Below are 72,089 nucleotides of genomic sequence, written 5' to 3'. Positions count from 1 at the left end.
TGTAAATTATATTGATATAAAAGCTATATTTTCCTCAAGCGTTTACTTTTAGTTTTTACTTTGGTTTTCATTTATTCATTTTTGTTTTTGTTTAATCCTATTATAATAGTCTCTGCTGTTTTATGTGTAGCACCGTTAAACTAATCTGTTTTGTTGCTATTTGTAAAAACCCTATTAGTGGCTTAGTTTATAATCCTAGACTATTTCTATTTATATGAGTGTAGCTCTGTTTTTTATTTGTGTAAAGAAATAAATTAGACCGTAAATAAATAATTTGTGTTTGTTAAAACCTACGTATTAATTATAATTAGAAATTTTGATTAGTTGTTTCGAAATATTAATATATAGTAATAGCTGGAAGATTATTTACGGGCTATTATCAGAAATAAAAATATTTGTAATCTTGGATACGTGTGTTTAATACGTGTTTCCTCGGCAAAAAAATTAAAGCAGGAATGAATGACGGCCGTCTATTCATTACTGCCCTCTCTAAAAAAATTATAAATACAAAAATTATGTAACGGATACATGATCGAATCAATTATAATACTTGAATTCATAATTAAAACAATTGACATTTCAATAATCTAATTAGCATTTATGTGACAATATTTTATTAACATTGTACTATAAAATATTGTATTGTATTTATTAAAATAATATACTAACATTTAATAATTGAATTATAACAACATCAACAACAATCAATTGACTATCTATTTATAGTATTAGTAAATAACAATATGTATTTGTATAAAATATAATCATATAGTCTAACAATGGAAATAAGAATATGACAATACTGAACCAACCATACCAGCAGGTTGTTTACCTGAATTGGTAAGGTTCCTTAAATATTCAAACTTTTATTCCTTTAAGTTTACTAAACTTTTTAATATATTTATAATAAAGTTTTACGAAAATTGTTTCAATGATATCAAAGTAATGCCCAGATAATAATATATAAATATTATAGTAGCTAGTTTATCTGTTATATTACTTTTATTTATTTTTACAATGTTGGTAGCTCTACGATATAAATTTTATTATATATATATCTATAGATGAGTCATTTAATATAAGAGTGAGATGCGGGGAGCAGACTGTTTGGTAGTGCCAGTATTACAGGTTAGCTTGTCGAAGTCGGGTTGGGAAAAACTTGCGTCTCCCGGGGGAAATCAGCGCAACAATTACATCTCGAATGCTACTTCCAATAGCGCCCTAGCAAAAGTTTTAAAACACCATTTACGACGTATATTTTAGATTATTATTATGGTAACACATCAACCATAATTTTTCGATAACGCTGTGGGTATTTAACACACAATGCGAATTGCCCATTTCGCAGATTGAGAGGTATTATGAATTTACGATGATGCTCAGTTCTGTAAGTCGGTTTGTGATAATACTATGAATATTCAGAGGCTTTCGTTGTCCCTAAGGATTGAACCCTTTCGAGCATAAGAGAGGAAACGCGGATGGTGAGTTTCAAAACAATATGATATTATCGCGGCGTTTAGACGGTCCTAATAAGATTTACCTAAATATTAATGCGCATCGCGGCGTCCATTATTTGAAGGCATTATCTAAATACAGGCACAATACCGTTTCAATTTAATTTACAAGCAGTTGGGTATCTATGGCTATGGCCAACCGACAGGCTGAGAAGTGGCGTTATGAAAACTATTGTTGTCGATGGTTTTGTGTTAAACGATCGTAATACTCGTTTTTCAACAACAAAAGAACAACCCTACTATTACAGAACAATTGTGTCCTCCAACCTTTAGCTTCATAAAAGAACAGAATGATTAATTGTTTTCTCGACCTCTTCAAAACACCGTCTTATTCTTTTAAATACTTCCGTTATTTTCCAACTCGATGACGGTGAGAGGGTGGTTTTCGACTATAAATTAATATTAAATTATGGATTAAAAATAAGGGAAATGAAAAAATATTTTTGACTGTGCCTTACCGTCTTTACAACATTTTTTAAAAAGTGTAACATGCTAAGTAAAATGTGATTTTTCTGTGACTGTATTTTGCAGTCTGATAAGAGACTGTCACTGTCAATCACACTTTATTTGAAAGTTAAACTCGTACCTTTTCCCAGTAGATAATAATTTAGTACTCAGTTTTTTATTTGTACATACTCGTAAGATTACTTAAGTTTACTTACTGATTATCTTAGTGTTTGTGATATACTCGTATCGTATTGAACATCAAGGATAGGAACGTGTGTATTCAATCTGGTCAGGCTCACGCGCTTCATCGCTTTGAACAGCGCCACTAAAAGCGAATCGCCGTAAACAAGAATTAACGCCAAACCTGCATCGACCACTGCACTCTACTTTACGGTGCATATGACAAAGGCTACATGTTTTAAGAATAATGCACAATAACTGACTATATAATTATTTATTGTAGCTTCGTATTCATTGCCTAACGTGTTTTTTTTAATGCATACTTGATTGTATTTTTTTAATATTTTAATTTTCCCTGTTTATTTAGTTATTAACATTTACTACAAAGTCTACCAACCATCAGTATCATGATCATGGTAATAAGATTTTATGTTATTATTATGGTGTATTAATGGTTTCTGTAATCTGTCCTAAACCTAAATAAAAAGAGTATTAGTTGGCGGTATTTTTATTCTATTTTTAGATTACTTATTTAGTTCTTTATGATTTTTGATGATGTTCCTTTACTTTTTAATCAGAATCTATAATATCTAATTCATAGAATCGTTAAAGATAGCGAAGTCTTGATAGAATAAGTTGGCGATGTATGGTGTTTCGTTCTTTCACTTGCGAGCGTTATTTAAAACGATTTAATTGATAGATATGTTTTTCACTTTCATCTATCTAGAGGGGTGTGAAGACACCGTAATAATGTAGATATAATGTAAAAATATGTTGTAAAAATAAAAAGAAAAGAAAAAAATGGCCTACACCTATTCTTATCGTCTGACTCATTTACTAATAAGTTTAACAATTATGAAGCCTTCTTACCATTCTCAAAAATACCTGTCTATAGTAATTCAAGTTATTGTTCTTTTTTCAAGTAGGTATTTTCTCCTTAAGATTCACACATATAATTAAAAATTTTTTAAAGTTGCATTTTATTATCTTCGTAAATATTAGAATAAATAAGTTTCATTACTATACAAATAAAAGTGACGTGCAATAAATAGCATAATATAACATGGCGGTATAAAACAAAACCATCAAAGCTCGTAAAGAAGAATTAGTGTAGCATTGTTCCGAGCACCATGGACTTTTATAGCATAGCGATAACACTATGGGTTGATAACGATTACGTTTTCATGCTCGTATGATAGAAGAATAAGAGTGGGAGAATAATAATATTTACTTTTCTATTATAGAATTATTATTAAAATTATTAACATTAATAACTATGATACTAAACTATAACAAATAAAAATTGTCAGTCAATCAATATTAAGTCGGTTAAAGAATAAATTTAAAGATTTTTTTAAATGCTACACATTAGTATAATATCTTTATTTGTAAAGAAATGCAATTGAAAATTTAAGAATTGAAAATATTACTCAATGCTATCTAAACCTGAACTACACAATATTTGTATAATATTTACTCAATAAAGAATCCATACATTTTTAGGGTTTCGTATATCAAAAGGAAAAATGCAACCTTTACAGCATTACTTTGTTGTTCGTTTGCCTGTCAGTCTTTTTGTTCCAGGTACGCGTGGAGATATTAAGCTGAAATTAATATCAAACAGTCAAGACTGCAATACTTTAAAAATGAAACTTTTAAGTTAACGCAATCAAAAGGTACGTTCGCTTATAGTATATATATTTTGACATTTGCAAGGGAACCAAAATCAATAAGGTATTTTCTGTTGACATAGAATAATGATATTTGGGAGAAGCAATGCCATTATAGCACAAGTAAAGAGAAAAGTCTGAAACTGTAAATTTGTAGTTACATTACAAAAACATATATTTTATTTTAATTTGTTTCCGAATTATAATTTATACGAAAGCCTTGACGCGCGTTACGTTTTTTATAATTGCATACATATTTATGCAATAGAAAACATTCAGAGTTCGCTGATTAATGCAAACAGATATACTGATGAATTAAATTTTGCATTATGTGAAGATATAATCTGCAACTATTAGAAGATAAGACGGTGTTTTAAATGGCTACACTACTAAGATTATCAAAGCACATCAATCGTTTGGTCCTAAGATAAAAACATTCTGTAATGTCAGAAAACAGATAAGGAACAAAGGGTATATATAATTCAGCAATAGTTAATTTAGAGAGTTTCTTAAATTAGCCTGAGAGGAAATCGATTCCGGGATTTTATTTTCTTATAACGACATGCCTATGTTAGCGGCATAAAAGTGTTTCAATCAGGGCACAACCACTAGGCTTGAAACTCTCGAAATTGTTTTAGTAATTAAACTTATATTTATATTTCATTATATTTCATTCATTGATCTATTTGTAAAAATTTACTAGTTTTGGTATTAACAAATACATAGTTAGTACTTAGTTACTATAATAAATAAATTAAAAAGCACGAAAGTATACAGTTATGGCGGAGACCCCTGCTAACGATGGTTTGTTGCGATGCCATGATTCACTCTGATGGATCGCTAGGGAGCGGTAGCCTTTTTCCTAACAAGACAGTCGCTTGGGGCCCAAACGCCCGACCGATGCCGGCTTGCGGAATGTTAAATACCCAGCCTCGTTAACAAACTTTTACTACTTTCACTTGCTTACTGATAGAAATAATGTTCACTTGAATAGATGAAAACAATTTATTACCTTTATAGTGCTGTCTAATTAAAGAAATATTTATGAGAAAAATTATTTAAATTAATGTGATTGTCTTAGAGATTATTAAGTGATAATTCAAGTTTACCACGACAATTTTGACAATTGAAGTTGTCGGTTTTTTTACGGAGTAGAGAACTGCTCGTACTGTAATAAAATTTATAAGTAAACAAGCGATTCCTCGTTCTAAATTTAAATATTTATAAGTTTGCGCCTTAGATTATATAAATAGAGCATCGTGTGTCAAAAACGTGTCAACATTAATTCATCTAAATTGATATTTGTCTGACTTAATTTGACCCTTATTTTTTTAAAACAACAAAACACGCCATTTTTTCAGTAGTTTTACAAGGAATTATTTAACACTAGCGGCCCATCCCGGCGTCGCACGGGTGGACATTTTTAACATTTCCCTTCACTGCTCTGCTCCTATTGATTGTAGCAGGATGAAAAGTATACTATAACCTGTTCAGGAGTATGAAGAGTAATTGTACCAAGTTTCATTTTTGTTTTTTATTCTTATAATGTAATTTCCCCCATATACTGAGTACTAAACGATAACCCTATTCAAGCACATATGGATAAAAAAGTTACCGCTTTTTGGCGAAGCATTTGTATGATGACACTCTATCTATATAATTTAACTGATACTTATGAAACATTTCATTGTTTGACGGTGTGTGTATAATAAACCTGTAGATAGATTACTAAGAAATGGATAATGTTTTAAATATTTAAATTATCGCTGAGTATTGAAAAAATAATTACCACAAAGTATGTGCCCATTATTTTTTGAACTAAAAGTGTTCCTTTGTGGTCCTTGGTGGCGAATGCGTGAAAACTGAAATTGAAGTGGCTGGCTTGAAATACATGCGGCAAAAGGCGTCAAAGGCTTTATTCACGTTCATCGACACGTAACGACATCACCTCTGCCGCTGTACGGCGCAGCTGTGGAATTTAAAAGGAACTAACTGTAAACATGTGTTGTCAGATGTATGTATTTATTTATTTGTATAAATTACATGGAAGTTAATAATTTAACATTCGAATAAACAGACAAAGTACTATGTTTCGGAATAAAAATAAACAAGTGCTAAGAAAAATAATACTGTCAAAATATTTTTATCACAACATTATAATTAATTTGTTAAGAATTATTATTCAATAAAAGAAAATTATTTTAGTCTTGCTCAATAGTACGATATTCACAAATATGTAAACCTACTAAAAACAATAACAATATTAGGACAGGTGAAAATTAGTCGTATGGTCCCGGCATAGAATGGGCCACCCTTTTGTTTGTTTGTCACCCGTGAGTGTCGTAAGAGGCGACTAAGGGAGGACGAAAAATGGGCAGCAGTATCCCACTTAAAACATTACCGAGGCCTAACTGCGGTTACCAACCCGCCTGTCAATCGTGGTAACTACTGGCAAAACCTCTAAAGGGGGAGGCCTATGTTCACTAGTAGGCAGTTAACAGCTGATATGATGATGGTTGGTGAAAATACTACTATATATATATATATATATATATATATATATATATATATATATATATATATATATATATATATATATATATATATATATATATATACATATATACGGTTAAAAGAAATTAGTTTTCTGATATGCACCCTTTTACAATAATGGAATTTAAATTCTTTAAGATAATATTTCCATTAAGCATATTATTATTTTAAGTAAACTATTAAAACATAATTTTAATTTGTTAATAATAGAGTCAAAGAGTTAACTTTCTTATTGTTCTATCGAAACCAATTTATTACTTAAAGTTGAAGTACCGCGAATCGCAACCATTCTGAGTGAAAGCTTAAAGTTTCAGTGAGGCAGTTACGCTCCCCTTCCGGACGATCAACGTAAATTATTCCCCCAGAAGAAATCTCTAAGGGCTGAATGACGGATAAGGGACGAACAGTTTTATTGCCTACACCGGCCCGCGTTTGTAACCGCCTTAAAAATCGACCCCCGCATGTTAATTAAGGGATAATGTTATTCAACGCTGGAACGGCTATTGATTTAATTACTTATGCAAAAAAGGAAATACTGTCAAAGACCGCCGCGATAATTGAAATTAAAGTAACATTTTAAATAAAGACTACAAACTAATAAAAATATGACAGCAATATCCTAATAATTGGTATCTTAAATCGTTTAGCTATTCTCTGTTCTAAATGGTTTATGGGAGTAATTTTCCGCGGCTGAAAGGCGTTGTAAGTGATAATTAAAACCCCGTTACTGCAGCTGTTACTGGCGTCATTTCTGAGTTTTAATATTATGCTACCTACTACAATAATGATATCATGAAAAGGCAATCAAGTGCACAAAATGTAATATAATGGACCATATTATTTAGCATGTTTGGATTTCGCAGGACAATTTTCGTTAAAATATATTTACATACATGTATAAATTAGACAGAAAAGCTTTTGTACATTGTAGACAATTGGCGCGGCGCAGCTCCGGCTGCTACTTCCTGTTGTATGCCTTACTTTGCACACTTCGCGACGCCACTTCAACTTGTAATATTTTATTTAAATTCACATCTCTATATAAAAATATGTCTACCGTGCCATAATTCAGTTATAATAATCTTTGAGAGACGAGTATAATCCGCTTACTAAAAGGGATTTTGAAACTCGTTCCCCTGACATAATCGACACGAATTTTTCACGTATATTTCTTTCACTCACAAATCCAATTTAATTAAGGCAAGGAACTCGCGGTTAAAATCCTATTTAAGCCGTTTTTATTACCGCCCGTCGGGCAAAGACGGTTCGCCACCGCGCTTCTAGAATTTGAACGCTCGCGAGGATTTCCCTGGCTTTTATCTTAGCAGTCCTGAGTGGAATGGTAAGTGATCTCGATGCAAATTGTTTATTTCGGAGGCCCATATGTGTTAAATTGGCATTAATCATTTAATGTTCTTTGTTAAATACAAATATGAATATAGTGAAATCGGGGTAAACAACAAAGAATTGATTAAGGAATTTATTTTTATTAATAATCTGATTAATTTTTTAAGTGACATCAAAAATGGAGAGAAATTCAATTCGATTTGTATTCAATTCCATTCGATCTAAAACTAGACTTCTGGTAATTTTTTGTTTTTAATGGCATTTATTTTTCGAGTGGTCATATTTAAAGAAGAGAGGCGGGAAGTGAGCAGGGTACAAGGTAGTATTATTATTTATGGTATAATTTAACACTGAATAGGTGAACTCACTACTATACGTATTATATATATATATTATTATGTTTAAATATTTGTATTCACAATCCATAAATAGTGAGTACATATATTGAGCATAGATGACTGTTAGTATTGTTACTAATTCATTACGGTCTTACTTCTAGTTTTTTTTATAATACAGTGCGTTATTTTTCTTATTTTCACTTACGACATTCCGGGGATAAAAAGAAGTAGTACTGTACCCTTACTATTGTATTTTACTCTTAATTAATCAGCATATGACGTAAGAATTTAATATGGTGTAACTACTTATGTGTTTGATTTATTGTATGATTTACTATCGACGATCGATATCGGTATTGATTTATAAATATTTATTAATTAGTTGTTTTCCCCAGTGTATCTACAAATAAAAAAGCGATCGATACAAAAATTAAGTTAACGAATAAGATCAGTAATACGATTCCGATGTAACAAACGGCGTTCACCTTAGAGGGTTACTCTTGGGAGCACGCCGCCGCTCAGATGTTTGCCCTCGATTCGAAAAGATCCAGCTAATCCGCCGCACTCCCGCTGGAGCTGGATCCTCTATATGTTACCCGACTCCTGTGCTATTAGTTTTCTTATTCTCTCAGTATTAATGAATGCAATTTTATTTATAACTTATTATTTTATATGGTTGTTTCAAAATATATATTTCGTTACGTATTTATATTGTATTATTGATGTGTTATAAATTTATACTAAATTTGATCTAATTAGGAATAAATTTAAAAAGTATGTATATATTTATACCTTTAAAAGATAAAAGTAATAAATAGTTTAGTAATAATTCCTTAAAATGTTTATTCCTTTAAATATTTGATAACTTTTTTTATTATTTTCAAATTTTATTTTATGCTAGTATCAACTTTCAACAGCCTTAATAAAGGAAAGGTTCTCAATTTAAATAAATGTAATAGCTAATTACTCGTATTTCTATTAATATATGCTTTCAGCGAAGTCTGGTGTAATTAAGAGCCCTGGACCATTGTCGTTATCTACGAAGGCCTGTGAGGTGATCTATTAAACAACGGATTTATGTACTCTCTGATGCACGAAGTAAGTGAAAATATTTTTTTAATGATTCAATCATGAATTTGAAAAATCTGTGGTCTAGACTTGAATCTTGGTACCCTGGACCACAGCCAATCGCTATTAGATCGAGCTAGATAATATCCCTATACGTATAATGCAGTTGTAATTAAATAATGTATATATATATATATATATATATATATATATATATAAGAGATATTAAAATAGCAATACATGTACAAGATAAACATGTAAAAATTACTGCATCAAATTAGATACAGTTTTCATAGCTGTATTTCTGAAAGTTGGTGTATATTTTATCTTGGTACGCTATCTATTAATTATTTATTTTATTAGGTTTCAAAATACAGGCGTATGAAGTTGCATAGAAATAATATATAACATGATGGTTATAATAGTAGAATATGTAAAGTATGCGCGTAGGTTGTGTTGCAGTGTATGTAAATAGTATATCTGTATAGAGGAATCTCTTTATTTAATAAGACTCTAACAGGCAGTTGTTATAGATTTTGCAGTTGAGAGGGCACCCTTAAGATCTTGAACGTAGGCCAACGAAGCCGTGGTAATGATCCGAGAGTGCATGCATAATTTACCCGCAAACAGCTTGTTTTGTAATGTTATTAGTTCGTAATCTCGCCGGAAAACAGCCAACAACATTATTTTGCACCGGCTAAAATATTAAAATAATTTATTTTCTACGCGAGTTAAGTAGGTACAACCTTCCCTAGATTTTAAATCCAAAGTAAAATAATTTATTCATCGTATAGCCAAGTAATTGTGTTAATTAAAATTCTGTTAGATATAGGCATTTTTTTGCCATTGATAAAAATGAAATGGTAACTTTCCTGGCGCTTACATTGGCGAGATACTAGTGAGGGACGGATAATAAGTGATGATGAAATTCATCAGAAGTAACCACGGTGGTTTACAATGGGGATGAAGTGAAAGTTGATTTAATATTGCAAGTAATGAGTCGATAGTCCCCTAAACAATCCTCTTCCCTCAATACTTTAACAATATCAATATTTTAGATAATTTATCGATCTCTGCCTACGTGTACTAGGATAAAAATTATCCATTACGTTAATCTAAGCCATGGCAAATTGATCATCAAATTTACATTTGAGAGAATACAGTAGAGAAATAATAGTTTAACACATTCCCTTACCTTCTGATAATAGTAATGTTGTTATATATCAAAATATTTATTTACTTTACAAATTGATTTTTTTAGACCAATACACCACCATTTACTCTCTCTATTTAGCGTAATGGTTGACTGGAAGAGAATGCCATCAGGCATTAAGTCCGCCCTGTAGACATTTTAATGTGTGCAAAAGTATAAACAAATAGTATTATGGAGATCGATTTTGATTATAATTTTTAAACATTTTTGATAAAATAAAATAATGATTGTAAAATAAATAGTCGGTATTATGCAGGTGATGCACCAAAAATGTATTATGTAATAAAATCTTATTACTGTATCAAATAATAACAGATAGAGAATAAAATTATAAATTATAATTCTTAACCTATTTTACTTGATTAAAAATACAGATAATGTTTTGGATTTAAAAATACTATACTAGAATGCTAGTGAATGTTGATTAGTTGGTCGATGGAGGATAAGATATTCAGTGTTTATATTTGTGTATCGTATATATGATTGTTATGTACAAAATTAAAATACAAATGCTTCTAAAATAAGTCAAACTGCAGCAGTCAATTTACAATCCTATGTCTGGACAGAGTTGTTATTTAAACTATAAAATAAAAATTGTATACATAACGATATAATTCAACTGAGGCAATGAACTAGCTGTAATATGTATGAGTGCAGCCGGTATGACTTTGAAATGATAATTTAATCACGATGTAAGTGAGTCGGGTTCTCTTATTATTGTCTCGGAGGTAGCTATAAAGTAACCGGCCGATTACACTACGAAACGTTCTAGGCAGTTTTGTTTTATTGCTCGTTTAATTCTACATAATTGAATGGAAAATTTATTACGAACGCCTCACTGTTCTAAGGTTTAAACAAATTGTTAGTTAATTAAATTACTTATGTTTAATTCTAATCACCTGGTATACAATAGATAATAATTAATTTCATTTATTTTAGTTAACATTTAATATTGTAATAGGGATAATAGAGTAAAAGTATGGTTATTTTATAATTAGAGTTTGGGCGTAAGTCGAGTCAGCTACATTCGAAAGATATAATTTTGTTCAAATTCTATTTGTAATCATTTTTGTTTATTTTTTTCCTTTAAAAATCTTATTTGGATACCAATATTTAAAAAATATTTAATTGTAATATCATTATATCATATTAAAAATATCATAGATAATATAATACTATTATTTTGACAATACTAATAAATAATATATAAACATTTTGAAACTTTTTCGCGGTTTGTCTTTAATTAGGTAATATAAATACTTTGAAAATAAATAAATAATCGTAACACGAACCCGTTACTGATATATATTAAGTGTAAACGGCGTTAATTTTTTATTTATATATTATATACGTATGTTTCTGTTATTAAACTATTACATTATTTTTCATGTGCTTGATAATGCATTGTCTGATAAAACCTCAGTTTATTTCGTTTACGCTTCATTAGTGTTAAGCCATACGCATTGTATTTTACAAGGTGTGTTAAAATCTGAATAAAAACTATTTAATTCATATACAAAAGGCTTATTCACTTGGAATATTTCAATTTATTTGTAAGCAACATGTAGTCATAGAGGGAATGATTAACCTAGGTCTAGTAGTCGGTGGGTATGTCAACAGTGTCAGTAGCGGCGGTGCGCGCATGGCCAGCTTGTATTCTGTGCTACGTATGACAACTGTCGCTCGTTTACACTGGTTGAGCATACAAGCTCGACAGGTAATACCTTCTCATTTACAAGTACTGTTCATTCATGACTTTATTCGTTCATTTCAGGAAGTACCAATTGGGACAATAAGTACTAGGATATAAATCATTTAAGCGACTTCAAAAGGGAAGATCTTGATTTGTGCATATTTTTTATGTAGGTACACATTACGTAATATTTTCACTTATTTTAAATAGATTTATAATACTCATTGAAATTAATAGAAGAAGAATTCCTTGTAGAAGGGTATTCGAGTATTTCATCAAACCTGATAGCGTATATTTTTTAATGTTTTTGGAAGTTTACTTTTAATGAAGATAATAAACGTTCAATTCAATTATTTAACGTTTTTACCAAACAATACGATTTAAGAATAAAATTAATGAAATTATCAAACACAAACAAAAATTTATAATAAATATACGATTAATAATCGAATGCCACAAGTATGTTGTGTAATTAATATCAATATGTTTGTTTATTTGTTAACCAATTTCCTTTACGCATTTCCAATGTTCCCTTCCTTTTTTCCTCAATCCTTTCCTCCATACCGTAGGTGGCAGAAACCACCAACAAATGCATTCCCAAAGAGGGTTGACGTCAGGCAGGTGGCCGGTCGTAAAACTAAAAACCAAATCTTTTTGTAATATGGAAAAAATCATACTACGCCGACCCTAAATGATTGGGATAAGGGTAGGAAGATGATGATGATGTTTGTTTATTTGTCAGGTATATGCTTAAACATTTAATAATTAAGATTTTTCAAAATGATATGACATGCTCCTATTGTTATCAAGAAAATGCACTACACACACAGTCAGATTTTTATTATCGTGGTACGGAATATTTATATCATTAATTTTTTATATTATTATTTATTATATTTATTAATATTATACATAACATATATTTTTGTTACATTTCTTTATAACGCCAACGCAGACAATTTATATTTCAAAGGAATCGTCTTACTCTGAAGTTTTGATCACAGGGCTATAGAATTAAACAATCATATCCAGCGAGTTGGCATTGTACCAATTAACCGCTATTGGCACAATTGATTTGGGGGAACAATTCACGCTTTTCAGCTGGAAATGGGTTTATTGGTGGTCTTTACAGTTTATTCATATCAATTGACATCCTTAAATCCACACTGTCCGCTCGAGTGCGTTCAATGGGCCACATACAATTCAATAGGTCACAAGTTAACCATATCCGAACTGTGATTCCATTAAATTGCCTTTCCCTCTAGCCAAATGTTAATGCTATTAGGAATGCCACTTGGAAGCTATATTCATAAGTTATTTAATTCATATATGTGGGTTGTAGATTAGTATGAAAATTACTAAAACTTTGTTGCATTTATAGCTAATTTAATTGTAGTCGAATCTAATTCATTTTATTTTGCTTATAATTTATTGTAATTATATTAATAAATGCTTAACTATTGATTTTCACAATAATGTTGCTTTATTGTTTTAACACTCTTGTATCTAAATACTTGCTTTTACCCGCGAGTTTGTCCATGTTATCGAGCTATGTTCATTGGCCGGGATAAAGTGTAGTATAAGTCCTTCTAAACCCCATTTGGTCTGTGTATACTAAATTGTACTACACAGTAATTGTTTAAGCCGTCAATACCTTAATGTTAGTAAGGATAACATTTGTGGTGTAAATAAATCATATTTCTCTCTCTCACTCTCTCTAAGTTATCTTTATTAAGTTTACAAATGCGACAGGATAAAGTTAATAGTCTCATTCCTATTATATATATACTGACTGAATGCAAAATATACGCGGACAGCGTTGCTGGGAAAACCAGCATTCTGAGTTACGATATTATTATAGTAAAGTAGGTACATTCACACGTTTGTTTTCATTGCAGACGTATGCCGCGACAGCTTTTAAGGAAGCCCGACTCCGGCCCGGCTCCTGGGGACTTCCACGTCGTGTGCAGGTGATAAATCGCATAGCGCCATCAGTTTTTACTAACGAGACAAGGTGTCGCATGTCGTGTGCCTTGTAAACATATTCTAGTCGCGATTGTTAACGCTATGTTAGAGGAACTTTTTATTATATGTTCTAATGTCAATTGTCTGCTCACAGATACATGGTTTAGTGCTTATATGAGTTTCATGTGAACACAGAGTAAGAACACATTATTGCTTTTCATGCTTTTCGTCCCCAAGAGCCGACTAGGGAAAGTCGGAAAAATACATTCATTCGCTTTATAGTAGTAGGCTATACATCTTTATCTTATGCAGAGATTCATGCCCAATATGAGTACATTAACGGGTTGTTATGTCATGGACACGTGAACATTATTTGAATTTTATATGACAGGAGCTTGAATTTATATTTTAGAGATAAGCGTAATATCTAATATGTGTATAGATCATACTGAGATACCTTAGTATGTATAAAAAGTTGGAAGAAGAAGATTTGTTATATTTATTTATTTAAATAACTTTATTAACTAAAATAAAATAAGGTACAAAAGGCGGACTTAATACTAGTAGCATTCTCTACCAGTTAACCTTTAGGATAAACAGAAAATCACGAATGCGGTTATACTCATAATTTTTATATAATATCATTATTAACACTATACAATACGTACAAAATTTTTAATTGTGTCTGGTCATTCCTCCAGTTAGAATATCTTAAAATTCTGAATCACATTTAGTTTTTATTTGACTATGTACTGGCATATTTGTTAAAATTGAAGATATTTAAGTTTAAATCGTATAATATTTATATTAGTCGATAGAGAGCTGATGTAACGTTAACAGTCTTCATCACATCTTATGACTACGTCATATGACTCTCACATATCTTCCTCTATATATTTTATGTAGAGTAGTTAACTAATATTTCTTGTAGTGCGCAGTCTATTTGAAATGTTCGACAGCGCGTTGTCGAAACAACATTTTTGTTAAAGTTGATGGCTCAGAGGATTATTGGAATGTTTTCGTCCGATTTCGGGGATAGAGATTTTTCAGCGCGGTTCAGTAGGCGCCGCCGTGTCGTACAACTGCACCGATGACAATAAATATCGGAGGCAGCGAGCCGTGAAATCGAATAGGCTCCGTCTGTGAGCGCTTTACAATCAGCAGCCGTCTGTCGTGCGCCTACCGCCCGCCCGCGGTACGCTTGTGCTACTTCCGCGCTACGGCAGTGCTACGCATTGATATGCTGCCTTATTAAAATATTATTTTACTTTCGTAACAAAACGAGTTCCGTTTATAATAAGTGACAATGAAATGATGGATGATGTGTGAGGATGAATTACTTGGCCCATCGTGGCGAATGCAATAGAAATTACTTACAGTGATTTTCAGTGAATACCATAAAAAACCAGGAAGTCAACTCTATTGGGTGCATTGCTTGTATTGAATGCATTTTATATATTTTATTAATAATTTTTAGTTTATCACGCACGATTTTGTGCATTATTTTATATCCATAAAAAGAGTTTTTAAATATGTTTTATAATATTTTATATTCTCAATAGAATAGATAGATAGATAGATACTCTTTATTGTTTCTTCCAAAAGATTACAATAGTAAACTTATTATAAATATAAACAATTACAAGAAATAATCACAATGAGAAAACAATGGGCGACTTTATCGCTAAAAGCGATCTCTTCCAGGCAACCTTTGATGGAGAAGAGTAATTATAAACATAAATACACACATATACATACATACATACATACATGCATAGAAACATCTACACAGATACATAAAAATATATAAATATTGTTTACATGTATACATAAAATATTAAGTTATAAAATTTTTAGATATCTGAAAAAATGAGTATGCTAACCACACAAATGAACAAATTAAGAAGATGACAACTTGCTCAAATAAAAATCCTTGAGTTTCATTTTAAAACTTGGCAGACATTTAATAATAATATAAGAATATTAATATATAGAAATCGAAATAGATATTAAACACATAACAATGATGTTATGATCAAAGCACAATGCTTAGGTGAATATAATTTCTGTTAACAAAACGTGTAATTAGAAATTCGAATCGATTAATATAGGGAGATGAATAATAAAAGTAACGAGCTACCTATTACAGCTACTGTTACAGTTAGAATGTGTCTCAATAATACATTTTAAACATTCGCACGCAGAGTGCTGGAGTAATTTGCGGTTGTGACGCCCCCTCACTCCCCCTCCCCGTGTCCCCTGACGCGTGTTCGATTAGAGTACAAGTAATTCCGGAAAGGAAATTGAAATCTTAAAGCAATGCCCCACGGACTTTATGTTCCAACAAATGTTGGACGAAGAATAAAATGAAAAACAAACACAGTCATACACCTCGTGGTGTGGTCGAATATCTACAGAGACTACAATATTAATTTCATTTTTATATGTTTTCAAATTTAAAATATACTAAATATATAGTGTTCTATTATTGTAGTTATGCCCATTCATTTTATCAAAGATAAAATAATATTGAATTAAAAACTACATGTTATATTTAATAAAACAATATACCAGTTTCTATATGAGATACACTATGTCTATGTCCGTTTTTATAAATTTACAAGTATGGCCTAAATTAATAGGAGCTATTATTTATTATTAGCATATAAATATTTATTGTTTTATCTTTATTTTCCTTCTTGACTCCAAACTTAACTGAGTATTAATACTTTAAAGATAATCGTAAATATATTATTAATACGAAATATACAAATAAACTAAACAGAAACCACTAGTTAAACACTAATTATCGCCATTTCTAATCCCAACGTTTGTATAGCGCACCCGATTCTGCAACTCGCTCTTTTAGCAGTGATATTTTAACGCTGCATTCACAAACAGCGGTGGAGTAATCGGGTGTGGAGTAATGAACACAAGCCTGGGGCCCAGAGGTTTAATTTTCCTCTTCCGCGCGGCTGTCCGGGCCGGCCCGCTCATTAATGGAGCGACAATACCTCGCGCGCCTCGTCATTTGCACGGAGGCGATGCGGCGATGCGGCGATGGTGCTCGTATTCTAGCGCTGCATTGACATTCTGATGCGTATTGCGTGCCGCTTCGTACTGGGATTTGTTTTCTAGATTTTGTTAATTATACTTCCTACTAATAATTATAAATTATTTTACGAAAATTTTAAAGATTTATAAGACGTTTTTTTACTCTATCACGCATTAATGAATTGATTTGATTGAAATTTGGCAAACAGATGGATGATGTCTCATACTTTTATTCCAAATCAGGCGGGAAAAACTGCAAATTACAACTGGTAATATTTTAAGTCTACAAGTATCTAAAGATATTTGGATGTTATTTAATCACGTTGCAGTGACTGAACGTATTGGTCGTATTTGTTTATTTTAATTTATGTAGAAAAAACTACATATAGAAATTAGTAGGTAATGTTTAAAAATCATGTCTTAGTTTTTTATCAGATAAAAGTTTACATAAATTTGTGTTAGCTGTATTTATTAACAGTTTGGAGTTCCTTTATAAGTTTAAATATACGAGAGATGATTTCAGCATAATAAATTATAGGTATTTTATTTAATACATTTATAATAACAGTAGTCATGTGCAATAATATTTATAGAATATTATTTTTAAAACTTACATTCATTTTCACAATTCTCGGAAACGACAAATACAGTAAGTTCATAAAATTTCCGTTTTACTAGTACGTGTATATATGTATAGACAAAAGTAATGTGGTTTGTAATACATGGTTAATCATATAAATACACTTAACTGTACAGTTGTATGGTTAAATGGTTATATACTATAATAATAACAGTAAATTTTGTATTCAAAAATAAATTGTAGTTGAGAGTGTATTTTAAACAAGTTCGTTTTCAGTACAAAATATAGCCAGTCCGTAGAAAAATCAGTGAACCGCGTAGTGTCACAGCGTTGCGGTACAGAGTAATGCGACCCAATATCGGAGCACAATAATGTCTAGTTACTGAATTGGACTGTAACGTTAGTCTCATGAATGAATCATCGCAATCGCGTCCCCAGACGCGGGCGGTCGTATTCGATTAGCACGAATAATTCCGAAAGGGAAATTGAAAAGCTAAATCGATGCCCTGAGGACTTGCTCTTTCTGTTATTTGTGGGCAGCTGCGGTAGTCGGCGCCATCAGAATACTCAACTAGCTACACTATGTCCTTACTGTGTTCGCTTTTGACATTATTGTTATAAAATATTGTTATTTGAAATGAGTTTCTTATATTACTATTTTAATTTAATCTAAACTCTTTTGTATTACTGGAAACAGAAAATAGGTTGATAGTTTAGTTGACGGATTGATAAACTGATTCATCTGGATTCTGAATTCTTTCTGATTCGTCTTATTCTGAATTAAAAGTAGTAATCGTTATTTATATACAAACAACGTTAGTCAATGGAAATTAATTAAAAAAATATGATTTATTTTTCAGTATTTTCATCGAGAAATTGTTAAATTTCATATGCGGTCTTAGTATAGGGTTAATTAAAGGCGTTAGTTGGTCACATTATTTGTTTTGTCTTTGGATCTAGTTGTAAAACAGTAAGCAGCCACGGTGGGGTTTGTCGGTAATCCAACGTTAATTAGCAGTTTGTTGAGCGTCCTGCGAGCGTGCAATACGGTTGTGTAAACTTACCAGCTTGCAGTATTAAATAAAGAATTTTGTAATGTAAGTATTTAATGCAGTGTTTTTCACCTTTATCGAATGTGATTAGTAAAGGGGTTGTATCCCTTTATCAGTGCAAACATTCTGAGTACCTATTATGTTTTATTCTATATAGCTATTCAGGATCGTATTAAAATATAAAATATTTATTGCGTATATAATAAAAATGTCTATTAGATGAAAATACGGGTACTATCTATTGACAGGGTAGGACTAAAATCGAGGATAAAACTATTTTTCATTAGTATTTGGTTAAATAAAAGAAATTTAAGAAATATTGTTTTAGGTATCAGTAAATAGGTATATAAGAAATGCAAAATATTTTATTTAAATGTTTATTTATGGCGAATTGTTTATGTAGATTTTGTTCGTCGAACAAAGCTCGCCCGCACCTTTAGCGGCCGACTGTAATGTAACGGAGTAACGTGCGCGGCATACGAGCGGGCGTCTAACACGTTGTTTTGTTACCGTCTGGACTACACTGGGCACTGGGGCCATACCATACAGTGAATTCATAATTACCAACAAATTATGTGGATAGGGTTTTGTTATGGTTGTGAAATTGCTCCCCCAAATAAGTGCACGCTAACTTGTTTAACTTTTGTTAATTTGTTTACGTTTATTACAAAGTTATTTCATTGAATAATAAGTAGTATAAATAAATAACATATTGAAAATTCGTACCTTGATTCTTTGCTTGTATTTATATTATTTCCTTGTCAAAAGAATTAATAAGAAAGTGATGAACAAAAAATAAAATAATTAATGATTTGTAATTTACAATATATTTTATTTATATCAATAAATAAATTTATAAACATGATTGAGTAACAATTTGGATGATATACAATGATTGAATGAACTTTTACAAATATTAAAATCACATATAACTTTAATTAGTGAATAAGAAATATAAAATAATGAATAAGCTATTTAAATTATATACAATGTCTATATAAATTATTTTGTATATAAATCTATAGATTTTTTTAAACTCATCAAAATATAGGAAATCTCTTAAGTAATTGAAAAACAAAATTAAATAACATATGGGTCAAGATAGACTAAAATGAACTTTGCAATAATTAACAAGCAATCTCGCGAGGCTGTACCTTACTACTGCTAATCTCACACTAATTACTGGTCAGAAGACTATTGGACTTGAAACGGTACGGCCAATGCAATTAGTAGAACAGTGGATAGAAATAGGATTTACTGGACATTTCAGTAATAAGCTTAAATGTATTTTATTTACATTCACTATGAATTGAGTTTAATATATTTATCATTATTACTTCATATTATTAATATAAAAAAAAACCATGAATAGCGCTATTATTAAGTTCCTTTTTAGAACTATGAAATAACCATCGTATTGGAAATGAAATTTGGTATGATCGCAACGCAATATAATCCAAAGTAAACTCATCCCGAAGATGAAAGGAACACAACGAAATTCTTAAAGGGAAATATTACTTTGCAATTGTGAAATTCTTCACAGAAACAACTCGCGACGAGGTAACGTTCATTTCGACAAAAGACGAGCAATATTCCCTGCACAAAGGAAAGCACCCGATATATTCAATGCAGTGACACAAGAAATGCCAGCGCAAAGCGGTAACAAAGCTTATATTGAGGGTTACGTCGTCGTAGCCAAACGCCATCGCTCTCGCGGTCGGTCCGTGATAACGCTACGCCACGCGCCCCACCTTGGCCTCAACTACGACAAGTAGGTTTTGTTCTCCACAAAAAAAAAAAGAATCATTTCAATCATAACAATTATTTTTAATACTAACTTCTAATTATACTATTTAAAAGGATTAAAAGGTTTTTCGTAGATATATGTATTAAATATAAAGTACTAGAATTTAGAATACGGAATCTAAACAAAATAATGATTTGGTTTAGTAACAAGCAGTAAAAACAATTATTGTTAAGTACATATAATATACTATTTACACTTGTGTTAAACTTTTTCCCTAAACACTAGACATTTTAACACAACTGCATAATTTATGGTAGTTATTAGTTAACAAATGTATGGACATGTATCAAACACGATGTATTTTTTACTTCACCTAGGTGTAGATGTTTAACAATATTTTTTTTTGATTCGCAGTCTCTAATCCCCTAATTAAGGTATTTCGATATTATCACTCCGGAAGCTCTATGGTAATCTGCTATAGAACTGACAACCCTATAGTTGTCAATTTTATGTCAGATATGACTAGTACATTGCCAATTCAATATACAAATTCTTTGAGCGTTATCAGTAATTTTAATTCTTTGACGAATTAGTTTTGAAGTTAATCCCTCACGTAAAGTCAATGCAATGGGAAGGGCTATTATTTCCATTAATCGTTGACCGATAGCAACTTTTAATTTACCATCATCATAACAGCCATGTTATGTCCACTATTGAACATAAGCTTCCCCCGTAAATTGGGGAGTTTTGCCAATAGTTACTACTCTTGGCAGGCGGGTTGTCAACCGCAGTTAGGTTTTGGTGATGTTAAATTTATTAAATATCATTAGGTTATTTGCTGGGAATAATAGCAATTATCTATGCTATTTGTGACAGTTGTTTATATAAAGAATGTCATGTTTCCATAGAACTTAATGAAAAGTAACAAAGTTTTGTGGAAACTATCATAGAAAAATTCTTTAAATGAAATTATTCAATTGGAAATATTTAATCAATTAATATTTTTTTTATTGTACTGTTATTAATCAATAGCAAACTGTTTTATGATCGGGTCTATTAATCGTTGTAATAACAGTTTCAGCACCTAAATTTTAGCTTGTAATTACTTTTAAGTCATACACTAACTTTACAGACGATTTAGGATTTCGAATTTCAAAATTTTAACGAATAAATGAATTCTCTATCACAGATAGCTTATGTTACAAATAATATATCAATTCTGATAAATTTCTAACTCACCGTCGGACAAGTTCAAGAGTTCGTGAAATTATTCTAGAGATGTACGCATGCGTCCGGTTTACGCGCCACCCCTAAAATCTTACGACCGCCTCCCTTATGATATCTTTACCTGTAAAATGAACCCTCTGTTCTTAAACATAGAGGTTTCTGGTTTAGAAATTCATCATTGTACGAAAATTTGAAGTTCTCGTCATCTTCGGTTCTAAAGCCGTCATTATGTGCGTGTAGGAAGAATTACATTTTCGTGACGTATTCTCTGAATTCTCTCTCTACGGCTGGTGTAGATTTTTTGAGTAATATTTAACTAAATACAACTTAAATCGTTCTGTTATAAGGTTTGAAATTGGTTGAACATTTTCAAGTGTGTGGAATAACTTTATACACCAAAAGTGGATTGAGTGTTCAGTTGGCGGTGAGCCTTGGCGCTGGGTGAACGAGCCTCCTCGTCTGCGTCCGCGCTAAACCGTAACTTATTTCGTAACAATTTTCGCAGATTGAAACCAATTTAAATATAAGTTATTTTGTTAAATTTGGAAAAAAAAAATATTTTATGTTAACTATTATTATAATAAAATAACTGTTATTAGTATATTATGTTTAGTAAAAATGTAATAAAAAATATGTGTAAGAACTTAGTTTTTAATCAAACAACAGTTAATAAAGAAGAAATTATGTGAGTACTTATTAATATTTTATGGATTGATTCAAATTAGTTGTTTTTATAGGGTGCCAATAGTCTGTAATTGGATTTTGAAAGCATCGAAAGCATCAATTAGATATCTTCTTTATTTCTCATAAATATAAGTTTTTACTTCATTCAGTCTACAAATATGTAAAAAATAGAATTAATTTATTATAATTACTTTAACAGAAATATGTAGGTATAACATAATTTTAAAATGGATAGGAGTGTATATAAATCATAGTGTAATCGTAGCGCTACGCAGAGTTGTAGCGTCGGCAGAGTTGGCAAGCAGAACGACTCCCGGCCGGCGCGGCAAGGCGCGGCGGTGCGCCCGCCGTTCGAGCGATCCTAGCATATTTGCCGTTTCGCCGACATTCCCCAGTTAATTAAAGCCCATTTGTACACTGTCTTACGAAATATAATTTATGAAATGAGAAAATGTTTCAACGTTTGCAAAATATTTGACTGAAATAATTTAGCCAGTGATTTGTGTACACATTTGCTTTTTGTTTAATTGGAGTGATTGGCAGAGTGATTGTAATTAATGTTTTTTGTTAGTAAGAAGAGGGGTAAAAGATTAAATATATTTATAAGACTATATGTATTTTATAAGCTTATCGCTATTAATAAACAACTGACACAACTCCACCTCCATGTCGATTTCAAATAAGCCCGCCTCAATCTTAAGCTCCGCCTACCATTCGAGGTAAATATATTCTTATGTAAACATAGTCTTATATACTTTATGGTATACAAACCTTTTTCCTTGTATAAATATATTGTATAATATGGCCCAGATTACAGTTATGTTGTTTGACAGATATGTACGGTAAATAATTTCCATTTATATTATATTACTTATAAACTTTAGGTATATTAAAAAGAAATTATATAAATGTTTACATGTTGGCATTTTCGTATTAATATATTAAACAGTAGTATTATTAGTCAAAACCGATAATCTCTTTCAGATCTAAGATTAAAAATCAAGACTGAATGTATACTTAAAGGGCAGCGATACAATCGAAATGAATATCGTTAACCGTTCTGAAACTAATGAACACTAACGGGGTTTATATCTCTGAGAACAGTGCTTATCTAATAGGACAATGTTAACAAACAAAATCAACAGAGCGAGGGAAACTTTCGTGAAGCTAAGAAGTCGAAACTGTGTATACAATGTCCGGAAAACAGTGAGCACTAACAAGCCGGCCATCCGAACTTGTTAAACGTAGCGAGCAGATAACCGACGAATAATTCTGGCGGTTGGTCAGCTCCCAAACAGACAGTTGCGAAGTGTGGCTTCGTTGTGGATGGGAGAAGCTGAGAACGACTAACACTCTCGTGGTTATGCATGGAAACTTCTAACTCTACTGTAAAAGTGTCTCAATAGCTACGATGGAATCGCAGTCCTTAGGCCGCACCCGACAAACTCCTACGGCGAGAAATCATATCGTCTACACTGACCACAAAGGACGAAAGTGAGTATTATATTAACTTAAAGAAATTGTCACTAATTCTATCAATATTTGTTTTTAAATTTTATTTACAACTGTCTTCAAGTAGTTAGGAGATTTCGTTTACAGTTTTTTTAGTTTGCAACAGATTTAAGTGTGCTTATTTATGTGTGTAGATTAAGCGGAATTTATATATAAAATTTAATAAGGAAATATTCTAATTGATATGTATATCTAGTTGAACTGAAGACTTTCTTTTGTAGAATATATCAAATTATATTAAACTATGCTTATTACTTTTGTATTAACAATAATTTAATTAGGAACTCGAATTAACTAATTAAATATAAAGGTATAATGTTATAAAAACACGTTGTTGATTTTTTATAACAGTTTGAATGTGGAGAAATATATTGGACAGCAAAATTCAGAACCTTTAAACCAAACAAATGAGTCCTATTATTACTCTCAATTTAGTCTAACAAGCAACTTAGAGTCAAAGATTCGACGAAGCGAGGAACTCAATGGCCGTGAATTTTGTAATCTTCATTAATTTCCTACTGAACTTTGGCTGTTTCTACTGACTTTTGTTTTTATTAATTTAACTCTACTTCTTCAAAAACCATGCAATTTGTTTATATTTTCTGCAATGATGCAAATGTCTATTTAAATTTTATATTAATTTAATACCACTTTGTTGCTTATAATATAAAATTATTTTAATAACAATGTTACTTTTCTTAAATGTAGATAAATGAATAATAGTATAATAAGTATAATTTTTATCACAGCTCATAATTTAATTATTAATAAAAAGGAAGGCCTTGCTTGTCAGTGAGATACAACACAGGCTTTGAAAATATGTAACTTTAAAAATGAAAATGATCGATGATTTAATTAAATTGTTAATATAATAAAATTGTACCATAGACATCATCTATGGTACAATTTAACTGTACATGGGAGGTATTGAAGAAAATTTATATGAGGAGTCCTAATAAGAGTAATAGAAGTAAACAATTTATGTTAGAAATTTTGATTGACTGTCTGTGTGTTTGTTCAATCATTCCGCAAAAAATACTGCACCAAATTATAATCTGTTTTCATAGTTATATTCCTGAAGGTCTAACTTAAAAACTAATGTAGGTTTCATTTTAAGATGCCATTTAGAAGTGTTCCATACCATACCATTTAGGTGGAATTATTGTTTTTTTTTTTTACTTCAGAAATCCACGCGTCCAAAGTAGCGAGCAAAAAGCTAGTTAATATATAAATTTGCGTAGTTTCTTATCACACATTTAGACATATAAGACTTAAGGCGTGTTATGATAATTTAACATTTTATTTCCCAATAAACAACACTTATGTCCTTATTGTCATAGGAGCAAAGCCTTTTTGTTGCAAAAAGATTATTCGGTTCAAATTTGGTGAAGATATTGCATACTTAAAAATAATACAGGCAAATAAAAAATATCCTCTTTTGAAATAATTTAAAAACGTAAATTTATGTGATGAATTTCAAATAATATTACACTCGCGTGAGGGTGACGTTATATTTATTTAGTATCGTTGTTTAAAAATATTTACATGTAACATGCACTTTTATAGGTACTTTAAGCTGGAAAGACAGGCATATGTTCCAAATTATATTTTGAATATTGTACATTTTGAATATGATAGCTGTTTCAATATTTTAACAAATTTAATATACATATTTCATCTTTATATTATTACGAAATTTATTATAGTTGTTGTGCACGAAAGTATTTATGTAATTTAGAGTAGTATATTAATTAAAAAAAAATTAAATAAGTCGATTATTAATGATCTTTAAAATTTGAAAACATTCGTCTTTGAGTTGTTGCAAAAGAAATTTTCATATAAATTAAGTGTAAGAAAGTTTGTAACCACTGAACGAATGGCGACAGAGTAAACTTTGTAGAAGAATTTAAATTCCACCAGTGCTATGACGTTTTATTGTTACTTCATTTGGTTTGTTCTTTACGTTATCTCATTGTGTTTTAAAACATAGCTTTCCATAAATTAAATGTTTTTTACATTTATATGGACAATATTGTATCAATTATATTTGCTAATCTTTATATAAATATAAATATAATATTGTATCAATTATATTTGCTAATATTTACTAACTTATTAGTAAAGCCTACTGTACAAACTTATACTTGTTCAAAAAAAGAATCCTTACTACACGATATATTGTTAATTTAAATTGTATAATTAAAGTGAAAGTAGTAACTCTTATATTGAAAATTCTAAAGTTCCAGTGTTCCAGTGTGAAAATGTATAGGATTTTTTAATTATTCAATAGTTATTAATTTGTAAATGGTAAAGAAATTTTAAGATGTAGAACAATTCCTTCATATTTTTGAGTTCTATAACTCAAATAGTAACAACAAATTCCTACTTAATTCCTATAGATTACTATATTATCCGTCTATTTGTAGGCCAAAATTATTTTCTTTACAAAGATTAAAGGTTAAATATATTAAGTACCCATGACAGTTACAATTTCTGATGGGGTTAATCATAGGCATTTGTTGTTTTTGTTGTGGGAAATATAAGAGAAAAACTATAATCAGCAACAAACACGGGACCAGGACTCTCAAAGATGCAAATTATCTGAAATAAATTACTTTAAGGCCCTTGAATTTTCCCTGTTTTTCCTTTTTTACTGAGAGCTATCTCTCTTATAATATTTAGTTTTTTCTAAAATACTACCATTCTTATTAATTTTTATTTAATTGTCACATTATATTACAAAGTTTAGTTAAAGTTCAGTTTCATCCTTTCCTTTAAAATAAACATTATTCAAACTAAAGAACAAAATTGTGAGAGTATTCAACTCGAATAAAAAGTATGAAAGCAAGTGGATGGTTGTAATAAAGAAATTTGAATAGAAATGGTCCAATGGTCCACGTAGGCACTGTCTAGCGGCCGCGGGGTTGGGGTGCACACAGAGAGCTACTGAATGTGTGTCGCGGAAGGACAGTGGAGTTACTTGTACAGTTTCCGTTAGTCACATTTTCACAACAAGGTATTCACATTTCGAGGACTGGAAAGTTGGCGTTATCGCGTTTAAAATAGAACGACAAACACATCTAACTTTGTGATGCAAAATGGACACGTAGCAACGGAAAAACCATTTCGGCTTCTTATTTTATTTTGGCCGTGGACAGGAGTCTAATTCATTTAAGTATTTCCAAAGGGTTCGCATTGTTATAATTGTTGTTTGAGGTTTACAGATGGGAAAATGAATTTTTGTTGCATGTAAGTCATAAATTGTGTTTGCTATATTTAACGTTCATTCTGCTGTCGGCTACTGAGTAATATGATTAACTTGATTGATTCATTTTCCAGACGCGACTATTATATGCAATTGTTCATGTATTTCGCGTATGACCAAATTTAACATTCAATATTGTAATGATTCATTACTAACTTAAACATGAGTTAATAGATAAGTATTTTTTTTTTAAATACAATATATAAATTAAAATTAGTTATGTCTTTATTCCAGTATAAAAAAATACGAAGAGCTAAGAAGTAGATAACGTATTTATTATTTATTTAAATTATGTAAAAAACAAACGTTCAAAATCTGTAAAACTTTCAGACATTTAGATTCACGATATCGTTATCCTGTATCGTCCATTATTAACATAGACTAAGGATACTAAGTAATGAACAATATCGAAAGTAGTATATTAAGATTGTTCGAGTATATATTTGCCGTGTGGTCCCGGCATAGAATAGGCCTCCCTTCCTTTTCCGTAGGTGTTGTAAGAGGCGACTAAGGGAGGGCAAGGGTTAGGCAGCAGCATCCCTTTTAAAACATATCCAAAGCCTAATTGCGGTTGCCAGTCCGCCTGTCAAGCGTGGCAACTTCTGGTAAACCCCCCTAAGGGGAGGCTTATGTTCAGCAGTGCACAGTTAAAGCTAATATGATGATGACGTTGAGTATATTTGTAGCAAACTTAAGAATTAGTTCGAGGATCAAGGTGTTAGTTATAGTTTTTATATGACTGCGTTGGTTAACTTTCGCTTAATGACAAAGAATAATAATTCAAGTATATCTACTAAATTGAAGAAATAAATAATATCACAATAATATTATATGCCATCTATACAAACCATTTTAAAAAGACATAAATTAGTTTAATACAGGAAATAAACCTAATAAGATTAACTTATTGCATTAAAGACAAATGTATAAAAGCAAATTGAAAATAGTAGATTAAGAAGCTTATAAAAATATTATATATCTGCCTCCACTACTAATTAAGAACAGCCATATGGGTGATTTAATTTAATAGTATCTTTTATATTTTTTGATCTGATTATTAATATTAATTTTACGTAGATGTTCGTATTGCATGACGTAGCTGATTACTTATAAATATCTTTTTTGATTATAAAAACTCTAAGTACGGTTTTTTTTTAATTATAGTAACTAGGCATGTACTAATTAAAAGTTTTGTAAAGTGAATAACCAAGTTAAGTAACAAAGACACGAAAGACGATTTCCTTGGTCGTTGATTATACGATAACACATTTTGTGACGAAGTGCCTACATGTTCATCACATTCCATATTCATAGAGAGTTCGCCTCGACACGTGCCGAACAATACTTGGTACGAACATTATAAGTACGGGTAAGTGTACAAATTGATTTATTAAAGTTGAGCGAGTTACCGAGTTGCGCTTGAGTATTCACAGACCTTTGCGTTACACAGATAAAGTGGAAATAAAAAAGAAACTTCACAAACAGAAATCCCCTTGTCGCAAGATTTACGAGCCGACGCACCTCCAGCGCAAATAAGTTATATGTAAATTTTATGTTCCGTTGAGAAACACAGCTCTAATGTAAGTGTAAACTTATAGCTAAAGGAACATCATTAAATGTATTGTTTTGTATATTTTTTTTGTAAACACATTAAGTCTAATGCAATCAATTGACAGTAAAATAGGTTAATGATCAAAAATACCGAACTACATTAGCGATCAATTTTGAACTAATACAATTGGATGAAAGTTTTACTAAAACTAACAATTTGCTTTATGAAATCTGAATGAATAACATTCAAGTAAAAGTGAGTTTCCCGCGATAATTACGATGAGTCACGCGAATAGAGTTTTAGGAATTATAGATCTGACTCACATTGTACCTGTCTACTGTCCAAAAATATAAATTTTTGGACGAAATTATCTTTACTATAGTAAATGTAAAATAGTCTAGATTACTGTTTTATGCCTCCAGTCAAACTGTTTATAATTACATTTCACCATCCAAAGGTTGCCTGGAAAAGATCGTTCTTTGCGATAAGGCCATCCATTGTTTTCTCAGTATAATATTTTCTTATAATTGTTTGTATTTATGATAAGTTCACTATTGTAATTTTTTGACAGAAACAATAAAGATTATCTATCTATTTATTACTTATTTTATTTACTTATCTATCTTCACACCGAGACTTTTATGGTGCAGGTACAAAGAAAGAACAGAGTATCGACGAAAAGACATTATTAATTTTTTTTTTATTTTTCAATTAATATCTTTATTAATTATTTATCAAGCTGGTTACTTTTAGTACTGCTTATATTATTATATTATGTGGAAATATATATGATTTAATATAGCCCGAGAGCCAGAATAATACTAATGGCAATAAATAATAAGGATTTAAATATATTCAAAACTTTTGCATATTATTGACTACATCATACAAATACAGTGTAAAACAAGTTGAAATACCGTGAAAAGTCAGGCATGTTGATCGCTTTAGTGATAGGTACACATTATTGATAGAACGAGTTAGTCTCAAAGAAAATGTTGATGTAAACATGAAAAAGAGTATCCTATGTTGGTTTAGGGATGTAGAAAGTTGGATGACAAAACGGATAATACAAAGACGGATGAAAATAATAGAGGAGACTTACTCTGACAAAAGAGACCGTGTGTTGTCTAAAGTTGGAATTAAAAGTTTACAGAATGAAGTGTATTGAAGAATTTTTCAATAAACTGCATTCTGACGAATAAAGCAAGGTTCTTGGTTTTTAAATGAACATAGAAATTCATATGTTTTTAGTTATTATTCATAATGTTTCAGTTTAGATTGGTTGTTTGGGTGATAATTTACAATATTAAGAAGTTTAAGTTTTGGATCATGAAATAAAATAGCATGTAAGTGGCATACCGTAATATGAAGTAAAGTACTTTTATATATAATAAGTGAATTTTGACATTGTGATGCGATATTTATTCATTGAATTAACGTTCCGCAAATGCAAGCACAATTTAAACGTTATTTTCCGGAACAAATTTCTGTTTGTCAATTAAAATATTTTGAATCGTCGAAATCATTTCAGTGGCAGTTAATTTGATTATTCGAAAAGTCTATAAAAGACAGCGAATTATGCTCTATACCAAGAATAACAAGCATGAAAATAAGTATAAAATCGTTGCAGATATTATTAGGCGACTCTGAGATTTTATATTAGTTTGTTTACTTTTGCTTTTTAAATCATAAATATTTTATTATTTACATTTTAACGTATTGAAAGAAAAGTTAGTTCTAACAAAATCAATGCAGGTACTTTATTATTAAATAAAAAATATAAAATAAAATTGTAATTGAAATATAAAAATATAAATAAATCCAAACCCCAAAGCTATCTTGAAATTGCGATGGTAGGATACAATTGAATAATTAATTAATAATTTTAATAAATAGGTTTATCGATTATCGAATTAACCAGTAGCAGATTCATTGGCAATTAATTATTGAGTGAAAATGTGTATAATATGTACTATTTATATCCCACAATTTCGCTTGTAGTCACATCGCAATATTAGCTTTTCTTGACAATGAATTCTTTTTGTTATCAAATGCAAAAATAATTTTTAAAATGTAACTGGTAGTTGCAATAGTTAGCGTACTGGTACAATCAACACACACAAGCTCTCCCGCTTTATTATATTAAGTATAGATAAGTAAAGATTGTTACGATATGAATATAACAGTAAGGTAAAACTTTAGATATAATGTATTGGATTTAATAGGGCAATCATATTTTTTTTTACTTCTATAGAATAGGCCTAATCAAAAAGAGATATTATTGTAGAATATTTATAATAGAATTAGAATACTTATATAGAATAAGTTTTTTGTTTTTTACTTCGTATGTGTGGATTTCAGACTTAGAAAAACTAATAAAATAGATATCTAGATGTAGTATTGAGATGAAACGTTAAAACGTTTTAAGTTCGGCCTTCAGGAGTACTATTGTGAAAATCGCATCCAATTTAGTACAGTAGACATACAAACTTCCTAAAAATATTTTTTTAAACATTTATTGTTCTTATTAAAACACCTCATATTAATTTTTTTTTAGATATTTTGTATGTACAGATATCGTCTAGTTACAATTTTATTATATTAGTAAAATTAGATAAATTATAAAAAATAAAATAATACACGTATGACAGACAACTGTTAACTGCTCATATTAACTATTAAATTTTGCATAAGCATGCAACTTTAACAAAAGAACAGAGATGTGATATAAACATGTAGCGCGGGCGGCGCGGCAGTTTGCATTGCGTGTCACGTAGTTCCGGCTTCGACTTGTTTGTGCAGCCACAATACTAACATTCTAAACTACTGATTATTTTCACACTGCTTATATTCTCTATTATAATAGTTTCTTGTAGTGACAATGTCTCAATCAGGATTATTATTTGATTTATCCTCGTGTCTGATGATTCATAAACACTTTAATTCTAGAAAGTTTTGATTGCTTTTTCTGAGACGGCCTACGACAAAGCGTAATAACATGCTAAAGTATTGGGCACTAGGCAAAGATAGCTTTATCTCGTTAGGTATACCTGTCCTGTGTTAATTTATAATGCCATTTCAAAGGCATCGAGGTCATCATGCTAGAGTCATCATATAAATCTATTCTTATCATCGCATTGACAGGGAAATCATTCTTACATGCTAGAACTCAAACGATTGCGTACAGTGCGGTTTCGGAGGACTTCCTTCCGTGAATGTTGTGGCTATGGAATGAGCTTTCTGTTGAAGTTTTACCTAGAGACTGCAATATAGCGGGTTTTCAAAAAGGTTGTTTTAAGGTTTTTCCAGAGCTAGCAATGCGCATGTGATACCTCTAGTGTTGCAGGCGTCCTTAGGCTACAGTGACAGTAGTTATTACACGGAAAAATAAAAAAAATAATCATTTGTTTTCATATTAGTAGAAATGATAAACACAAGATTTACATAGTTTGAAATTTTTGAAAATTGATTGAAAACCTATGAACATAACGCGCAACACTAGAATGACTATAATATTTTCTCAGTCCAATATGTTATTTATATGAGGATAAAATAAATATATAATAAAAAATATGTACGTAAAAAATCAGTCTTAAAAGTTTTTTTGAAGTGTTTTTAGTGCTTCATTGTAGGTATATTATTAATTTAAGAATACCTATACATTTTGAATTGCCCCTATTAAGGTCGGTGTTATACCGCTGGTGTCAGACACTGCAACTAGAAACAAAGCTCAAGAAATAACACAAGCATAGACATGGCAAGAGAAATAGATTTATCATGTGCAATCACAGATCAGATGTTAGTATTCCATATACACCCCCAGAGAGCAAGCTTGGTATCGACTGAATTATTTACGCGCGTTACTCTTGCGACGGCGTTTTCCCAATGTTGGTACATAGAATGCGTGTCAGGAAACGTAATTTTTATTTCTTTCAACATCATTCGCTCTTTGAAGGTTCGTCGAAATATTACATTTTTAGTAGAAGTTATTTGAATGAATGAAATATTTATTTGCAAAAATTATGTAGGTATGAAAATAGATTATAAACTTTGCCATAAGTTTACTTTCTGTATCATCATCAGATTCGTATATTATCATCCTCATTATATCGGCGGTTAACTGCTGCTCTGCTGAACACAGGCCTCTTCTATAAAAGAGGGTTCTGTCAGTAGTTTGGCGGGCGGGTTGGCAACCGCAGTTTTTTTTATGGGTGAAAATGGAATGAAATGGAATTGTAACCCCGCCTGCGCTATCGGGATACGCTGGCGGAGCACCAGTGAAGGGTGATCAATGAGAATGAAAACAGGCCAGTTAGCCCATCATAACGAATTCACAAGTAATTAACCATGATAGTTTCCAGGGGGAACCGCGAGGAGGTCGAGCTGGCCGGGTATATTGCTAACAATAGGATACTTAGTCTCCATTACTAACCATCCCTTTCCCCCCTGGCAACCGCAGTTAGCCAATGGCGATATTTAAAAAGAGATGCTGCTGTTTAACCCTCCGCTATTAAGTTCCCTTACTCACGTACGAAAAAGGAACGGGTGACTCATTCTATGTCGGAATCGCACGGCAGTATTCGTACATAAAAAGTATTTATTCTAGGCTAATGAAAGGAAGACTACAATAAAATAAAAGTGTTCTTAAAGTACTCCTGTGAATAACTGTAGATCAGCTGTAAGTTAACACAAGTTACTAAGTTGTCATAAGGAAGTGTGTATGAGTTGTACTAGGAATGCAGAACAACTTCGTCTGAAACTAACTTAAAGTGGTGCAGCAGAGTGTCTGTGGCAAACTCGCCTTTGCGAATTACTTCCAAGCGATTTCACAATCTCCGAATGATCAAATGAAATTCACATATTGCAGCTGCTAACACTCATAACAATGTTTAACCATTATATTAAAAGTCTATCATGTCCAAATTTATATATTAAAATCCCGCTGCTGATTTCTGCAAAATAACAGAATATGTATAGATGATACTATTTATTGTTCCCTCTAAAAAAATAAAGTAGTAAAGTAAATACAAACAAGAAAAGAATATACCAAATAATATAAATATAATACAATACAACCGGATTACTTGCTCTCAGTTAGTCCCAATTTAGGTGAATTGATTATGATTACGATAATTTTGGTAAATTTCTCCTCATCATGCTTTTTGACAATATTTATACCAAACGAAACTTATTCTTTTAATATACTGTAACATAAGATTGTATATAAAAAACCTTATACTTAAATAATAACTCATTCACAATCAGATACTGTAATCAAATGTGAAAGTGAGTTTATTGCTTTGTTATATCTTGCCGCATAACAGCTTAATCAATCGTCAAGAAATTTGCCGTATTCGTAGTATGTAGGACATAAATAACTTTTTTCTGGGTACGCGGTCAAAGTCACGCGTAAAAACAAATATTTAATTATATTTAATATATTAAATCCTTTGTTATAAATAAAACGTTATTGACATACGTTACGACTTGTAATAGTCGAAATTGAAAGACCGCGGGCACGAGCGTCGCGTCGCCTCTCCCCTCTGAGACGTAAGCGTTGTTTTATGGTCGTCGTGCCGCCAACAAACTTCGGCAACTGCTTTATGATCCTAATTTATAAGTGAGCAGCGTCGGGAGTATTTACGACTCTTTCCGCGAGCCCTCCCGCGAGTGCGTTCAGCGCTTACAAGTATTCTAAAGTAGGGATGTCGTGTGGTTCGGTACGGCTCATACGGATTTGTTCGATTAGTAAATGTCACTATTTACTATATTATAAATATAGTAGTAAAAATAGTAGAATCTAGGTTTGACATCTAATAAGAAGTCTTAGTCACCAATATATTGTAACTTAAACAATTATAGAGCTACAAAATACTTTATAGTAGAATATACATAATTAGGGTTTAATTGCGTTAGCTTAAAAATTGAGACTTCCTTAGTTGGGAACAAACCTTCGTCTAATAGAAGACGATAAAAATGCTTTATGGTTGTAGTTGTGATTGGAGAAATCTGTTTCTGATTTCAGTATGATTGCCACAAGATCCATACAAATAAATTGAAAAGTATGTGACATCCATAGTGTTACAGGAAGTTGATATTATGCTTATTTGGTATAAATTTTATTGTCCTTGTTGAGTCTCTACACTGTCTCTACGACGATACTTAATGCAAGAATTTATGTTTAGTATATAGGTTTAGTATTTGTTTTAGATCTTATTTATATTAATATTTTCACATATATAATATTAGCAAGAAAATAAAGTACGACGATACTTAATGCAAGAATTTATGAAGATATAGGTTTAGTATTTATTTTAGATCTTATTTATATTAATATTTTCACATATATAATATTAGCAAGAAAATAAAGTAGGATTCTTAAATAGAGTAATAAATATATTTTTAAACAAGTTTTAATTAAATCAACTGAAAAGTAGATATTTATTTTTCAAAGTTACCTGTATTTAACGATGAATATATTTTTTGGGTAAACATATTAAAAATATATTTAAAATATATAACGGGAATGCAAGAAAAATAATAGCAATATTTGTCCACCAGAAAATATAAATACCAAATATTTATAATGGTTATTAACCATTAAAATTGCGCGTGTGCAACATGTTACTATGAAATCTTGAATGATTTTTTTTTGTAATTACAATTAAATTATTAAATTAAATTCTGTATGTATTAGATATAAAGTCATAATTTGTTCGTGGCTTTCAAGATTCTCACGTAAGCGATTTGCAATCTCTGAGATATTATGTGTGTATGAAGTTTAGGGGCATAAATTAATTTTCAATTTCCCTTTGACGTTTCGCTGAGCCGGCGGACACGTCTCTCAGGCAAGGTATTAACCAGAACATGACACTCTGTGCCTATTTCCTCTGCTCATATCGCTTCACTATACCTTGCATGTCTCACTTCAAAACATGTCTGTAGAGTGACGTAGGAAATTATTATTTTGGTATGCAACTCTAGCTATATCCAAAATTTGGATATAGTTTTGTTCTTATATGACGTTTTATTAATTTTTACGTAGGTACTTACTACGTAGGTGGTATGCACATAATAAATGTATGGTAATTATATAAGTATAATTGCAAAGATTATGTAAAATTGGAGGAAAAAATCATTTAATATAAGTACATTTTGTTTCACAAAAAGTACCGATTTTTTATGATAAAATTATTACACGGTAAATCTTAAATTGATTGTCAAAATTAGTTCAGAATTGACGAAGGTAGAGGAAAATTGAGAACTGTCTATTTTTGCAAGTCAATAAATAAATTATGCATAATTATCATAATTAATTATATTTGACAAGAATGTAGAATTATTGTTAAATAATTTTATTTCAGTAAGTAAATTCATAGATTTGTTTACATAAAAAAATAGTAAACAAAATCTAGAACTAGTTTTGTATAGTATGTAGTAATAGCAGTAGTAGTATTAACATGATGACACTGAATATTAATTATTATTTATAACTGAATTGGTGCGGTTTACAACAGTGTTGTAAAATTTACTTACTGACTGGCACACTTTTTAAAATAGTTTATTCTTTAAAAGCATATTATACAAACACATTTCACATACTCTTGTATTCTCAGATATTACGATGTCACACAGACAGAAATATATGTAGACAACTTCGAATGTAGTCTAAGTGCAGAATGTAACATGCAAAAGCCATTGAGTAACATTGAGTGAATGGATGTTACCTCCGAATGCCGCCGGTCGTCGGGCGGCCATTGTGCGAACATGAATATGACATTGCTTCAATCAATCTACAGCTATGCACTGCACCCTTGCATTTGATTTACATTTCCATAGTCATTTCTTAGATAGTTATGTAAAAATGTTCAAATATTATTATTATAATCACCACTCTCATGCCTTTTCTTCTACTTTTGTAGGCGCAGAGATATCAGAACTCTACTTGTTTCTATCTTGACGTAATTCGATTACCTTATCATAAAGACTTATTGGCTTCGTATAATATAACAAATTTAGTAGATTTCCTCGTAATTAATATCGTTTCGAACTATAAGAATTGTAAAATCCTTTTAATTTGAAAGAAAAGTTTGTAATGTTGGATGGATGGATATTTGCTTTTCTTTGACGCAGGAAGTACTGAATGGATTTAAATAAAATTTGCTATACGGATACGTTACATTTTAAATTAGTACATAGGATACCTTCTCTATTGGTTTACGTGGAGTAATCTGCGGGATAGTTTATAACTGAAATAAGAAAATATACGTACATGTTGTTATTTATTAAATTAATGAGTAATAATTGATTCAGGATATAGAAGAAAATAAGAGTCTGATTAAAATTACATTGTTACGATCCGTAAAAACTTACAGTTAATCTAGATATTATAAATATTTTAATTTGTTTCTATGAAACTATAGTACGCAATAGGAATGTAAATCATTCCTCATACTTTTACTTCTTTTAATTCAGTTGTATTTACCTGTAGATGTACCTATGTAGTTGTATCGAGATAGGGCTCGGTGGTGCATTGGTTCAAATATCCGTCGCTCCGTGCGATGGCTCACCGACACGAAAGAGGAAGGAGATTTCAATGCACTTGATTTATGGGCCACATAATGGAGCATTGCGTTGCATTTGCTGCATGCAACTCCAAACTATCGAACTTCTGAAGCAAGAATGTTTATTTATACATTCGCGTATGAAATAATAATTTGAATAAATTTTGAACATAAGCATAAGTCATACGCTGTTTAAGTTAAATTTATTTGGTTACTAGTAACGTGATATTTTTATATTTCAGTATACTCTTTTATAATATATAGATCTTAGATTATATAGATAGAGTATCGCCAGGGAAATGCTCCGAGAAAAACGCGCCAACTTTTTCAAACAATTTTGTGTGATAAATAGTTATAAGTGATTCCTTTATAACTTCTATATCTGTTTTATCTTATAAATTCTGCATCCTTTTAATGCGTAAACAGTCATTTTATTTATTAACTAATACATTAAGATACATTTTATGCGTAAATATACAAAACACTGATAAAAAACAAGTATGCTAATTTGACAATTAGCTGATAAAAAGTTTTTCAGGCTGGATGCTTTATATATATAATTTAAGATATAGGTATAATAATACCTGGTATGACCAAATGTTTTTTTTTTTTAATATTGTTGTATCTATATACACAAATATACACGCCTTCATGTTATTTGGATGTTTGTGTATTAATAATTTTGAGTTCAGTTAAAGATATAATGCAAGAACAGTCAGTATACAAAACAATCTTGTTCTTGTCCTTAGCTAATTATCACTTTATGTGGAATCGGTTTTCTCAATTTTGCAGTTCCAGGATTTTCTATCCTGCATTATTGAATCGGGCTCTTTTTTGGTAAAAGATATGTTAATAGACACTTTATTATAGTGAAACAAATAACGAAAAGTTAACAAAACTTAAAATAAGTTAATTTTAATGCTTAATGTGCCTCTCTTATAAAGAGAAATACATATATAGTCTCAGAAGTGGGCAGTTAATAAATTGCAGTGATCGTAGATATGTTCGCATCTTCCTTCAAAATTTCAATTTACAAAAATTGTATTTTATTAATTTATCATAGAGATTCATGATTCTAAAGATTTTAGGAATAGTTAACTGGTGCAATGGTGCTAAATTTTAAAATAAGCAAGTCGGTTTTGGTGCCTCGTGTTACTCGTTTTAGGTTGCCTTAGCGATACGTCATTGGCAAATTGGAAATTTAATTTATGGCACTCCCATTGTGTAGGCTTATACAGCTTACCTTGAAGTGACGTCTGAAATACTGTAAGGTTTTCTTATATCACACCCCGTATTCGGCTTGAAGAATTAGAGAACGTATTTAAAATTCTAAGTAGTTTGTTTAGATGATATTTATTTTTTTGTAAAGTATGTTACTAATTTAAAAAACAAATAGTCAAAAAGATAGTTTATTATATATGCGATAAAATATTTCTATTGAATAAAGAATATAAGCGGCTTCATTACTGTTATCTTGTCGTTATTTATATAAATAAATATCTACACTGTATATGTTTATGTCGTAAAAGACGACTAAGAGCGTCAGAGACGAGCGTCCCTCTTTAAACATATTCAAAACCTAACTGCGATTGCCAATCCGCCTGCCACATGGCAATGACTAGCAAAGGGAGGGGGGGGGAAGCTTGTTTTTAGCAGTGGACAGTTGAAGTTGCTGATATGATGATATGTATACGGCCGTAGTATATATATATGCGGTTAATTCTTATTATTTTTTACTTCGTTGAATTAAACATAATATGCAGTTAATATCATTAAGAAATATTACAAATACACGTATAATTGAATCAGTCTTTGTTTTTATAAAGAATTAATGCGATTGTGTAAAATCTAGGAATCATACAGCAGAGTGCGTAGGTACGGCATTCGAAACGCAAAGTGCTACGTTATTCAAGTTAATAGCCATTAGTTTGGTTCGTTAGTGGAATATTGCTAACGAATGTGCGACGGCCGCGCATTCCGCACTCGCTGCCTGATGAAACGCTCAATTAACGTATACTCAACAAATGATATCAAGTACGTTTAATGAATATACATAGTAATCATTTACATCGGCTTTACTCATTAAATTCAGAATGCCAGACTAGTTTCTAATATGCTAGTAGCTTCTAATACGTGATCCAATTCAAATCAAACTATATATTTTTTTTAAAATACTGTATGCTGTGATCCGGCTTTATTATTGATTACTGATGAACAGTTTTGAGTGCAATTTTGTATATAGGCATACAAAATTGCGCTTAAAAACTGATCAGTCGTAGCCTGATTATCAAACTTCTATGTAACTTTATATAATTATATTTCCAGATCGAGTTCTCTACCAGAGGGAGACTTTGTACAAAAGTCAATTGCTTGGGTACCTCTGACCTATTCGTGTTTCAACCGTGAAGCAGTTGTGTTTGCATGGCTGTCTTTCGGTTTGAAGGATGGGATATGACGGAAATTTACAGGGTACAGAGGATTAACACCTGAGTCCTCAGGAATAGCAACGCATGGGGGATATTATGGGCGAAACAGTGTACTCTTTTATGTCCATAATACTGCTCATGTCTATAGGCGACGGTTACCACTTTCCATCAGGTGGGCCTCAGCTTGTTTGCCATTCTAAGTTGTATATAAAAAAAGAGTATTAAATTCGAATATGGGTTAATTTGTCGGTCAACAAGTCAATTTTTTATTTAATATATTATAGGTAAGAATATTTTATTAATTTTGCAAAAAGATATATATATGATAATTTTTTTGAGAGTTTAGATAAGTACAAAAAAGAAGTTTTAGCCAAATTTTATTTTGTGTATTTGTACATGAGATTTAGTTACAACAAAATTAGATAATTATTTTATTATGTAGAAAAATGTAGTACGGCATAGGAATATCTATTTACTTATTCTTTTACCGATTCCTGAAATTATTGTTTGTCATATATATTTGATAAATGTAATATAAAATTTTTAATTAAAACAATATCATGAATATAAATTTGATAGTCTAATTTAAATTGCTAACAAACTATAAATTTGTGAATGAAACTTTCATGTAATTGCATTTCTTATCAATTGTAAATAAAAATTACACAGTCAGCGGCATAGGCTAGATAGATAATAATCACCAATTATAATCCTCGACACGACACGAGTGGGTTTGTTCCATTACGCGTTATCTAATTAGATAGTAATGTTACGAGTTGCGAATTCAGCCATGACTGCATGTTCTATATAGTATATTACATTATCAACTATATACGATAAATGATATATCAACTTATCAATTTATGAAGCTACTGGTTGTGGATGTAAGGAGAAGCAGGGATTGCTTTAAATGTTGATTTTATTTTAAAATTATTTTAAAGTTTTTCACCACCGTTGAATTTCACCACCGAATAACCTGCCACAAAATAAAGATCCATCCCAACCTCCTGGATGAGTGGCGGTCCTCCATCGTGCGTTTTTCAACGCACTTTCTTCCACGTACGTCTTGGAATTAACTTCCAGAAGTAGTATTTTCGAACCGATACGACATCATAACCTTCAAGAAATGAGCATTTTCTTTTTTAAAAGGCCGGCACCTGCAATATCTCTAGTGTTACGGATGTTTATGCGCAGCGGTAGTCACTTAGCATTAGACGAGCCGCATGCTCGTTTGCTCTCTATGTTATTAAAAAAAAGTTTTACTATATCATGTACCTTAGGAACTTTATGAGAACAATTTTCGTTTACTTTTTTAGTATTAATGTATATCTATATTTTATTTTACATTTATATACGATTATACTCATATACATATGAATATAAAATATCAATCATTAATATATTATAATCACTTGTTATATTTTATTTATTTATGTTAGTTCTAAAAAAAGAACCGCTAGTTTTCATCAAATATATTTAAATTAATAGATGAATAGAAAAAATCGCGTTTTGAAAGTTTCTCTTTCTTTTAGGAAAAAAAGTTATACAAATATTCATTATTTTTATTATATCACGACATGTGATCACACGCCATCTTGAGCGGCCACAGTGACGACATGGTTCACGGATCCTAACAATATTATAAAATAGTTATTTTCCGCAACTTTTCCCGCAAATATATACAATATGTTTAGTTAGGATATAACTTATTCGTGTACTAAATTTCATAGAAATTATGTATGTAGAAATTAGTAAAGATATTTATATGTTTATTTAAACATCTATATTTGTTACTCAATTATCTTTAAACGATTAAACATATTTGAACAAAATTTAATATACAAGTAGGTTATATTCTAACTTAATATATTGCTTATTTTATATACTAATTGAATAATTTAATTTCAAACTTCTGTATATATCTATTTATGTTATAAATGTGCTTGTCATTAAAGGAGAGGAAAAATGATTTCTATAAGAGGAATCTGGTAACAGAGGAAGCTCAGAGGTCGAGGTGCCATGATGGGGATGATTAATAAGGCTCATTTGCGGTACGCGAGCTCTTTGCTACGCCACTACACCGCTACGGGCTACGGACCCCGCCTACGGGCTACAACTGCTACGTGCCCGTCTACGTTCATCGTTTACGTTTCCGCGCCGAGAATTTATTAGATTTCACCCTATTTATACCTTTTATCAGTGTAACGTATTTAATATAGCCATATTGTACTCCCGAAATATTTATAATGTTAACTAGTCACTTACAACATAAGGTTTTTTAATAGGTGATAATGAAGTGGTAACTCCGCCTGCGCTATCAGTATACATTGGCGGGGCATCAGTGGGAGATGATAAGTGAGGATGACCAGTCAGCCTATCGTGAAGAATTTCACGAGAATTAACCACGATGGTTTCCAGGGAACCGTATAGAGGTTGACCTGATAGGGTAAATTGCAAGCAGAGAAGCTGTTAGACTCCATTTCTGATAATCACTTTCCCCCCACAACATAGGGTTAGTAAATATATACTCGTATCGTAAATTGAGAAAATAAATTATAATTCTAAACTTTAATGGGATAGTTAGACTCCAACGTGGCAGGCGTAAGTCACTCTAATTAATTTGGTTTGTTATCGGTGTTTTACATCATCGGAGATTTAGTTGGAAATTTTAAATAATTATCCGTTGTATGATAATAAATTTGTCAAGAACATTTTGTCTAAGCAATACAACTCAACTTATTGATTGATATCGATTAGATTCGAAAAAAGTAGGCAACTCGAACGTGGGAGTATTATTGGTGTAATTGGTTTCTAATGCCTCGTAAACCCCCCAAACGTGTTGGGAGACTGGACCGAGAGATAAAGTGTAGAAACGCTTCCACATAGATTTCGTTTAAATTTTACGTTTTCTTTTTTCCTTACGTTCGTGTATATTACGTATTACTAACTGTTTTGATTAAGCTAGCCACCTTAGAGTGGGCACATACATATAATAGGAGTGTATATTATATAAATAATATTAAATTAATTAAAAATATCTTTTTACAAAAAAAAAAAAAAAAAAACAATTTCAACCATGTTTAATTATAAGATTAACAAATATGATGATAAAACTTTCTATTATAAAATGACAATCAAAATTGCAACAATTCATTGCAACAAAAAAATATACACGGATCATTGAAAAATTGAAATAATAATATAATAGTAATTTCATAGTAACATTTTTGTTATATATGCTATTACCAAATTACTAAAAGGTTAACAGAATTTTTTCTACAAAGTAATAGGTTTACAAATATATGTTTATCGTGTAACATGCATCACTGCAAGTAACTTGTTTGTCCCATAAACACGAGTTAGTACAGAGAGAGGGTACGTAGCATTTTCCCCCTTATTGTATCAAGATTAGGGTAAATCCCGCTTGCGACATCCGCCTCGACGATTCGTTATGTTTGCATTAAAACAACGTACTGGATGTTCGAAAAAATAAATCTAACAAATACTGGCGTCAGTCAGTAGTACATTTCTTATAAAGGATCAATAATCTAGTACTTTGCATTTAGTTTTATAAAAATTTTGATTGCATGAAATCATTTTTAGTAATTTGTATTTATATAACAATAATTTAAGAATGTGTTTGACAGAAAAATTAATTTCAATCGTGGCAACACTAGTTATTTTTATTTAAAAACTGAACTTTTTAAACGATTTTCATAATAAAAGAATTTTCCAAAACGGTTCATAAATGACGAAGTTACGACGCAACAAATATAGAAACAGAACCTAAATGAAAACCTCCTTCTTTTTAGAAGCCGGGTGAAAATAGTACTTTTTATTATTAATAGTTTATTAATAATTTAATAAGAGGAGATGGCAATTTATTTTTATAGATTATTATTAGGTACTTCATATGATATTATTATAATTTATTTTTGTAATTTTGAAAATTCTAACATAAATATTACTAGCTATCGATATTGAAAAAAAAAATGGTAAACACGCTAACGGTTTTCCTGATGAAATTTAGTAATCGATGCCTATAGATATGAACAGCATCATGAAAATTACAGACTACAGTGCTATGAGCTTGCTCAAAATGATAAAAAGCTTAAAGGTGTGACTTCATCTGTTTGTCCGTCCCACTGTTTCATTTTAAAAACGAGCTACTAATAGTGCTTTTAATTTGGAAATTTCCCAATAAATTCATTAATTTATTATATTTTACTTATTAAGCTTTAATACAGTTATATACATTTTTCTTTCTTAATTAAAAAGTCAATTAATATGTACCGAGAGTTTGTTTGCCATTATAAGTATAAAAAAAATGGATTTAGTTACTTTCATAGTAACATATTTTACTGCAAGAGGTTCATACAATCTTAGTTTAATAGAGTTATGTGAAAATGCAAGCATGGTATACATATCTCTGACATCATATACTGAACGGTGACCAGCGACCAGTACCGCATCCTTACGAGAATTTTCAGAGTGCCCTGTCGTGCTCGAATCCTTGCAAATTTATGGCTCTCGTCCACTGACGCTGGTCAGTTTTACAAATACCAGATCTACGTACATATGAGTATATATGTATCTAAGTAAAAATGCCTATCTCTACTGGTTAATATCAATATTTAATAAATCTAAATATACTTAAGTATTAATGAATATTGATTTATAATTAATGACATATTTTATTCTTGTAATTCTTAAACACTAGTCTTACTCATATAAACATTATTATACTTTAAATAATGTTGTAAATGATAAATGAAAAACAACAATAAAAACAAAAATGTCAACTACTAAAAATATCTAATACAAAAAAAAAGATGCAAATACAAAAAGATTTTAAATAACTTTGTTCAATATGATTTATCATTATTAATTTAATTTATATTTTGAATACCTAAAAATATACGCGTATTCTTTACAACTCCACCGAATGCATTTCATGTATAGTAGAAATAAAAGCGTGATATTTTAATGTGAACAATGCTCTGGGGAGGGCGCGGTGTCTAGTGGCCAAGCTTGGAGCCGACAACAGAAAATTGGAAATGTCAACAGTAGTCAACACAAATGTATTAAGCCTACTCTTATGAACATATAAGAGATCTTATATACATATTAGATAGAAGATTTTGGTCTATATATATATTTATGGTATTACAATCTATAACTTATAAAAAATACACTTTTATATTGTAAAAAGAACTTTTCGATAGTCAGAGGTTTCATCATCATTATCACATCAGCCCTTAGCTGTCCACTGCTGAACATAAGTCTTCCCCTAGAGGGATTTTCTAGTAGTTGTCACGCTTGGTAGGCGAGCTGGCAACTGCAGTGAGGCTTTGGAGACGTTTAACGAGGAATGCTGCTGCTCATCCCTCGTCCTTCCTTAGTCGCCTTTTATTACATCCAAGAGAAAAAAAGGGGTGGTCTATTCTATGTCGCGAGCACACGGCATAGAATAGGTCACCTGGTTGGACTCCGAAGTTAAATTGTATATAAAAAAATATTTAATACGTAGTACAAATTGTTATTTTTTTAAAGAATTAAATGCTGCTTCCTAATTATTTAATTATTAGCTGAAACCTTGACTTTGTTCATGTGATCGATGAATATTGATTTACCATGACAAAAATTTATCTTTGTTTTTTATAACACAAGCAGGTACTATGTATATGCGAAATTTTATGATGATCGAATTATCTTTAATGTTTCATACTTACATACTTGCATATTTATAATATTAATATTAAATGACTTCTCTTTAACAGTGAAGTTTTACGACACAAAACTTTTTCACTATGATGCTGTGGTATCAAAATAAACAGACGTTCAAATCATATTAGACGAATATAATATACAACTAGAAATCTTTACACGGAACTATCCAAATATTCGTATTTTATTTTGGCAGTTTTGATTCATTGATACTAATAAACGATGTCGTTGTAAATGAAGTTAGGACATATACTCAAAATAACTACAAAATAAAATAAATGTAAATCAAAAACCTTTTGCAAATTTCAGTGAATATTAAATATATAATGTGTTAAAAAAGTATACTTGTATAATATACTTAAATAGTGGAAATTCTTTCGTATCATAAATAAAGTACAGTAATTGTACCGACATTTGCAGATTTTACAGACGGTTATTGAAATCGGAAAGGAAGATAAAAGTTTTGTAAACAATCTATTGGCGTTGTTTCAAAGAAATATTTGTTGCAGGATACCTTATGCGGACAAGATCACCCCGGAGCCAATCCTGAACAACAATGCGGGGCGGGACACAAAGGCCGACTCGATCAGGAACAGTTATAATAGCCAATTCAAAGTTGGCATCTACGGATGGCGGAAGAAATGCCTTTACATTCTTGTCATGGCACTCATGTTTATGATGATTATTAATCTTGCACTCACGTTATGGGTTCTTAAAGTTTTGGATTTTAATTCGGTGAGAATTTTATTAAATTTAATGAAGATTGCACTAATTTTCTTACGTTAGGTTTTTGAAAATATACTTACTTGACTAATCCTACACAATTTTTTTTTTTACACGGGATGAAATGACAGTGTTGGTTATTACAAGAAGGTATTTGTACTCAAGTATAATGTTTTGCCATTTTGTTATTTTATATATTTGATGAATGCTATAAAAAAATCGCTAAAGATTTGATCTTTTAAATTGAAAATGCAATGGTGTTAACACTAATACACGTCTAGACAATGGCGGGCCGGCATAAAACGTAGCGGAAAAGCAGTGTACTTTAGTACAGCGCAACGGTCACCATACTACCCTGCAAATTTTTTTATATTCATCGCGCGGTTGAGACCTATACTTCATGTAACATAAATTTTACTGCTACGAAACTGTTTTGTTGTTGTTCTGTAAATTTTATTATAATATACCTATTTAAATAAAACTAAGAACGTTAAATATATTTAATACTATAACTGCACCAACCGGAGTATTTGTTAATATTATATCAAACATATCGGGTTAACTTTATGATGTTATGCTGAATAATATGTATGTTTGTTTACACAAATCTACCAATTTATGTATATAGTTCTCATGAACTGTAAAGTTTATTTTTTTTTTAATAAGAAGGTTTATTATTAATTAGACTTTGTTTTCAAAAACTTAATTTTGGTTTTATTTTCATACAGTGTTCATGAAAGTAATTATATTATTAAATTTATTTCACTTATGTAATTGTCTTTTTTGTCTCATCTGTAATGTTTTATGATTAATATATTTATTATTTTATGTACGTAGGAGGGCATGGGCCAGCTACGCATAGTACCTGGGGGCTTGCAACTTTTGGGGCAGGCTCTAGTACTTGATTCATTGTTCACTTCAAGCATCAAGTCGCGTCGAGGACAGCCCATCTCCATAGAGTCATCTCGTAACTTTACCGTCTCCACACGAGATCCTCATGGATTATTGCAGAGTAGATTATATTTAAGTAAGTTGTTATTTGATTTAAAATTTATTTGTAGCACGACCTTCATTGCTAATTATAAGTTTTATCTATATATTATATAATATGTATGGATTACATTATTATTTTACGCAACATTAATATCTTTGTATATCATTATTAAATCAAGTAAAAATTGTGGTAATAGTAGACTAATATTTTTATTTAACATGGCAGTGTTCATGTCTATAGGTTGCCACTTTCCATTAGGCGGACCGTCAGCTTGTTTGCCATTCTTACGGTTTAAAAGTTTTCTTAACGACTAAAGCTCTGAGTCCAGTAATGAGTACATTTATGGGTTATTAATGGTTATATTTTTCTATATAATGTGATATATTCAGGTCATGATCGCTTGGAAGTAAACGTAGCGAGGCTGGAGGTGCGTGACTCCCGGGGCGCGTTACTATTAGGTGCGGGACAGGACTCGGTCACTGTCGGGGCTGACTCCCTGACCGTCGCCAGTCCTGCGGGTGTGACGCTACACACAGCTGCGCAAACGCCACTAGTGCGGGCGCCACCATCAAAGCAATTAATGTAAGTTAATTATGCACTGATAATACAATTTTTAACTCATCTATTTCATACAGAACAGTGGTAGTATTTCACATAGTACAGGTTTTGGTATGTTTCGTTAAATCCGTCATATTCGTGAACGAGTGTTGTTTGTTCTTACTGCTTACTCTAGTTATCACGGCTAATTTTGTTACTTAGCTTTCTTAAAAAAGTTCTTTAGATGTCTGATAAATATAAAAAAAAGTACTATTATTTAAACTACCAAAGTCTAAATTAATACTAATTTATAAACTTGTAAAATTTTACTTTAACTATATAAATAACTGTGACTTCATCTCTTACGATATTATAAAACTTTTTTCAATTTTTCTATGAATTAAATAGCGAAATATCACTCACTACCTCATCACTAAAATGTTGCAAACTTAAAAATATCAAGTGGATAACTTACAGTGTTTGGGTAGATATTCGCTAAGAAAGGACTTTTGGAATTTCTCACGGGAATCAGAGAAAATGGATTCTATGCAGGTGAAGCCGCATTATTCTTTCTCGTAGTTTATACAAACAAATAACACTATTATAATGTATTGTTCACGTTATTTTTTATTTTTTGTAATATTTGTTATTTTTATTAAACATATTTTATTAAATACATTTCACTATATATTATTTTAGCCTAGAATCTCCAACACGATCATTGGAGATGCACGCGGCACAGAACATAGCGTTAGAATCTCGTGCTGGGGACATTAGTGCCAGCTGCCTCACCACATTTCATCTAAAATCTGTCGCTGGATCAGTAAGTATGCTTACTTGTAATGACGATCACTTCTAACGATTATACATTGTATAAGTTTTCGTTAATATAGATTTTAATATCGAAGAAATCGATTAGAAATCGCACTTCTAATTATTCAATTACCAGTATTTATTATTTTATGTTTTCACAAAATACTGAACAGCGCTTTAATACTTATTCATTTATATTAAATATATCGGTGGTCAAGTACAAACAATAAAATACATATTTTATTCAGAAATATTAGATTTTCTTTATTAATACGTAACAAAGATAAAAGTAAAAACACAAACAGGTATAATTTTATTCAATCAGCTAAAATTTCAGATACATCTGGATGCTCCGAGCATATACATGCCGAAATTGAAGTCAGCACTGCCATTGCCAGCCTCGGCCCCACATGCCCATGATTCGCATCATCAAAACATTTACCAGTTGTGCGCGTGTGCTAATGGCAAACTGTTCTTAGCGCCACCGCACGGCGCTTGCGGCGCTAGAGAGGAAAGCCTTATTTGTCGATGATGTTTCGTACTGTGATCTATGGGCTTAATAATTTTAGTCAATTTTCATGTTATTTTTTTAAATATATCTGGTTAGAATGTATGAAATGTGTTCTAAATTGTCTGCGTATTTATATTACTTAATATAGGCATTTTTATTTTATTTGGAATGTTCATGTTTTCTTTATTTTGAATACTTTCTAACAGGTATTAATTCTATGTCAAATTACAAAAGTATAAATGTAAATACTTATATATCGCCTCTAATATTCTATTATATCTACATTAAATAGCTGTGCCATAACTATATCATACTTTACATAGTACCTATATAAATTAAAGTATATAATTTATATTTTAACTTTGTAAAACAGACTGCTGAAAAAACGCACTAGATTGACTTTAAATCATGGATTTATATAATTTATATATATATTTGCTTACAACGATTATTATTATTATATTTGTGTAAATCGAGTAATTACGTTATAATCAACAAGTATTTAGTAATTTAATCCAGAATATTCAAATACAACGATTTTCGGAAACGTATTAAATTAAATGTTTGTAATAAATTCTAGTGCCTTTTGAATCAGCATTTTAGAATTATAACATTATTTACAGCTTTAAGTTGTTAGATACTTAAATATTAGACACATGAATTAATAACTGATTCTGAGAATAATTCTTTTCTTTTTAAGAGCTATAAATCCGAAAGGAGAGTAATTTACTTAAAGGAACGAAACTTGAATATGAATAAGCTTATTGTTCAACTATTTAATTTAGCTCGTGATAATTTTTTTTGTCTACATTGGTATTTTATGGAGCATAAATATAATGAATTAAATAAGTAAACAGAATTAATACTATGTTATCTGAAAGGTACTTTGAATTATTTCCAGTTAATTGATAACAATATTTCTATTTGTAATTATTCCTTTTTAAAAGGCCGGCAGCACACCTGCAATGCTGCTGGTGTTGTGGGTGATCATGGGTGGCGGTAGTCACTTACCATCAGGTGAGCCGCATGCTCGTTTGCCCCCTGCGTTGTAAAAAAAAAAAATAATTTTCAGATATAATGTATTGTTCTATGCGAAGGTAAAGGTACTTGTTAACTATATATTATATGTAGTGAAAGTAAACAGATTGTAAGAAAAGGCTACTATTGCCATCTGTTATTGTTATGTGTTTTTTTTTTACTTTATTGGCACAAAGAAAAATGTTTTTTGTTTTTAAGTATATTCACAATCTCTTTAATTTACAAACAATTCAAAATCAAGAAAAAAAAAATAACTTAGTATTTTTTTAATTATATCCTATTGCTGAAAAAAATGTTATTAGATTCATCTTAAGTGTAAAAATGTTTTGGACTATATGCAATGTTACACTAGAAAAGTATTACCTTTTGTTTGTCAGGAGTATGATAAAATTGTGAAAAAATGGAGCCATAGGTGACCTGAATGATCTCAGTATCATATTAGGTGGCACACTGCCATCAAAAACATAACGTAAGGCTTTTAATGAATTCAGATTTATTGTTAAAAAACCAAATACAGTTGAAAGCATAGTTCCATTTTTTACGTTAATATTGTGTGTCATTTTTTTCTGTTACTAAAAAACTTAATTATTTTTCTATCAGCTTCTGTGTGTACATTTACATATTATTTATAAATATTTTAATTATGTTATGTAATTTACACAACCTTCTGTAAATATTACAAGGTTATGTACGAAAAATATAAAAAAGTTGAAGATATGTTTCGTTTTTGTACTAATTACTTTTTAATATTTATTATTATACCTAATTGTTAAACTAAGAAGTTTTCTAAGATTTACATAATTATTTAATTATATGTAAATTGAAATATGTCAACATTTATCATGAAATTTATTTAAAAATATGTTATTTTATATACTTATATATAATAAGTTCTATCTACTGTGTTACATGCGTATAATCCTAGAGTTGTTATTTTGTGCTATTAAAATATGCATTTAGGTATCTATGCAACAAAAAATATGACCACTCCATAAAATAATACGCGTATCTTTTATATTGTAAATAATGGGTGAAATAGTGTTATTGTATATTTTGTTGCCGACGGGTTAATATCAGTGACGTACTTGGACGTCAGCATTTATTGTATGGGTACAATAAAAATAAAATAACTAAAATATATTAAGCATTAAGATGTTAAAATAATTTCCTTATTAAAATAAAAAAATCTTAATTTCAATTATATATTATTAATATTATAAACGTAAAAGTTAGTGGAGATATAAATTAATCGGATTTCAATTAAATAAATTCGATACATAATATTCTAATTTACTACATTTTACCACATTATCTATTTCTTATGTACATGAGAAAAGACATGAATTATAACTAGTATTTATAAATTCTTTTACTTTGTATATATATATATATATATATATGTTTTTATATCATCAATATCAATTCTCGTGATAATTATGCTTTCACTATAATTTTAAAATGACCTCGCATAGATTGTACTTGTATATTAAGTTCTCGATTCGAATCTTGGTTGAGTCTTTCTAAAACTGACTCGGGTGTGAGTTAATTGTCGTCGTTGTCCCCTAAATGTTTTATAGTGTAGTTATTCGTTTCAGAAACTGAATTCGAGGTGGATTAGTCTTGCATTTGTTATTAATAAATGTATTATGACTTACGGGCTATTAAGGGTATAAAGAATAAGTTTTATTTAATACTAAGTGTTGTTAGGGATCAGTACTTTTTACATAGAAATATTCGCAATACTTGCTTTTAAGAGCTGTCTATGTATAGATATATACCATGTACTATTAGATGTTTATAATGTTGTATAGTAAATTGTTATATAACAGATAAATGTATATCGGTTTCCATATTTATTGTCTAATTTGTACATAATGTATAAACAGATTAAAAGTATTGTAAAATAACAAGCATATTAGAAATGATCTTGTTTTTTTTTTCATTTTACTTAATCATCATCATTATATCAGCCGTTAACTGTCCTCTGCTGAACATAGGCCATAGGTTTTGATAATAGTTGATACAGTTGCAGGCGGGTTGCCAACTGTAGTTAGTTTTTGGTGATGTCTTAAGAGGGATGCTGCTGCTCATCTCTCGACCATTAAGTTTCCTTTTTTACCTCTTATGACACACATGGTAAAGAAAGAGATGGTCTATTCTATGCCAGAACCACACGGCATTTTTATTTAATACTTAATTAAAAAAACAATTATTTATTCCAGTTCGTAACAGTTGAATTACTCCATGCGACAGTGTATCGAATATTATTTTTTATATTAGATGCCTAAAATAAAAAATTTTGACAAATTTATTTACTTAAAAATAAGATGTTTTAGAAGTTGCAATCGGCTGTTAAATAAAGGACAAAGAATTAACAACCGGTTGAAAAAAAAATCTCGAGTATATGACCCTATACAAGTAAACGTAGTGTAGAATTATTTCTTAGTAGGATGAAGGTGCACTATAAAATGTGTTTCAATAGATGTAGGTGACTCAGGAGCGTTCCTTATGGTAATGCATGACAATTATCGGTTAAAATGATTTTAATGATTAATTAATGAGATACTTTTTCCAATAAATAAGTAGATATATATAAACACAAAATATTTTCATTACAATTCGGACGAGATCGTTGACGAAATAATACAGATACTAAGAACAGTCATCTTCTTAACTGGATTCTACGAATTGTATAAATTTGACATAACTACATAACTTTATTATACGCGCACTCAGAATAACTTGAAGTTTTATGAATTTCTTTGTATTTATAGACAAATGAGCTAATTTTACTAGGTATTTTACACAAAATAAAGTTAGCCAAAGTTAAAAGTCAAAATAAAAAATTTTTAGCAGTAGAGTAAAAAATATGTACATAATTGCAATATTATTAATATATGAGAAATTTTGAAGTGGGTGGATTTTTTTTAGTAAATCTATTTTGATGAAATTGACACATTTGCATATCATCATATCTGCTGTTTAAAACTGTTATATATTATATTTATGGTATAATAATGGGTTAATTAATTTAATAATTGGTTAGTCCATTATTAAATATATAATAGAAAGTTCGAAAATTACCTTTAAAAGAGTTAATATTAATTATAAATTTATTTACTACTTAATTACACATAATCACTTTATATTTTGAAACAATATTGTAAAATTTGTTTAACTCGAAATATGTTTATATTATATTTCACGATAGTTCATATACCTATTTGTATTTTCCATTTAATTAATCGATTATCAATTGATCGATAAAGGGTTATTATGGGCTGGATAGGTACTTGTGGTCTTTTATTACATGCTGCTTTACTGAGTAAGTATAATAAATTTGTCATATTATGTTCCTATTTCTTTATCAAGATCTCTATATAACACACATATATAGTTATATATACAAGAATGAAGTCACGAAAACCGATAGTCTACTACTTTAATACTTTCTGTTTAAAATATTAATAATATATAAGCAATATTCATATTTATTTAAGAGTTGAGGAATTAGTTCCAAACAATCGATACAGAGGACTTATTGCGAGACACAATGAGTCTCCTGCGAACAGTCACTGTTGAAGTTTAATTAAAGATTCATGATAAATTGTCGCAGGAAGCTGCATTCTGCGCCGCGTCTCGCACGTGAATAACGCCCGTTCCGCGTACACTTAAATAACTTAAGCCAGTAACCTAACAATAAATTCATGACCCTCCCTCCTTTTGTTTGGGTCCACGATGTTTTCATGAAGCTAATTGGCAGGAAAGTCGGCTAAAACGACTCAAATGAGCAAGCTGTATTGTAATAGTCACGTTTATGTATTATTACTTCCCGGTTTATTAGATGACTAGCGAATTTTATATACGAATGAGACATTTTACAAAAGTGAAAAGATTCTATATGTCGAATCAGGTACTAAGTTATTGTCGCATTAAATTTTATCAAATTTCTTTTAGTGTTTACGTAAGGCGTGTACAGACACGATGTAATTACAGTTTTATACTATATATAGATATACATGTACTTTACTATTGTATAATTATTGGTTTTATAGATAAGTAAATACTTGTTTAGAACCTTACAGAAGATTTAAGTAATTGACTTTTTAGTCATTTATTAAAACTGTCAAACAAAAAATTTTTATAGAAAAATGATTGATAATGATTCGGTAGCTTAGGAAGACTTCCCTATCTGCAAAATTATACCTTCAAAAAAAAAAGCTAATATAACATTATTTAACGCTAACTAAAAATTTTTTTTTTTAAATTAATTAAAAGTACTGTTCTGTCTCATTAAACTAGGTATCTAAATGTAATGGTTCTATTTCTAATATAATATCAATATACAACTATAAAATGCTAATTTATAATTGAGTTCTTTACATTAGCCAAATACTTTAAAGAACACTGTCAACAAACATAGATCAAATAATTAACGCAAAGCTTTTCTAGAAAGTTTATAAGTTCATGATACGATACATTATAATATTACTATATCGAATATTCTTATGTAGGTATATACAACGACTTCTAACAATATATTTATCGTGATTAATGTTGCAAGTTGTAGAACATATTTTGGAACAAGTATTAGAAGTAAGAGATTACATAGCACAATGCATAAGTGCATAGCACAATGAACATCTTAATATTGAGATTCATATAATCTAATTGAGTTCTGAGGATCTTTGTTGCGGTATGGTTCCTCAGCTTTCGACTTAATATGAGCTAGACGAAATAAGGACAAGATACGAAGTGAAATAAATATAATACCTACTTATATTGTCAAACGTTTTAACAAGACTGACGTTCATTTTATGAAGGACGATTGTCGGTGGTGAGAGATTAAATTTTTTTGAAGCAAGTACATAATCTATGAAAAATATTGTTAACTTTACGGGCAAACTTATTGAATTTCGCGATAAAGACTCAAATTCATTGTTCAGTTTGTTCACGTGGCGTCTTCGGAAAGTTTTCAAAAGAAACTTTGTCATACCTACTAACGACCAATTTATTTGATTACGTTGCTTTATTGGTGGCTAATGAAAGGTTGCGCTTTACAAACAAATAAAAAAGTATTTTTTAAGTTCAGTCGCACGTATTAATTGACGAGGTTGAGTAATGTCAAGCGTATTTTCTCTTTGGATGGATGGAAGTACATCAATAAAATGATTTAAAAAATTAAGTTTCAAATAATATATATAATTTACAGAACTGTTGAATACTATGAAATTGTCGTATTATAATTACTTGATCAGTACAATTACTAGTAATTAATTTTGTTGACAACATTATAACGTGTGTTCAATATTCAATTGTTTAATGCTTTACTTAGATCTCTCTGATAGATGCAAAATATTTTGAGGTTGCATCATCGTTATACGCGTACACTATATCGAATCAATATTTCAAAAATGAAATTTAATTTGGGATAATGTATTCGTCATTCCAAAAATAAACACCGCGTTAAAAGTAGCCTATGTCATTATATAGGCTACTTTTAGTCCCGATCAATCAATATATCCCAACCATACGGACGAAGTAGCGAATAAGCTAATAGTAGTATATTTTGATACTAAATTATTTCGTAAGCATGTTATTCATTTGGATTCCCGGTGTCCTCGTGATGGCACCAGTTAGATGTAGTTATCTGTTCAAGTGACACCCAGGTCGTGTTCTCCGCTCAGGATTGACGGAGGTCGAGCGTGGTCTCTCTCGATTACAACTGCCACCCAAAAGGATTTGATTATACATATACTGATGCTACTGAGATTATAGAACGTTGACATGAATAAATACTAGATAAAGCAAAAATAAATATGTAAAAATAAATAAAATAGATTTAAAAAAAAAAAAAACTTTTATAAAAGTATATTGGGTCATCTAATGGTAAACCCTTTATCTAGCTTTTGTAATATTGTAAATATAAAAATTATTTTGTTTGTTTAACTTTTAGTGCCTTTACGGTCAACAAATCGTCATGAAATTTTGTATCATCATCATCATCATCATCTAATCAGCTTTTAACTGTCCACTGTTGAACATAAGCCTTACCCTTGGAGGGTTTTGCTAATAGTTGCTACGATTGGCAGGCGGATTGGCAACCGCAGTCAGGCTTTAGAGATTATTTTTAGGAGGGACGTTGCTGTCCATCCCTCGCCCTCCTTTAGTCGCTTCTTACGTCACTCATAGGAAAGGAAGGGGTGGTTTATTCTATGCTGGAACCACACGGCCAAAATTTGTACACGTACTGTACGTGTAATAGTATTGAGATGAAATAAATGTAAAAGTAATGAGATGAAGCAGACATAGACTACTATTTAACCCTAACAAAGTCATGGGTAAAAATTAGTAATTAATAAGTATGACCCTTAACTAATATTGTAAATGTGAAAGTGAGTTTATTTATTACGCTTTCACGTTTAATCTGTTGAATCGATTATAATGAATATATGATATAGCGATAGATGGAACTCTGGAGACGGTTATAGGCTACTATTTCTCCCGATCAGTGAACATATCTCAGTCACGCGGATGAAGTCGTGACTAAACGCTAGTAGTACATTCCTAAAAAAAACCGTCTGCTATATTAACAAGGCGCGTCCAGCTAATTTAGTATGAGCCTTAATTTTCTCGTTGAAAAAAATATTGAAAATTGAAAAATGTCTTAAAAAATTTTTCATTTTCACTCATTGAAGCACTTCTATAAAAGAACGTTAATATTTTCGATTTCAACCTGTATATGTATACATATTTGTATATTATACCTTGTGAACATGATGCTCTTTGATATGTTATTATACATTATTGTACTTGTCAGCTGTGTGAGCATCACGTCCCAAAAAGACAAAGCGGAGGTGTACATCTGTATAACGGGGGCGAGAAGAGGCCCAGGTCACGTGTCCCTTTATGATTCAATTGCGGCCCGCGGGCGCCGAGCTGGACCGTCTTCAAGCTGACCTATGTCATGCTGACAGCATGCCATCGGCGTCAAGTGAAACGTCAACAGAGCCTTAATAAAATTAACACGTACACAAGGCAAATCAACTAACAAACTACCTATTAAATACTTGTTGAATAATTATGCAAATATATAAATAAATAGGTAAGGTTCGTTTAAACTACTGCACTTCTAAGAATTTTTTTCTTATTGTTCCTATCTGATTTTATGATTGTGCAGTTTATGAAACATTTAGTATAATGATAGAGTATCATTATGTAGGGACTTGCATTTGACTAAATGTCTGAAATATTTACCGCCTATTTTTATAAATATTTAAATATTAATTACAAACTTATACGATCCAGACTTTGGGTATGGCTCATGCTCAAGAAAATCCATTAAAATAATTATTATCAATATTATTTAGGTAATTATTTCATATAAAAATACAATAAATGTTTAAATAATTTATCTCATATCACTCAATTAATATCTTATATAAATTATTCAATAAAATATCATAAAAAGCAGAAAATCTATTTTAAGTTTAAGTACAAAACATTTGGTATGTGAAATCTACTCGATATTGATCTTTTTTAATTTACTACAAAAATTTTAGAATACCTGACTATATGGCAATACTTCAAGTTTCTCAGTTATGTAAATGGTTAAGTAAGTTACTTTTACAGTTCATTTTTGTAACTATAAAAGCAACTTACTTAATAATCATATGTATAACTAAGCAGTCTAACATTCAAGCAAATGGATTCAGAAGCTGGAATGCGAACAGTGACTAATGTAATGCAACTAAACTACGGATACTGTCCAATGGACTAGAACCAGATTCCAAGCAAGCATTTGGGATCCAATCTACAGACACTTGATGGCTGCATAACATATCTAGAGTTCGATACAATAGAATGCTCAAAATAACATAAATAAACTATTAAAAATTTACCTTATTTTATACAGATATAATATTATGTAGTTGTTAATAAATAACATTAATTTATTAAACCCGAATGAAATAGATTAATCAATGCTTAGAAAAGTATTTATGAAATCAAGTGAAGCACACACATGTGTAATTACTCTCTAAGTATTCTTGTCATATATATATATATATTCATTATTTATTATTTATTATTAAATTTACATTATTTAAAATTAGGTGGTGATGTACATAAATACGAATGGCAACGCATGGGCGGCGGTAGTCACTTACCATCAGGTGAGCCGCATGCTCGTTTGCCCCCTGTGTTGTAAAAAAAAAAATCACGGGCGTAACAGTATGTTATGTGGTGTGTGAACACAAGGTGTTCAGGTTGTCGAAGTCAAGTGCAACTTAGTAGCAATATGAATAGCTGTAATTGTATACCTACTAAAAATTCAAATCAACGTCAAGATAAGGAGATCCATGTGTTGTGATGCAAGTGCAAGTCCATAAAGTGTGCCGCTAATCCGTCCCGAGCGGGCGATAGTGTTAACGCGAGGCATTAAACTCTCAGAACCGACTCCTGCTACAATGACACGTTTTATGACGCCCTTCATTAAAATGGCTACGGCAATATTAACTACGTGCCAGCTGAAAAGAATTCATTATTAAAATACCTCTGAGACTACGACTGTCTCAGTTAATGTGAGGTAAAATTTAAGACGCAATACGTGCTTATTCGTAGAAATGGCAAATACAAACTTAATTTAATTCCATTTTACATTAAGCTACGTAGACGCGGTACGATATTTTGCCAAAGTAGACATTCAGAACCGTAGCTCTATTACATTATAATGTTTCAGAAAGAGAGATAGACGTCTTTACTACATGTTTACCAGGTCCGAAATGTTTAATATTACATATTACTGTAATATCAAATGTTGTTTATCGTTACTTATGGATTTATGATCTAACATCCTCTACTGTCAAGAGTTTCTAGACCACCTTTGTTCTACATGAAGACTTCTGACGTTTTTAGATATACATAACAAATGGCAAAAATTTTGACAATCACACAAATCGATTAGATATTATAAAAAGTTAGTATAAATTAATATTTTTCCGCCAAATAATTTCATAAGATCCAATACCATTTCTCTGCTTTCAATCAAGCACTTCATTTTATAAAAAATATGAGATTAAATTTGTATTAATTATTCTCATTAATATTACTTAATAACGTAATCAAAAACCTGAATATTACAATTAAAATGTTCAAAGTACTTAATACAAATTAAATAAAAAAAAAACAAACACTCCATAAAGCTGGAATCATACTTAAAACAAAAATCGCGTACTGAATGCGATAGCTTTCAATAGGCGCTTTGTATCTCAAGCAACGCTATAGTTTATGAAATGACATTTATAAGTAAATTAGTTTATTTCCTCCAGGCGACAATTTAGCTCACGCTCTCGTCACAAATTGTCGGCGAGGGTAAATGCAGACTATTAAGGAAATACAGCAATTCTAGCAGCCCTTACCCGACATTACAGCGCAATCTTACACTGGCAAAATTATAAGCAACACCTTCTTATGCCGTGTTTGGGGGCAATAACACGTAGCTTTCTATGTAGGCCGTAAGTGAACGGACATAGCTTTCAAAAATTCCATATTACTAATCTTACTCAACTTACACTTGTAGTTATAACAAATAATAGGCACGTTTGACATTGTAATTTTCTGCGTATATCAATCGATAAATTAGAATTTATTATTTGGATTTTATGGTCTATTGAATTTCTAAATACATTTTGATAAGTGACAAGAAGTATTTTGCTCTTTAAAAAACGGAACTATAACCGTCACTAAAATAAATATAAGCATAATATGGGGGCAAATCATATTGATTAAAAAGTGCATTATTGGAAATTAAAATTGTGGATGTAGTCTATAAGATACCATCCATCTGAATCCGAAAATAGGTTGTATTAAAAGAAACTCGAAACATCTCTAAAATGCATAAGATTTCATAAGTGCTTACAACGTTACCCACGTGGTCTTCCAGTTATTTTATGAAAAACTGTAAAATTCAGACAGCGGTCAGTAACCTCAGGGCTAAGATACCGACAAATAAATTTACAATTCCGTATGTGAGTTCAGCTGCATCGGACAAATGCTAAAACTCCTTCCCGTGACTTGCTGCACTGAATTCAAATGTCGTAAACAAACATGTAAAAGTGTACATCTAAATTTACATGAGTTATGTAAAGGTATATTTAAATTTATTACAACATTGAATAGCTCTAGTATCTCTAGTAGATGCTTATTCCTTTTAAAATAAAGTTTAATAATTTTAAATATGAATTCATTATGATAAAACATGTCTAGATTGGAATCAATAGAAAATATATTTGTTGTTAAATAAGTCTTTAATTTATTATTTTTTTATTTTCGTGAAATAAATGCAACTCGAATACAAGTTTCTTTATATCTAAAGGCATTATTAGATATTTATATTAAAGTTTTTACTCGAATTTTCTACCACCTACTAGATCGTTTAAGGTTTCGATCCAAAAAAGGAAATCAATTACTTATTGAACAAATTTAAATATAGTATATATAGAAGTGATCATGTTTAGTTTAAATAAGAATATAATTGACGTATATTCTTTTGCATGACAAGCAGTAGTGTAGCGATGGTAAGTTCGTTATCTACAAATAGCAGTGTTTCGTGAAACTATTCCTACCGACTTGATTTTGGTAAGTAAGAAATATTATACTAGACGTCTAGTGGCTGACGTATCGCACCAGTGGTTACAGCTCCCTGTAGTAATGTGTGGAGTTTCACATATTATGTATTTCACCTGTGCAAATATCATATTAAAATATTACCGTAGTTATAATAAATGTCCAGCACTCCCTTCAACTCGAATATCAGGTCGCAGACGGTTGTTGTAGCGAGTCGAGAAAGTTTCCCTCTTCACACGAAATCGACGCGATGAATTATGCATGGGAATTAAGTTTGACGTCAGATAAGCGGCCGAAAGATTTATTTGCCGATATGATGTGTAGAAAACAATCCAAGTTGTTCCCAGTTTCTGAATTATGTTTGTTGTTTTATTGTGAGCACGTCAAACGTTCTGTAACTTTCGGACAACTAGAGTTTTTTTTTATGAAGAAAGGAAAATTTGTGATATAAGTAATTTTAATTTCATATAATTTTATAAGTTGTTATAAGATTAAACTTAGTCGCTGTAAATATTTTTATATTTTGTCGTTAACAGCCATCTTTATTGACTGTATGATTAAAATATTAATTAAATGCATCTTACATTCTTGCTTGCCCCATGTTCACTGATAAAGAATAGCTTTAGGTGTTATTTCCACTATGTGTATATTCGTTACATATGAGTATTAAATAAATAATAAGAGTAATAACCATTCCGCTATTAATTTATAGCACTTCATATTTCTAAACAATAGTTCAATATAACCGCTGTACCTATTTATGACCTCCGTAATGTCTCACAAATACAAAATCGGTATTGTAGCTGGGTAGCCTTTTATCAGAGTTACGCACGCTCTTACAGGACCTTCCCGGAAATTTAACTTCGTTAAGAATGAAATATGTCCCGTCGTTATTCCACGGCTTGTTGCGCGAATACTTACATTTCGAGTTCTCCACCTCTAGTTTTCTCATCAGACCCAACGGAAATAATTTCAACCGAGACTGAGTTATGACAAAACTCCGACGGACATTGCCGCATCCGTAATGAGAATGGAGTCGAGATATGTCTGTAATTTATTATCACATGCTCGTATTCGGAGTAGACTGAATTGACTGTTTTTGCCATAAATGCTACAAGAGTGGACATTTTGTTACTATAAAGTGGATGATAACTTATGGTATACGGGTTATTTCTGTTGGTATTAAAAATGGATGTACTTTAGTAAATGGGAGAGATAAGGCAAGCAGGTAGTACATGAGGTGAAATAGTAGGTGGGTGGTGCAAGGAAGTATTTAATTAAATCTAGCGGTGGGAGCGCCTCGCCGCTTTACATCACCGGCGCTAATCACAGGTAGGCCGTCGACACGATCGCCTATTTGAATACCAAACTGTTATTTGGAAAGTGCCAGACGACTCATTAATATTTATTTAATTGTTTACATAATTATATTGCAATTTTATAAAATTTTACACATAAAACACTTTTTTTTTATTTTCGAATAAACACTTTGTTTTTGGTAATGAAATATTCAATCAACACAACGTTATAATAAATAAGATAATTGTATTGTGTCAACAGGCGGATTGAAGTTAGGCTTTAGAGATAGTTTAGGAGAAACGCTGCTGCTCATCCCTCGACCTTTAATGTTTTTTTTTTGTGTAATATGTAAGAAATATTTTATTTTATCCACATTTAAATATATAATTAAATCACAGCAAGGATGAATAAATATTTTTTGTAATGATTATATGATATTACCTACGACAGGTCGCAGTTTCGCACGAGTGTAATGAAGAAACTAATGTGGTGCCAGTTTGGTAGTAGTGTTCAACTTACGGGATGGTTTTTTATACACATTTTTTTTTCATGAAACAATACAAACATGTTTTCTTTAAAGGAGAGGTCACTCTCGAAAGTGACCGGCGTGGACTGCTAAGTTTTGTTGCACGATATGTAGTTTTAATTTGACGCTACTTCAGAAGATATTTATTTAAAGTTTGTGGTGTAAAAGAAAAATATTATTTACATGAAATGCTTAAGATAACTAAAGTATTAAATTTTATAAAGACAATATCTGTATTCAGCTAATTAGTATTAAATATTTTAAACATACAAATGGTAATAATATAGACATATGCCCCCGCTGATTTTTTATAGTCCTAATAAGGATGAATAATTCCATCATACACTGTTTTATTATATTTCGAAAGAATAAGATAGTATTTTTAAAGAAAGCTCTCAATACACTCGATTTAATCTGACTTTTTGAATATGTATCTTTAAGACAAAACAACATTAAGTACATATAAACCTTATGCTTGAATCACTTTATCTATTAATGAAAATCATATTAAAACCCACTGCATAGTTTAGTATATCTAAGTGTACAGATAATGGAAAACGACGTTGTAGTGATTATATATACTCTGTAGTATATTACTTTTGATTGTACTATTTATTATATTATGTATATACAATTGACAACTTTGTTTTTATACCTATATGTAAAGTAGACCATTAAATACAAAATGATTTCCATTTGCACATGTGGTTATGAAATTTAATAACTAAAAGATGTTTTATTTATTATAGAAAGAGTTTATTTTTACCAATATACATACTTTTTTTATTTTTTAAGAATACATACTAGTATATATCAAACTTTTCTGTATAAAACTATTAACGTTCAAAATCATAATCCATGACATTTACATACATAACACAATATTTTTTTTTATGTAATTATATAATGAATATGGAAAAAGATATTATTTGCACTTTAAATCATGGTGAAAGAGTAACAAGTACCTATGCGGAAATTTATTTAAACGACAGCTATTGCGATTCACAAAAGCACATACCTGAGTCAAAGGTAGAAACAAGCAATGATCATAGAAAAAAAGGTAAAGAAAAAAATGAATGGCAATCACCGAGCGACTTGTTAATAGGAATATTAGAGCTGCAACCTCCATTTACTTCTAAAATTACTAGAGGGAAAACTCACCAAGGAATTTTAAGTATTGGTGATGGTGTACTGGAAACAGAACATGCCAGATTTCTTAAAGAACTTCATAGCTTATTACGGAATAATGATGCAGCATGGACTAATATTTTGGATATTGAAAAAAAATCTGTTGAGAAAAAGGTAAAGCATATCTACGATGAAATATTTAATTCAAAAAGCAAAATTATGTTAAAAGAAATAGCAAAATTTTACGAAAGTACTCTTCTGGAATTGGAAGACCATATGAGATCCGAAATTCAAAATGTTTTAAGTAGCGTGCACGCCAATATTATTAGTGATGCTAATGTTAAAATTAAATCAAAACTAAAACAAGAAAGACGAAATTTAGAGAATATATTAAAGCAAAAGTATACCTATGAGATTCATAAAATAAAAAAATATTACGAACATCTTTTAAACAATGAATTGCATCAAAATAATAAATTAATAAATCAAGCAAGATTTGTGAGGAATGATACATTAAAGGCTTACGTGAGACAAATCGAAGCAGAAAACATCACCAATACAATGTATGTTATGTGCACAGAAAGAAAAAAATGTAAGATCAAGCAATTTATTTTAGACAATTATCAAATGAATGAAATATCTGAAAAGGTTCAGAAAATCAAAGAAAGACAAGATATCATAGAAACTTCTAAAGAAAATCAAGTACATATTTCTGAAATTCATAAGGAATGGGAAGAAAAAATTAAAAAAGTTCTACAGTTATTTTTAAAGTTTATTAGTTTCAGTCTTAAGTTATTGCCGGAACAATCAACATTTTTGCTTGATCTTGAAAAGATGGTTATACTACAATTAAATGAAATACAAAAATTTCCCGAAACGTCTTGCTCAATATTAGTAGAAGAAGAAAAATTTGAAAATATATTTAAGTACTTAGATCCAGAAACTAAGGAGTCTCCATGTAATAAAGAACCGTATATACTTATAGGTGATACATCAAATTTACCTGACCCTCAATACGGTAGTAGAGAAACATTACCATCCGAGGTCGATTTGCCATTCATTAGACTTCAGAGACAATTTGTTTATGCCAAATGTTATAAATATGAAGAAATAAAAGCTTTCCTTGAATCTGAACAATGTAAATGTTTAAAAAAGGAATCAGAATTACTATCGAATACAAGTCAAATCCATCATGTCTGTAACAATATCCCTGGTGATAACGTAGCATTATCAATTAAAACTTTTGAGCCTGTTCCTCTTTCAGAACAAGCAACAGAATCATCAAATGAGTCTGTGATTGTTGGTGATTATGATCGACTTCGAGATTGTCCAATGCGACATTGTAAGAATTGGGTTAACAGTACATCTTTTCCCAGTTTAAATTCTTATTTAGATTACACTGAGGAAAACTTTGAAAGATTAAAAGTAATTCTTTGTCCACCATTGAAAGAAGATCTTGCGCCAGAAATGATTGATCCTAAGGATATAGTGGGTAGAGAATTACCATTTGCTAATGAATTATATCACAATGCAGCAACTCAATATTCAAGTCAAGAAAGTATAAATATAACTAATTTCGATTGTACATGCACTGAAGGTACATCTGGTCAAATAAGTCAACATCATAAAATTAAAGAATCGCCTAGTGAATCTTTGAATGGAATATTAATGAAGCGTAAAGAGTCACTGATACGATTACTTCAAGAAAATCCAAAACTTCTGAAAATATTTACTGATGAATGTTTTGATTTTCAACTTTAAATTTATAAATATTCAAAATAGTATTAAACTTATTTATGACTTACTTTATTAGATTTATTATTTAATATATAAATAATAATAACAACCGACTTCAAAAACGTGTTTAATTCGAATATTTTGTTTTAAACGTGAACTTTATTACTAACTTTTATAACTTTATATCCTATAACTATATATCATTGGTGTAGATATGCCGATTTTAGATAACTTTTAATTTATTGTTAGGAAGTAAATATTTAAAATTATTACAATTTCCCTATGAGGTAATTTTATTTAGTTATTATTTTATTTAGTATTTACTTTACTCTTTTATCGGGAAAAAACATTGTCGTATTTCCTCAGTTTCAAAACGCTTCCCTATTTTTATTATTTGGTATTTCACAACGGCACATCGCTTGCAATTGTATAAAGCGCCAGTCTGGCCACATATGGAATACTGTTCTCACCTCTGGGCTGAAACGCCACAATACCAGCTTTTTCCATTGGACAGCATTCAACGTCAGGTGGCTCGAATTATTGATGATCAGCGGCTTACTGTCCGACTCGACCCACTGAAACTGCATAGACATTGACATCCACTGACATTGCATCTCAATGCATCTTTTATCAAATGTATCATGGAGAGTGTTCTGAGAAATTATTCAGCTTGATACCTTCTGCTAAATTTCACCATCGTACAATGCGTTACAAACTGAAGTTCCATCTCAACCATTTAGATGAGAGGCGGTTTTCCAACGCGTTTTTTAAGGCGCTTTCTTCAAAGCACAACCGTGTTTTGGAATTGATTTCCAGCAGCAGTATTTTCGAACCGACACTACAATGTAATCTTCAAAACAAAAAAAACATATTAATTTTTTAAAAGGTCGGTAACACATCTGCAATTCCCCTGGTGTTGTGGGTGTTGTTCTCTATATAAAGAAAAGGTGTTTACAAAAGCAATAATAGTATTTTTATATATTTGATTAATTTATCCTATTTTGTTTTATTAATCTCTAATTTTTTTTTATATTATTTAAACTTGTAAATATTGTTTATATAAATATAATTTATTTATAATTTTGATAATAATTATAATTTGTCACATTAAAAATGTTTTGTTGAAATAGTAAAATTATGACATATTGCATATTGCATGCCTATATTATATTTATATGATTCTATCCTTTTAAATTAATTTAAACACATACACGAGGTAAGTAAAGGCGTGCAAAATTCTGATAAAAGAAAAGGATCTCCCTGAAATGACCCGGCTTAGGCGTTTTCGAGTTCATTTCAGCTAATCTCATTTGGCTGCTATCTTCATAGATTTTAAGCTTGAGTACCGACCGAATGGTTTCGCAGGATTAGGTAATTTCAACTTTAAATAACTGTAAACAGTTTGTAAGGAAATTGTCAAATCTGTTGAAAATTTTAATTATACCTTTTATTAATACCTGAAATTATAATTAATTTTTTTTAAATACACTTAAGGATATTTTACTAAAATTAGTTAAGTTAAAGGCGACAGTTACCACTTTCCGTCAGGTGGGCCGTCAGCCTGTTTGCCATTCTAAGTTGTATAAAAAAAAAGAAAAAAGATAATAATTAAGACCTTCATTGAAATCCGTCTAGCCATTTAAGTGTTGTAGAGAAACAGAAAACTAAGTATTCGTAGTACTAGCACAGTATTATATTACCTGTAATAGTAGTGACTATGATATGTTACAATGTAAACTCAATGGTTTTCGTAAATTATACTACGCGTAACAATTACAGTATACTCAGTATATATAGGTCATCCAATTAACCAGGTGTGAGAATAAACCGGTCGCCGAGATCACAAATTGCTCGCAGTATCTTCGCGGTTACTCGCTAAACACTATTCATTTGTTCTTGTTTGTTATACTGTATTTATGTATACGAGTTGTATTACAGACTATATATTATTAACAGACAAATTTTGCAGAAAAACATTCATTTATTTTAACGTACCCAAATGATAGATAATTAATAGATGCTCTCGCTATAATCCTATTTAATATAATAAATGCGAAAGTTTTAGTAAAAGTAATTGATGAATTCTCATAAAAACTGAATAAACGGACTGGAATGAAATCTGGTACACATACCATACTTCATATACTATTTAACCCGGGCGAAACCGTGGGTTATAGTTATAGCTATTATAGGTAACAACAGGTTTTATAATTACACTGTTTCTTATCTACATTAATATAAGTACAGAGGAAAGATTTGAATTTTATATTGTATTTGTTTGTAATAGTTAAAGTCAAAAAGTGCTCAACCGATTAGAAAGAAATCTTTCACCTATAGATATCACTATATTATTAGCGAGTAATATAGGTTATATATTATATTTAAAAAATTTGACATCCCTGCGAAAATATCAATAATGCAACCCAAAGTATCAAAACATTGCTTACTAAAATAAAATAATTTTGCTAATATGAAATAATATTTTAATTTTCTATCTATTCGTACGAAGCCGATGCAGATCTGTAGTAAGCTGTATAAACAGAGTATCTATGGGTAAAGTAAATTGGATCAACTGCAATTATGCAATAATATACCATCAGTACTACTGAGTAATTTCAAAATACGTATTTATTTACACTTTATTGCACCAGTTACAAAAATAATAAATACTATAAATTTGAATTCGACGTGGTAAGGCATGTAAATTATTATTGTTTAATTAATTTTCATTTAGTGAAATAATTGTTTTTATTAGCTGTAATATCACTAGTGACAAATTCCAACATGTGATTTGCGCTCACAATGACTTAATATTGTTTTTGGTATTAATTGCTATTAAAAGTGAAAAGTGAATCACGATTTTTATTAGAACGAATATACACTTTAATGCAGTGTGATAAAGTCCCTGTTCGCTTCTTTTGTAAGGGCTCGTCGATCGTCTGATGCAATTTCACTTCACTGTGACTATGAAACGAACTCTTTAACTCTTTGTGAAACGACATAGCAGCAGTGATGTATGATTTGGCGATTTTCAGAGAGGACATCAGACAATTAGACATAAATGACGATTTATGAAGGCATTTAGATAAAACACAAAGTTAGAAAAGTGCAGTGCCCAGCGCAATCGATTTCCATAGAAGACATATGGGTTTAATTATTGTATTTTTTTATACAGAAGTACCTATTAATATTGGTAGTAAGTAATAAATATCAACATTTAGTACAGATATAAGATAATATCAAGATCGTTCTATCATAAAAGTGTTTTTTTGTTTTTTTTTATCAAAACAATGTTTTGCAATATCTTGATTAGTTTAAAACTCCTAGTGAGATAACTTTCATGTTCGTTATGCATTATTGGTAACTCTAAGATATGATAGACATGAGATAGTAAAAATATAAAATACATCTCAGTATATTTAATAGAGTAATAATTCCAGGTTATTCTATAATTACGGTGTAAGTATATGGTAGGACATCACTTCTTTTCACCCACATGATATCACAACAAGTGATTACGGAAACAAATAATAATTACACAACAACAAAAAGAATTGTAAGAAAATAAAACTCGCAATAAAATCGTATATCAAGCTGCCTAATCAACACGAAAATAATATGCTACGTCCTGTTTTGTATGGGGGTGCCCAGCAGTGGGACATTATTTGGTTGATAAGGTTACACTATTACTACATTATAAAATCAATTACCATAATAAAAGCAAATACAAGATCTACATTCTAAAATTATCTGTAAACTACGTGACACCAGTTGTTAATCTCTGAATAATCTTCAATTTCGCGTTTACTACGCAGTTGTATAAATTACACCGTTAGCTAAGAATAATGTTGGGACGGATGTGAGCGAGTATATCGGGCGTAAAGGTAAATTTACACAAGTCCCGTAACAACTTAACTTATTAAGTCGTCACCCGTCTCGCGAGCGTGTTAGCGCTGAGTCGCGACTTATGACATTCCTGCCGTAACTCGCATGTAATCGTCGTGAAATTAGTGTTGTTCCTAGCTACTATGATATGAACAAACTCGACAAATATTCTTGGCTCTTTTACTCTTATATCTACTTATAATGCGTCTATATGTAAAATAAACATTTAAAATTAAAATAAAAAGAAAATGTTATATTGCTATAGAAACGAATAGATGAACTGAGCATTTTTTACAACGCGGTATGGTTTTATTTTATCAGACTAATATTATTGAATATAATCATATATATATTTCATGAGGATTTTTTCATAGTTTTATTAAAATCATTCCAGTAGTCTAGGCTTCACATAAGCCTAGATTCTCAATAGAAATTTGCTAAAATATAGCCACCAATGCCAATTATCATGCATTCTAATAAATGTTTGAGTGTCAACTTAGTTTTTATTTTATACTTGGTTATAGATTGACTGATTGTTTTACTACCATATATTAGTGTTTAGTTCTATATTAATAATATTGTAATTATACAATTAACTATGTTTTACGTTTTATGTTGTTCACATTTTGTTTTGGAACTATTTTATCTTTACCTATACCAACAACCAGAATTGTGGAACAAAATTAGTTATATGCGAGCAAAGTCGTGGATAAAAGATAGTGCACAAAACACCTGCGATATCTTTGGTGTTGCGGGTAATCATGGGCGGTGGTCACTTACCATCAGGTGAGCCGCATGCTCGTTTGCCCCATGTGTTGTAAAAAATAAATAAATAAAATATTTTAAGTAGGTATTAATTTTATTATATATAATTATTAAATGAAATGAAGAGGTTTGGTTAAGTACATCACTAAACAGTTCACTAATAAATCTTTGAACCAGACAATATTCGGTTAATTAAACTTAATCTTGTTCAAGTTGTCGTAATGAGATAACAACGAATTCTCAACTTCAATGAAGATAAAACAATCATGAGAAGGAAATCATCCAACCGTTTACTGTTTTTACTTCGATAAATAAAACAAACTTATCAGCAGATGTATAAACTGACAGGTACAACGGAAGGTTGCTACAATCACATTTATATTGTTTATTTTACATCCTTAACGACAATCACATTTATATTGTTTATTGTACATCCTAAACAACTCTACAATTTTAGACAAAATCTCCTTTTTAGATGTTGTTTTTTTTTATTGGATGAAAATGGTATGGTAACCCCGTCTGCGCTAAAGGGATACGTTGGCGGGGCACCAGTGAATGGTGATCGATGAGGATGAAAACAGGCCAGTTAGTCCATCATGATGAATTCATCTGGAATTAATCATGACAGTTTCCAGGGGGAACCGCGAGGAGGTCGACCTGGTTGGGTATATTGCTAGCAATGGGATTCTCAGTCTCCATTACTAACAATCCCTTTCCCCCTTTTAGATGTTGTTTGCGCTAAGAATCGTAACGTTGATGATAATTCATTATTACCATTTTATATTTCAATATGGCATTGACAATTAAGTGTATCAGAATTAATTAAAACAAGATTCTGATGAACCAAAAATTCCCATTTATCGCGGGACGAAATTAAACAGTGTTATGCCAACTTCACGTTTCGCTTTTCCATAATATTGTGTTAAGCGCCAGTTTCCCTAAAATCTGACGGAATTGCAGTTTGAATAAACTTGCCAAGTTTGAGTAATGTTTACTTGTCTATAATAAGTATACATTATTACTTATACTTGAATGTTTTAAAGTTCTAAAGAATTGTCTATTTTACTTATAATATATTTTCAAAGAAAATCTTTCTTTACTATCTGCCCCACTTGTGTATATGCCGTGAAGTACCTAGTTGGATTTTGTTGCGTTTCGATTTAAATTAGATATAATAAATATATTCATTAGATATAAAATTTAACGGATAAAAACCTTATTATTTCACAAATAAAATTAATAATTATAATAATATTTATTTACTTTTACAAGTATGTATTTTAGAAAAATACTGATATCGTCATATTATACTATTTATATTAGGGTTTCTTAAAGTGGGGTTCACGGACCCCTTAGGGGTCCATAGCATGTGTATCAGAGATCTGCAGTAGGTCAGTTAACTGTAAAAATATTTATTAGGAAACCCATTAAATTTGTAGTAAGTGTAATGAAACTACCAATAAAAGTGTTTTTTTTTTTGTTTTGCATATAAATAGTCTTATACCATATTATATTCTTTTCCTAAATTTTAAGAGCTAATGAAATGTTTTCTGACAGGAGTCTGTGGAATTGTTTAAATTGTTAAAGTGGTCTGTGACTGCGACAAATTAAGTAACCCTGATTTATATGTATACCGTAATGCATCTATATAATACTTTACAGAAATACAAACACATATAGGTACATATACAGTAATAGTGCCTGCGTGTAAGGATACTATAAGCAAGTAGTTGTTTGATAACCTTACATATTTGTAACAATACTAAAGCAGCGTGCTTTCAGAAATTCTCAGACCCTATAGATATCAAAGCTGATATTGGAAAAGTGCATTCCTGGCGCGTTATAAACGGATCACGCGCGTTTCACCACCCACCTGTAGGAAGGTAGCTAGATATGCGTAGGAATTTATAATACGATGATCGCAACTATTGATCAAACTCGACACTGGACAACCGCAACTTTGCGTTCATATCCATGGTAATATTCAAATAAAACATGCATTAAAATGGATTGGTTTTAAATAATTAATAAATCCATATATATTGTAGATATTTGTCTATATAGTACAGTAAATAAATAGATAACAGTTTGTAGAACTATTTATTGTACTTCATATTAACATTTTTTTT

At 30.5% G+C, this 72,089-nt stretch overlaps 2 protein-coding genes and 1 long non-coding RNA gene across 4 annotated transcripts; 2 read left to right on the top strand and 1 right to left on the bottom strand.

Annotated features, from left to right (window-relative positions):
• The first annotated feature begins 22,078 nt into the window (after positions 1-22,078).
• On the top strand, positions 22,079-49,162 carry LOC113509153 (zeta-sarcoglycan-like). 2 transcript variants are annotated; one of them, XM_031907572.2, is made up of 7 exons: positions 22,079-22,333; positions 23,317-23,826; positions 45,888-46,113; positions 46,939-47,128; positions 47,485-47,677; positions 48,332-48,455; positions 48,783-49,162. In XM_031907572.2, exons 2-7 carry the CDS (start codon positions 23,744-23,746, stop codon positions 48,975-48,977), a joined length of 1,011 nt encoding a protein of 336 aa, XP_031763432.1. In that variant the 5' UTR covers positions 22,079-22,333; positions 23,317-23,743; the 3' UTR covers positions 48,978-49,162. The 2 variants fall into 2 exon arrangements, with proteins under 2 accessions (XP_031763432.1, XP_026748263.1); XM_026892462.3 differs by lacking the exon at positions 22,079-22,333 and adding an exon at positions 22,394-23,051.
• LOC128200866 (uncharacterized) lies at positions 35,905-38,909 on the bottom strand. Its single transcript, XR_008252932.1, has 3 exons — positions 38,469-38,909; positions 37,147-37,332; positions 35,905-36,910 (listed from the first exon to the last, which is right to left on the bottom strand). It is a non-coding gene; the product is annotated as an uncharacterized LOC128200866 (long non-coding RNA).
• Positions 49,163-63,357: 14,195 nt separating the features above from the next.
• LOC113523504 (uncharacterized) lies at positions 63,358-65,334 on the top strand. Its single transcript, XM_031907491.2, has one exon. The coding sequence runs from the start codon at positions 63,358-63,360 to the stop codon at positions 65,332-65,334; it is 1,977 nt and encodes a 658-aa protein (XP_031763351.2).
• Positions 65,335-72,089: the final 6,755 nt, after the last annotated feature.

This window comes from Galleria mellonella, unplaced genomic scaffold (genome assembly GCF_026898425.1).
Source record: "Galleria mellonella isolate WM207_F2 unplaced genomic scaffold, CSIRO_AGI_GalMel_v1 utg300, whole genome shotgun sequence".
NCBI lineage: Eukaryota > Metazoa > Arthropoda > Insecta > Lepidoptera > Pyralidae > Galleria > Galleria mellonella.
This window is presented reverse-complemented; position numbering and strand designations above follow the sequence as displayed.

Excerpts from the sequence above, each read along its gene's own strand:
- LOC113509153 (XM_031907572.2), top strand. The coding sequence starts at position 23,744 with ATGGAATCGCAGTCCTTAGGCCGCACCCGACAAACTCCTACGGCGAGA. Across the intron at positions 23,827-45,887 it reads ACTGACCACAAAGGACGAAA|GATACCTTATGCGGACAAGA; the intron begins GTGAGTATTATA and ends TATTTGTTGCAG. Across the intron at positions 47,129-47,484 it reads GCAGAGTAGATTATATTTAA|GTCATGATCGCTTGGAAGTA; the intron begins GTAAGTTGTTAT and ends TGATATATTCAG.
- LOC113523504 (XM_031907491.2), top strand. The coding sequence starts at position 63,358 with ATGGAAAAAGATATTATTTGCACTTTAAATCATGGTGAAAGAGTAACA.